The 50502-nt window shown below is 34.0% G+C and overlaps 2 protein-coding genes across 5 annotated transcripts; both read left to right on the top strand.

Moving 5' to 3' along the window:
• The first annotated feature begins 5024 nt into the window (after positions 1-5024).
• LOC129887740 (histone-lysine N-methyltransferase ATXR7) lies at positions 5025-26531 on the top strand. 4 transcript variants are annotated; one of them, XM_055962949.1, is made up of 25 exons: positions 5025-5257; positions 5366-5567; positions 5906-6449; positions 6777-6893; positions 8349-8678; positions 8762-9112; positions 9194-9307; positions 9392-9523; positions 9608-9739; positions 9824-10123; positions 10313-10783; positions 10965-11361; positions 11453-11761; positions 11858-12163; positions 12259-12564; positions 12663-12809; positions 12936-13357; positions 15386-15508; positions 15685-15765; positions 21275-21328; positions 21427-21578; positions 21881-21935; positions 22026-22114; positions 24158-25416; positions 25493-26531. In XM_055962949.1, exons 2-22 carry the CDS (start codon positions 5392-5394, stop codon positions 21900-21902), a joined length of 4986 nt encoding a protein of 1661 aa, XP_055818924.1. In that variant the 5' UTR covers positions 5025-5257; positions 5366-5391; the 3' UTR covers positions 21903-21935; positions 22026-22114; positions 24158-25416; positions 25493-26531. The 4 variants fall into 4 exon arrangements, with proteins under 4 accessions (XP_055818924.1, XP_055818926.1, XP_055818925.1 ...); XM_055962951.1 differs by having other exon boundaries at positions 22026-22104; positions 25336-26531; XM_055962950.1 differs by having other exon boundaries at positions 22026-22104; positions 24158-26531.
• A 17303-nt stretch (positions 26532-43834) lies between these two features.
• Positions 43835-49132, top strand: LOC129887739 (uncharacterized). Its single transcript, XM_055962947.1, has 4 exons — positions 43835-44521; positions 46490-46639; positions 46762-47448; positions 47840-49132. Exons 1-4 carry the CDS (start codon positions 44162-44164, stop codon positions 48959-48961), a joined length of 2319 nt encoding a protein of 772 aa, XP_055818922.1. The 5' UTR covers positions 43835-44161; the 3' UTR covers positions 48962-49132.
• Positions 49133-50502: the final 1370 nt, after the last annotated feature.

Here is a 50502-nt window from a genome sequence, read left to right as displayed (position 1 = left end):
TCACACATCATCACAAATATGAAATGTTGTTCTTTTTTCAATCCAAAAAAGGATATTATTTTTTTAATAAAGTATTATTCAAGTCAGTTTGCACGTACTTTAATTATTTTATTAAATATTTATTTAAATTATTTCCTTCAACAAATATATTTGTTTGAATAATGTTTCGTTAAAGGTTAAAAATATTAAAATTAAAAAGTATTTAAAAGTTAAATTATGTTTAGACATGAATTATTTTTTGAAGAAAATTAATTTTTATAAATAAAAGTATTTTTGCTAATCAATTTTCTTAAATAGTTTTTCTGAGTAAATTCAAGAATATTAGTTGAATAATCAATGATCTATCTTTTGTTCACATTTTTTCAGCATTTATTTCTCCAACAAATTTCTTCACACCTAATTGATTGATGAGGCTGGTGGTCCTATTTTATTTCTTTTTCTTTCTCTCTTTTTTTTTAAAAGAGGAGTCAAAAATTCCAATATACACAACCATAAATGATTGAGTATAAAAAAATAAAAAAGGAAAAAAAATATATGATCTTAAAATATATCATCTTCTAATTTTATATAGCTATAAGATTTTTGAAATTATAATATTAAATATGTTGTAATTTTGTTCGATAGCATTTATATGATCATAAAAGATTATCATTAAGGATAAAATAAAAAAATTTGAGCTAAATTATTTTTAAATTTAGAAAGAAGTCAGAATTTTTTAATATTTTTACAAATAAAGTCACATAAACTGAAACAACCAAACTAGTATATAACTCTTCCAATTGCGTTAAAAACATAACTTCACACTTAATTAATGAGATTAATATTATGAGTAATTTTATTTCTAATTATATAATGACATATAGAGAAAAAACATAAGAATCGTATAAATTTATAAATTTCAAATTATTTCACAACATTATGAGTGCTTGTTAATTTTTTTGCATCATGTGTAATATCAAGTATATTTGGTATCACTTTTTATGCGTGCGCTGTTTTTAGAAATGGATCATATAATATATAAATTAAAATTTGATTGACCATTAATATAAGTATCGAATAAAAAAATCAAAATTATATAATAAACGCTTCAAAATTACATAAAGAATTGCTACCTACTTATTTAAAAAGAGATTATGTTCAATTGTAATTTTTAGACTTGAAATTTATTTTTATTTCTACTTTTGGGTGAGTTCCCACTGAAGAAAGTTCTTCAAAATTGATAATTCAAAAGAAGTACTTTGCAAGTGGGGTAAGCTAATTAATGTTCTTAGTGAATAATATTAAAGGTTGTGCTAAATAATAAATACTATTTTATTTTTAACTAGAGGTTTTAGATTTAAATTATGAAAAAGAAATCTACTTTGTAAGAAGCTTTATCATTAAAATGAAATCACTCGAAGTTAATTCAAATTAATTGGATTCAAAATGAATGTTGAATAAAATGTCTTTATTTTAAATGGAAAAAGGTTTTAAAATGTCCTTAAACTATTTGAAATGAATAAAAATGTCTTTCGTTTATAGTTTGGTCAAAAAATGACCTTGCCATTTATATTTTGATCAAAAAATGCACTTATTATTATTTAATGGGTCAAAATGCCCTTATTGTTACAAAATGGATCAAAAGTGTCATTTTCCGAATATATATATATATATATATATATATATATATATATATATTATTATTTTATTTTTTTAAAAAAAAAACCTTGTTCCTTATAAAAATATTACTTTTAAGAAACTTTATTCTTGTTTTTTTTTAAACCACTTTAAGTAATAAAATGTAAAAAATTATTTAATTCTTCATAATCTCATTTGATCAATTAAAAGAAATAATTTCATGTACTCTAGGTTTTAACGGATAATCTATGTCATATATTTAAGATCATAATAAATTTATCATTAATTTTTATTCAAATAACGATAAAAAATAATTATAATAAAATAAAAAATATTTTTATTTTTTATTTTTTTCTAATTGAAGTAGAATAAACATTTGCTAATAAAAATATATTATTAGGAAAAAAATATGTTCAAAAAGAAAATAAATAATATATTTATTTGAAAAAATAACATTTTTGACCCATTAAATAACAATAAGGACATTTCTAGACCAAAATATTGATGACAGCAAAAATATTTTTGAATCAAATTATAAATAAAAAATATTTTTATTCATTTCAAATAGTTTACGAGCATTTTGATCCTTTTCCCAATTTTAAATCTTTTTTCTCTCATAATAGACACAACTCTATTTTGACTTTTACACCATAATAGTAAGAATTTATCCACTCTCATATTAGGAAGCTGCTCTATTTTGACCTTTACATCATAATTGCACTTAGAGCCCGTTTGGATGGGCTTAAAAAAAGTAGCTTTTATGTATGAAGTGCTTTTAGAACTTTGAAGTGCTGAAAGTTATTTTTATAAATAAGCAGTTGAGTATTTGGATAAAAGTACTTATGATGTGAATTTTAGGGTTAAAAGAATAAAAAAAGGTAGTTTGAGAATTTAGTTAAAATATAAGGGATATAAAAGTAATTTCCATGGTCAAAGAAAATGACTTTAAGCAGTTTGAAAAAAAAAGTTAGGAATCCTAACTTTTCATTTTTGACTGACTTTAAGAACTTTATGGCTTAAAGTCAGTATTAGGCAAACACGTCCAAAAGCTAAAAAGGGGCGTTAAGTTGGTTTTGACCAACTTAAAGCCAATCCAAACGGGCTCTTACTTACATTTGTAAGAATTTATCCATTATTAAATTATTATTTTTTTAAAACGTCTATTTTATTATAATACCACTTCAAATAAACCTTAAATTCATCTTCAAACACGTATTAATAGTCAAGTCAATATATACACGTCAAAATTAGTTATTCTCACATTAAATGAACAGTTTAGCACGTCTAGAGGTACTAAATCAACCATCTTCCATTAATGGAGAAAAACAATATTATTTTGTTTCATCTGATGTCCGAAATTCGTGGAATTTCGATTAAATTTATATATAAAATATAATTTTTATTTTATTTTTTATTTCGTGTCCGAAGTTTATAAATCACAAATTAAATTCGTATCGCACATTGCTAGGCTCATTTAGATGTGGCGTTCTCAATAAGATTTTTTCCATACTCAAGGCTCGAATCTGGAATTTTTAATTAAAGATGAAACAATCTTACCAATACACCACAATCTATGTTGACAGAGAAATACAATCATATTTTCTTAGAGAGTGGTGAAGAAGATTATTTGAATTTTTCTATCATTAATCAAACGTCCAAAGTTTAGAATTCTAAAACATCATTAATAAAATTTATCTTTAATTAAGGCTTCTTAAAAAGTGTTGCGTCAATAAAAATTACGGAATATGAAACAAAGGGAATAGTAATCAGACAATGCTTATTACGAGTAATTTAAGTTTATATTTGGGCATGTAATATATAGAGTCATGATTTTGATTTAGTGATTGAACATGTCTTTTGGGATCATGATTCGGTATTCTAGTTTTACCAAATCATGATTTCATTTTTTTTCAAATACAAAAAATTGACTCATAAGTTTTTATTTAATAAAAAGAAAGACCCATCATTTTAGATTCTACAAAAAAAAATCATGCTCGATGTGAAATTATTCGTACTATGTGAAATAACATATTAAAGAATAATTAGTACTACAATTGTTGAGTAGTAAACGTTTATAAAATTATGTGTATTTTAAAATTTACAATTAAATTACATGTCCAAATAAAAATTCACATTCATACAATCTAATTTCAAATCCTGATTTCATATGACATGTTAAACAATTCCTAAGTAATTCACTTGACTGATTCGATTCCCGATCTTGTAATCTCCTCACTTATTTTCCCTTCTCGTATCCCTAATTTATTAAGAAAATAAAATAAAATGCTTATTTGCTTTTCTTCTTTTATTTTAGGAAAAATGGTAAAAAATGTTCTTAAACTATTTAAAATGAACAAAAATGCTCTCTGTTTATAGTTTGGCCAAAAAATGTTCTTAGTATCAATATTTTGTTCTAGAAATGCCCTAACTGTTATTTAATGAATCAAAATGTCCATATTGTTACAGATGGGTCAAAAATGTCCTTTTCTAATAAATATATATATATTTTTAAAAAGACAAATCTTGTTCCTTATAAAAATATTAGTTTTAATGAACTCTATTCTTGTTTTATTTCTTTTTAAACCACTTTAAGTAATAAAAATGCAGAAAATTATTTTATTCTTCGTACTCTAATTTTATCAATTAAACTACAATAATTTCACATTTACTCTAAGTTTTAACGGAATATGTCATATATATAAGATCATAATAAATTCAACATTATTTTTTATTCAAATAACGATAAAAAATAATTATAATAAAATAAAAAATGTTTTTAAAATTTATTTTTTTTCCTAATTGAAGTAGAGTAAACATTTGCTAATAAAAAAAATATTATTAGGAAAAATATGTTAAAAAAGAAAACAAAATAATATATTTATTTGAAAAAGGGCATTTAAAAATTTTCTTATTTTATTATAATTATTTTTTATCGTTCTTTGGATAAAAATTAATGATGAATTTATTATGGTCTTATATATATGACATATATTATCCGTTGAAACTTAGAGTACATAAAATTATTCTATTTTTATTGATAAAATAAGATTATAAAGAATAAAATAACTTTCTATATTTTATTACTTAAAATGATTTAAAAAGAAAGAAAAGAAGAATAGAACTCCTTAAAAGTAAAATTTTTCTACAACAACAACAACCCAGTGTAATCCCACAACGTCGAGAAAAGTAAAATTTTTCTAAAGAACAAGATTTGTTTTTTTAAAATATATATTTATTAAAAAAATGACATTTTGGACCTATTTTGTAATAATAGAAGCATCTTTGATTCTTTAAATAATAATAAAGATATTTTTGGATCAATGTTAATGAAAAAATATTTTTGGATCAAATTATAAACTAAAGTAGTTTTGATCCTTTTGCCTTTATTTTATTACTCTTACCTCGACTTCTTCACCCCCTTTTGCCCTCTTCTCTCTCAGCTTCTCTACCAATACCCCACACAAAAATTCACGCAAATCTTGTTTTTCCCTAAAAGGGTTGCTTCTATATGCAATTTAATCAATACCCACAAGAAATTCTTGTTCTGCAGACCCAAGATTTGCTCTACATGGTTATCGCAGTGGTATCCTTTGGATTTTGTTGATTTTCGTCAACCCCATCTCAGCAAAAGTTATAACAGGTTGGTTTTCATGATCTATGTTTGGAATCATTCAATTAGATTGTTGGGTTATTCAATAATTGATTTTTAAGATAGTTTTATGTGAAAAAGATTGGATTTTTTTTCCAGGGTTGGTGTTTTTTTGTTCCAAAGTTATGGTGTCTTCGATGTTTTGCCATGTACCCAGTGAAGCAGAGATGGATTATCCTCCGTTTTACTCTCGAAAGAGATTAAAGTCTTTAGATTTGATTGGTATGGATATAAATTCAAAGGGTTCTATTGAGGATGAAAAACATGATGATGTAGTGTCTGCAATGGAGTTAACTATTGGGTATTGTCTATTTTCAATGAAGTTTATATTTTTCAGTTTTATGTTTACACTCCAAATTATTTACAGTGAAGTGTGAAAAACACATGTAAAATATCTAGTTTTTTTTGAGTTTCATACATGAGCTATCAGTTGTGTGAACTATCACCAAATGTTTATTGAAACACACCTCAACTATCACGAACAACGGATAGTTGAGGTGTGTTTCGATAAATATTTGGTGAGTTCAGGTATGGAACTCAAGAAAACGGAATACTTTAGGTGTGTTTTAGACTCTTTTTAGCTCTTATTTATACTTCTATTAATTGTTATGTTTTTTTGGTTCGGTGCGATATTATCAGTTGCTTGCAAAATCTTGGTTCACCATCGTGTGTTGAGATGAGTTGCCAGTCTAATGGGGAGAGTGAGAACATTTCATCACCTCATGATGTCGGTGGCAGTTCAACGAGTGACAAGAGTAATGTGGTGTACCCACAAGCTGTACTTGCAACTGGATGGATGTATGTCAATGAACAGGGTCAAATGTGTGGTCCTTACATTAAGGAACAGTTATATGAGGGTCTGTCTACTGGTTTTTTGCCGGAAGAACTTCTCGTTTATCCCGTCTTAAATGGGACCATTTCGAATGCGGTGCCCTTAAAGCATTTCAATCAATTTCCTGACCATGTTGCGACTGGCTTTGCTTATCTCATGGTTTCTTCCTCTGGTGCGAATGGACCGACAGATCAGTCCATGGGAGTTGCCAAAGATTCAGGAGTAAATGGAGTGGAGTTGCCAACAACTTACCCCTACTCTATCTCCGGGGCTGAACATGGAACTCATTCCTTGAACCAACAGATGGTGACCGCTGGCTTTGCCGGAACATTTGCTCCGTCTATGTCTTCGGTACTTTCTCTTTTACATTTAAGGATTTGTGTTGTTTAATTACTTGTTTCTTCAAGCTGTCAGTAACTTTGTCTCTCACAGAGGTGTCACCTTTCTCCAAAAAGAAAAAGAAAAAGAAAAAGAAATTGACTCTCCTGGAGGCCAAAAATATATTTTCTTGCTATTCACTAATTGTAAAATGTAGTAATGTAAATCCGAATCTAGGGGGGTTGAAGTAGACAAGATTCACTTTATTATTTTGATGAAGGACAAATAGACTTCTTGCATTTTTTGCAATTTTGATTCCCTTCTTATGACTTTCCTTGCTTAATATTGTGTATGAAATAGGTCAACGAAGAATTGTGTTGGCTCTTTGAAGATCATGAAGGGAGGAAACATGGGCCACACTCTCTTGTGGAGCTTTATTCATGGTATCATTATGGATACATTGTGGATTCAGTAATGGTGAGTTTGTGTCTTCCATAGCATTTTGCTAGGTCCTTAAATTTAGCACTGTAGTGCATGGTGCAGCCGTTTCTCCTGCTATCCCAGCCTTTCTGTTGGAAGATGTTGGTTTCATTATGTTGGATGTGCAATGGATAATCTGAGCTATAGGCTATATGTAAACTGAACATATGTCAAACAGTTCACCCGGTTTTGATGGGTGGAATCACTCGATTGAGCTGCTACACTGCTATTGATCACTTAACTTTTTTAAAATTAGATATGGCTAGGTTTTAGTCCAAGCATAAAACTGAGAGCTCTTTGACTGAATATAAATATTTTTATAAGTGCATACGATTTTATTGTAGAAGCAAACTTGGGGAGGTAGGGAGTAGCCCTTGTCCATTGTTTTAATGGACAACCTAGGAAATGGAGCTTTTTGTTTGTGATAATGTTGTACAGAAGGTAGGAACTTATTACGATTCATTTCTGTAAAGGTGAATTCTCAGAATTTCTGTTGCGCAAAGTTCTATTATCATAGTTTCTTTCATATTCCAAAAAGGGTCCTGTTCTTGTTTCTGCACGGGCTCGTCGGATCTCTATTGTTCTTGTTGTCATTTTCTTCCTCGAAGCTTGTGTCAGTTTGGCCTTATTTAACCCGTAGTCTCTTCTCATTTTATCTGCAGGATTATATTCCCACACATCTTCTGATATCCTACAAACTTTGCCATTTTGAATTTGGCATGATTTTCTTAATTCTTTGTGTTTGTAGCTAGGTTAATGGTCTTGTCAAAACGTGGAAAGGTCTATCTACAAACTGTTTGTTTGTCTATTGTCTTATATTCACTGCACTCTTCGAACTGAACCCAAAATTAACCAAGCAATTCTGTGAAGTAGTTTCCTCTTTTTTTTCACCAATCTCTACATCAGTTTAATTTTTATTCTTCCTTTTTGAATTATTCCATGAGTTTCAACTTGCTTCCCTTTGTTTTTCTAGTCTCATATAGTTTAACCACTAATTTGGGTTCTAGACTGTTTAAAAGACAGTTTATGGTTCCAATTATCTATGAGTTTAAAATCGGAGAGTTTGGTCATTTGCAACAATAAGAGAATTCTATTCTTCTAAGTAGTTGCTTTTGATTTTTACTTAGGTTTCTGAACTAATTGCTTCAGTGTTAATTAGGGCTTCTACAGCTTTTTTTGGGTACATTTGCTTCTCTATGAATACCTATTTGCCTCATTTAGTAGGTTATTTTAAGTTTTACAAGTCTCTGTATGTTTTTGTTCCCATAGAAGAGCTATGGTAACTAAGCACCAATTAAGTTTTTTAAACTGGTTTTGTGTTGATGAGGATTTTGACTTGTTTTTCCCTCGTTGCTTGCATTTATTGGAGATTGTCCAACTCTTTCTTGCAAGGTGGTAGTACACCTTATTGGTATGTGCTTATTGCTTGCTCATTGATGTTGACTTTTGCAGATACATCATGCCGATGACAAGTATAGACCGTTTAGTTTGAAATCTTTGATTAGCAGTTGGACTACGGCTACCCCTGGAGGTCTCTTTTTGTCTAATCCTGATGGGCATGAGACTGCATCTTTACAAGATTTGGTATCCGAAATTTCTCAAGAAGTATGCTCCCAGCTACACGTGGTTATCATGAAAGCAGCCCGTAGGACTCTTCTCGATGAGATAGTTAGCCATGCAATTTCAGAGTGCATCTCTGAAAAGAGAGATCTCAAGAAAGCCACTAATCAAAAGAAAGTCACTAATCAGTCTGTCAAGATGTCATCTCCTGGTACCAGAATGGTAAATAACGTTCAAGCATGAATAAGAAGTGAGTGGAATTAAAATTTAGAATCTTGCATGCTACTTATCATTTATGTGAACAGTCTGCAGGTTTTGGTGGCAGTAAGGCCTTAGTTGCTCCTGACAGGAGTGCAGAAGCTCCTAATCTTCTAAAGGGGAAGTCTCCTGCTGCTGAAATCCCTTTGAAGTCTTCAGGAAGCTCAAAATCTGTTGGAAGCTTTGAGAACTTTTGTGATTCTTATACAGTTCTTTGCAGGAAATTATTTGACTCTTGCATACATAGTATCTGGAACGATGTCTTCTATGACCATGTGGCAGAGTATTCATCTGTGTGGCGGAAGAGAAAGCGATGGTCACCTCCTTGTCTGATGGTTGAATTGAACATTCAAGCAAAGTCATATGCTAATTGCACCAGAAAGCTTTCTACTGAAGTTGTAAGTTTTTTATGCTGATTTTTGGGGTCATTTTGCAGTGCTTGTGTATCCTGTCTTACTGACAGACGTATAACCTTGTAGTTGCAAGTGGAGGAAGAATCCTTCCCCCCAGGATTTGAGGAAAAGAATGTGACAGTGGATTTGCCTTCAGTTTTGTCATCAAAAGACTGCACCACTGAGCTCTCTACTGAAGTTGTAAGGTTTTATATGCTGTTGTTTTTCCTGTCAATTTGCAGTGGTTGTCTGTGCTGCCTTACATACTGACTTATGACTTTGCAGTTGCAAGTGGAGCAAGAATCTTCCGGCTGTGATCTTGATTTCCCCCCAGGGTTTGAGGAGAAGAATATGACAGCGGATTTTCCTTCAGTTTTGTCATCAAAAGATCGCACCGCGGAGCTCTCTACTGAAGTTGTAAGTTTTTTAATGCTGTTGTTTTCCCTGTCAATTTGCATTGGTTGTGTGTGCTTCCTTACAGACTGACTTATGACTTTTCAGTTGCAAGTGGAGCAAGAATCTTTTGGCTGTGATCTTGATTTCCCCCCAGGGTTTGAGGGGAAGAACATAACAGCTGATTTGCCTTCAGTTTTGTCATCAAAAGATTGCACCGTGGAGCTCTCTACTGAAGTTGTAAGTTTTTTTATGCTGTTGTTTTTCCTGTCAATTTGCAGTGGTTGTGTGTGATTCCTTACAGACAGACTTATGACTTTGCAGTTGCAAGTGGAGCTAGAATCTTCTGGCTGTGATCTTGATTTCCCTCCAGGGTTTGAGGAGAAGAATATGACAATGGGTTTGCCTTCAGTTTCATCATCTTTTAATGATGAAAAGGTGTTGTCTAGATCCAGTCATGCAACGGATCTTGAAGCTAATGATCGTATGCAACCTATCCTTGAGAGTGTATTGGATGAACTCCACCTGTCTGCAAAGATGTCCTTGGAAGAGTATTTCACTAGCCTTTTGCATGAAGAGGTGATGGGAAAAGTTGATTCCCTTAAAGATGGCGTGATAATTAAGGTGAATAGTTGAACTGGCTGTGATCTGTGTAAACTTTATCCCTCTCCCCTAGAAGTGCATAGGTGGTGGAGAGATTTTTGTTGAAGTTATCCCTTATCTGATAATGTTTCCCCTGTATAATTCGAGATTCTAATGCTTACTGCAATATAATGAACTTTCAGCTTCTCAAGGAACAGTTCTATTCTGCAGGTTGCCGAGGATCCAAATTTTTTTAATGGCGGTGCAAGTCAAAATGATTCCTCTGATGGCATTTTGGTGTCAGAAAACTTAGCTCGTATTGATATTCAGAATACTTCCTCGCGCAAAAAATCATCGCACCAGAACTCTATTGATACATATGTGATTACTGTGTCAGATTGGTTTTCAAGTGCATTTCAGAAGTCTGCCGGTTTAGAAAATGCCTCCAGTAGTGAAATGACTGATGAGCTGCAACCACCTGAATGCGAAGCTGTTCCTGTACAAACTTCTAAAGTTCGACTTGCTAGGTCTGATGATTCTATTTTGAGAATAATATGGTATGCAACCCTGTCAAATTGCCGGCAGAAGGTACATGAGAAAGCACTAAGAGAGTTGAAAAGTTTTCTTATTGATGATATTATTAGAAACTTTTTGACAACTTCATCTTCTGCGAGGAGATGTAGTAAATCAGAGGATTCTCAGGTAAGTGCAAATGTTGGTTTTAGTGCTGTCAGTTTAAGGAGTTAATTTTTTTTTTCTCTCATTTCACTGAGTTAATTTTTTCCCCTCAGTTCATAGAGTTGATTCTTCCCCTCAATTGAGAGATTAAATTTCCTCAGTGTAAAGAGTTAAGCTCTTCTGAATGCTACTTTTGCTTTGTCAGGTCACAAGAAGCAAAGTGGGTGATGAGACACGTGATAAATCTCCAGATGCATTAAGCAAAAGCGTGGATGGTTTTCCTAAGGTATCTACAGCAGCGGGGAAATATACATATTACCGGAAGAAAAAAATGGTTAAAAGAAAGTCAGGCTCTTCATCGCAGCCTCTCCCTGGTGGAGACGTTGGCTACGAGAAGAGTTCTATTAACAAGTCAAGGAAAAAAGATCTCTTGGGAAAGGCAACAGAGAGCACTAAAGGTGACAATGCAACTTCAATTGATAAGAAAATTGGGCCGAAAGATTGTCACAGAGAGTTGTTCACTAATGCCTCTTTAGTTGTTCCTCCGTCATCGGTTATTATTTGTAACACTAGCTCGGAAAAAGTTGCTTCTGTCTCCAAAGGTATTTCAGTTTTCCTGAGTTTTCTCAAATGTTGCAAGAAAAAACATTATATTTGTTGGACCTGTTTACCGTACTGTACTAAATAATGCAGCGGGGAAAAGTAACCCAAGCCACAAAAAACTGAAGGCCACTTCTGTTGCTGAGGTCTCCAGTGGTAATGGAAAGGTTGATGGAGATGTTGTCTTCAGAAAGAGATCTAGTAAGAAGAAGTCAAGGAAACAAGATCTCTGGGATGAGGCAACAGGGAGCACTAAAGGTGACAATGCAGCTTTAAATGGCAAGGAAATTGAGCCGAAAGATAGTCTCAGAGAGGTGTTCACTAATGCTTCTTTAGTTGTTCCTCCATCATCTGTTACCAATTGTAACGCTATCTCAGAGAAAATTGCATCTGTTTCAAAAGGTATTTCAGTTTTCTTGAGTTAGGTTTTTTCAAATGTTTCCAGAATGGACATTATATTTATTGATGATGTTTATCATACTGTTGTAAATTTTGCAGGAAGGGGAAGTAGTGCAAGCCGCAAAAAACTGAAGGCTTCTTTTGTCGCTGAGGTCTCCAGGGATAATGGAAAGGTTGATGGAGATGTTGGCTTCAAAAAGAGATCTATCGACAAGTCAAGGAAACAAGATCTCTTGGGGGAGGCTACAGAAAGCGCTAAAGGTGACAATGCAGCTTTAAATGTTAAGGAAATTGGGCTGAAAGATTGTCGCAGAGAGTTGTCAACTAATGCGTCTTTAGTTGTTCCTCCATCATCGGTTATTAATTGTAACACTATCTCAGAGAAAGTCACATCTGTTTCCCAAGGTATTTCAGTTCTCCTGAGTTAGTTTTGTCATATTTTATCAGAATGGACAATATATTTTTTGATCATGTTTATCATATTGTTTTAAATTTTGCAGCAAGAAGAAGTAATGCCAGCCGCAAAAAACTGAAGGCTGCTAATGTCACTGAGTTGTCCACTGATAATGGGAAGGTTGATGGAGACATTGGCTTAAAAAAGAGAACTATTATCAAGTCAAGGAAGCAAGATCACTTAGGGAAGGAAACAGAGAGCAATAAGGGTGACAATGCAGCTTTAAGTGTTAAGGAAATTGGGCTGAAAGATTGTCACAGAGAGTTGTTCACTAATGCGTCTTTAGTTGTTCCTCCATCATCGGTTATTAATTTGAACACCATCTCAGAGAAAGTTGTATCTGTTTCCCAAGGTCTTTCAGTTTTCTTGAGTTAGTTTTCTCAAATGTTACCAGAATAGACATTATATTAATTAGTCATGCTTATCATACTGTACTAAATTGTGCTGCAGGAAGAAGTAATACAGGCCACAGTAAACTGAAGGCTACTTTTGTTACCGAGGACTCCAGTGGTGATGGAAAGGTGGCTGAGGTTGTGAACAGGGAATTGGGCACTCAAGAAATGCAACCGCCCGCTTGTTCGAAAAAGACTCCTAAATGTTCGTGTTTATATTTTCATCTAAATTGATACTCTATTTTTCCTTTTTCTAATGTTCTCAGTGTTCACATGATCTCTCATGTTTACCGCCTCTTTAATATGTGTCTTGGTTGGGCTATTGAAGCAGCAGCCAAATTACCGGATTTGAAAAAGAGAAAACTAGAGGATAATCTGACAGCATCTCGTTCAAGAAAAATTCAGAGACTATCAAGTGGTGCTGGCAACCAAGCTGCAACAAACGTGGCTACGCTAGAGAAGAACCAGAAGGGTAAATCCCGGGTAGCAAAACATTGTCCACAATCAGTTGGCTGTGCTCGATCTTCGATCAATGGTTGGGAGTGGCGTAAATGGTCGTTGAGGGCAAGTCCTGCCGAAAGGGCTCGTGTTAGGGGAACTAAGGTTGTTCATATTCAATCTGTTAGTTCAGATGCTAATGGTTCCCAAATGTTAAATGTTAAGGGCATTTCTGCAAGAACAAACAGGGTTAAGTTGCGCAACCTCCTTGCTGCTGCCGAGGGTGCTGACCTCTTGAAAGCTACTCAATTGAAGGTAACATGAGAATTTGCCTTGTTATATGTATTTTTTTTACTACTATTGATAAGGGAGAAAGAGAGGAGCTTTCCGTCAATGTGAATTGACAGGAAAGCCTTCAGGTTCCCGGTTATGATGTATCAATAAACCAAAATAATTGTATTGGCTTACAAATGGATTTACTGTAGCTTACTTGAAAGAATTCATCCTCTTTAACGAATATGCCCTTTAACTTATGTCAAAAACTAATGGTTCTATGTGTGCTGATTGACTTTGAACTACGTGGGACTTTGTTCTTTTTTCTTCTTACTGAAAAGAGAGGGTACGTAGGCAGCTTTCCTAAAAAGGAGTGAAGTTCTGCCTGAGTTTGAAGGCTAGCTCCTGCTTTGGACCTTCATCCGACATCTAACATATTGGAAAAAGCTAACTAAAAAGGGGATTTCAGTCAATAGACAAAGAAATAACGGATATGTTACATGAAAACAATTCAATGTTTGTCTTTCTAAGGATTGATTTTCCTTGTCGTAGTACGTATTCATAATCAAGTTAGCAAAATTCTTCTTTTTCTTCTTATTGTGGAAACGGATCCCACCTGCTGCTTTTGAAATGCATTTAAGTGTTCAGCCTTCTTTCCCTCTTTTATAATATCTTATTTTACCCCCTTTTCTTCACTTTATTTAATTACATTAAGGCACCTGTGCACTGTGGTAAATTTAGCAATGTTTGGTTTCATTTTTTTTTTGCCCCAAAAGCATTAAAGGCAGTGACATCATATGCACTATGACAGTGGCGTTTGTATATTCATTATTGTTTTAAAAAGGGACAAGTATGTAGATAGATTTTGTTTGATGAGCTTATGGTCATAACTTGTTTTAATTAGTTTTTTGGTCCTACATGGCAATTTTGTCCTACATGGCAATTTTGTGTCCTATGTGGTGTTCTACGTGTATTATGCCATGTAGGACACATGTGTCTTCTTGTTCAATTTTATACAAGTTTAAGTGCCTACTTGTGCAGACGCAAAGTTGGAGGTATAGATGCCAGTTGAAGCCAAGTTAAAGGGCATATTTATGTATTATGCCTAGTTTTTTTGTAACTTAGATACTTCTATCTCTAATTCAAATGATGACATATATTACTCCATCTATCATTTTACATCCATTTCAAATGATGACAGATATTACTCTATTTATCATTTACATTCATTTGAAAGATCATATACAATTTTTTCCCCATGAATTTATTTTAAAGTTATCTCTATTAAGAATATGAGTTCCGTAGATACTTCTTAAAATTTTGAATGTCATAAATGAATGTGTATGTATTGAGGTACTATACATCACTTCCATATTTCAACATAAATCTTTCAGCGAAGAGATCTTTGGACTTTTCAAACTTGGCAAACAGTAACATCTTAGTAGCTATAAAGGAAAGGAAATCATATTGAAGTTTGAAAGATAATGTAAGGAGAAGTTTTTCTTTTTTAATATGATGCGCCAAAAAGATTACTAAAAAGGAGAACTGATAAAGGAAAAATCACCAAGAATATAGCAAAAGCCAATTATTTAATGGAGAGCATCTTATTAGTCATAGCGTTATTTTGTAAAACAAGAGAGGAAAATTTATGTGGCTTCAAAACTTTGCTTTTTTTTAATTTGAAAAATAACTTAATTGTTAAAAAGAACCTCTTAAGACACTGTTTAATTAATATTAAAATATTGTTGATTTTTCTTTTGAATTCTATCGAATAATATTTTATCGTTGTTTGTTTTTTGAATTGTTAACATTTGTGCTAAAATAATTTATTATGCCCATTTATTTAAAAGGACATTAGTAAAACTTATATAGTTGTGCATTGATTGTTTATTAACTATCTAAAACAAAAAATAAGTCAAGAATTTGAATAGTAAATTGTGCTCAATGTAATGCTTGACGTCCGTGCTCCGCACAGGCGATTTTTAACTAGTGTGTGTTTATGTGTGTATATATATATATGATTTTTTTGTGGTTATATACAAGTTACAGATTCATCTCTGTCTTTCGTAGGCGAGGAAGAAGCGCCTTCGCTTCCAGCAAAGTAAGATACATGACTGGGGTCTTGTTGCCCTTGAGCCTATTGATTCTGAAGACTTTGTCATTGAATATGTTGGAGAGCTTATACGTCGTCGTGTAAGAGCATTGTTTCCAAACCTGACGTACATTCCAGCATGCTACTTTTGCCGCAAGTTTTCTTCATACATTGTGTTGTATTAGCTTTGTTTATTTGTGTACAAGTAATTTTGTTTGATTTTCTGAAACATCTCAAGTGTCCATTATTTGAAATCTTACCTTTACGAGATTCTCAGGTATCTGACATACGAGAGCACTATTATGAGAAGATTGGAATTGGGAGCAGTTACCTTTTCAGACTGGATGATGATTATGTGGTGAGAAAGTAGTTTTAGAATTCAATTTCTTGTAGAATTTACTTGATGTAGATTCCTCTCATGTTTTTATTTTGGACAGAATTTTTCTTATATAATTCCTGGAAAGGAGAGTCGCAAGTTAGGATGAGATGTCTTTCAACCCAAAGTCAAAACCAAAATGAAGTAGAAATGTGTTCTGTCTGTATATATCTATCCAAAAAGCCATTACTCTTGATCAAACCGATGCTAAATAACTTGTTCATTCCAATTCAATTGCCGTATATTGCTGTTGAAATGTTCTTGCTGTACTGTGTGATCGAGAAGATCATGTTATAGAAGCATGAAGGCGTTATTTTCTTCGTGATATCCTAAACTCTGTTTGTTAGAAGCTCATTGATAAGTCTTTCCATGTACTCCCCGGCAAACTCTCATTGCAGTAGAGCAATGCAAAAATATATGATTAGATCCTATCATTTTTTTTGTGAAACTGTAGATCCTATCAATTTTGATGCTAGGATAAGTAGCTTTTTGCCTTCTAAAAAAAGGATAAATAGCTTTTTGGTTTTTGTACTTGTTAGAGATTCAGGTTTAAGTTTTTGGGAACCAAAGACCACGTTGAAGGTCTAATGTTTATTTGGCGATTTCAAATGGTTTATATCCTAAAAATATTGGACGCGGGATAGGAAAAAGGGGCTACCCAGTGCGCAAAGCGTCCCGCGTTCATGCAGGGTCCGAGGAAAGGCTGCACCCAAGGGGTGAGATATCAAGGAGAATTTTAACTTTTCATAATGTTCTCCATGCATGTCTACTCCAAGGAGCTTAGTTTTAAATAGGTTGTAATTTAAGGGTCGTTTGGTTCACATCATAGTTATCCGGGGATTATAATGTGGTGAATAATAGTAAAGGAATTTTATGGAATGACTACAACAACAACAACAAACCCAGTATAATCCCACAATGTGGGGTCTGGGGAGGGTAGAGTGTACGCAGACCTAACCCCTACCTTGAAAGGTAGGGCGGTTGTTTCTGGAAGACCCTCGGCTTTAAGAGAGGAAAACACGATAAAAAGTCAGATAAGGACAAGCATATCGAAAACAAGATGAAAACAAAGAATAGCAAAAAAAATGAGAAAGTCATGGTAGAGTGGTACGGGAAGAAAGATGCATTAACTACTATAAATAAATAAGATAAGATAAGATAAATAAGATAGTCAAAGTGCAACGGAGCCACAACTATAAACAACAATACAATGCATAAATCAAATGACAATAAACAATGAGCAGAACTACAACTACTATGGTGCAAAAGATGAATCACCTAGCCTTTTATCCTAATCTGAGTCCTCCACAAAGGAAATTATAGTGCGCTAAAGCGCCTACTAATAGGGTAGAATAACGAGACTACGTACTAGCCTTCTACCTTAATGTGGGTCCTCCACACGCTCCTATCTAAGGTCATGTCCTCGGTAAGCTGTAACTGCGTCATGTCTTGTCTAATCACCTCTCTCCAATATTTCTTTGGCCTACCCCTACCTCTTCTGAATCCATCCATGGCCAACCTCTCACACCTCCTCACTGGGGCATCTGTGTCTCTCCTCTTCACATGCAATGACTAATAGTGTCGAATCTTTTGGAAACAACATCTCTATCTCCAGAGGTAGGGGTAAAATCTGCGTACATTCTACCATCCTCATACCCCACTTGTGGGAATATACTGGGTATGTTGTTGTTGACTAATAATGTTGAGATATGAAATTGCCGGTGACCAATCAATCACGATAAGTGGATGTTCTCCAGAACCACACGGAGAAAATATAAAAGGAGTAGCGCAAGCCAACTGTGAATAATAAGACAAGGAATGGTATTTAGGAAATACTTGCTTTTATAATAGTACCTTTGTCTTTAAATTCTTTATCCCCATATACACACATTCTATCCCGCATAAAATAATACATATATTACTACATAGCTAATTCGGTTATATTTAAATACCATTGAGCAAACTTTGCTTTAATTTAGAGATTATTTTTCTTATATGGCCAACCAAACACTGCATAATTTTGTGCGAGGTTTGATGCTAAGATTATTTTTTCTAATCCCTCCCACCAAATGACCCCGAAGGATTTAGGTGTCTCACTGAATCTGAAAGCCATTGCTTGGTGTGTTTTAGATTTAGAGAAAAGTCAACTTGGTTGGACCTCATGATTGGACTTCCTATTCCTATCTGTTGTGTAAGGGTTCTACTTTCGTCTTCCATATCTAACCTTTTTGGCATTTTGGACCTTAATCTCTGGTTTTGGTGCTTTTCACCCTAATGTATTACTCCACAAGTCCAAGTGCCAAAGATTATCCACAGGTCAATCATTTAACCAGAGCAGTAGAGGAATCCAGAGTTTAGGGGATGAGAAACCTCTTCTCCCGCAGAATCTGTTTTCACATTTTCTTTTGTCTCATTTAACTATGTGAGGGTCAGAAGTATTTATTATTCACATCCTATTTTAATTTGATACTATGTCCGGAATGTGTATACTCTGTAATGCTACAAGAATTACTAAATGTTACTACAATTATTGTGATTATTATTATTCTTTTTAGTACTACTACTACAACTAATAATAAATATATGATATTATACTAAATAAATAATACTGTTTTTTTCCTTTCAAAAAATAAATATTATCTCTTTTTGTAGAAAAATCAAAATATTTAACCTTCCATTCATGTTTGTTTTTCTTTACAATTTCTTTCTAGTAATATTAACTGTTGGTGAACCTTTTTTGGTCTAATATTAATTGTTGAGCTGTGACGTAAGTATAAATTGATGTTTTTTTGGGGGGATAATTTTAAGAGAAATGAATGCTGTACAGGACTATGAAGAAAGAACTAAAGACAACGATATGGATATTTTTAGGATTTAATTATTTAGATAGACCTTGTTAATGTTCATACTAATCTTTCATTAGTCAAAAGCTCATTTATGAACATCAAACTAGGACTGGGTTATTGTAATCAATGTTACCTAATAAGTAGATTGCTACCATTCATTGGATCAATTGGTTACAAACCTTTGATTTGATGTGGCTCATTTGTAACACATCAAATTAGAACTGTGGTTGGTGTAATTAATGTTACCTAATAAGTAGATTCAAATGGTTCATGAGATGGATTGAGTTTGCAGTTTGCTAAGGCTAGGCTCCTTTAGGTCATATTTTCTTGGAAGTACTTCTTTAGGTCATATTTTTTTGCAATTACTTCTTTAGGTCATATTCAATATAGTTTGTCCAGCTTAGGCCATAATAAGTAAGTAGGAGCCCGTTTGGATTGGCTTTAAGTTGGTCAAAACCAACTTAAAGCCCCTTTTTAGCTTTTGGACGTGTTTGCCTAATGCTGACTTTAAGCCATAAAGTTCTTAGAGTCAGTCAAAAATGAAAAGTTAGGATTTCTAACTTTTTTTTTCCAAAGTGCTTAAAGTCATTTTCTTTGACCATGGAAATTACTTTTATATCCCTTGTATTTTAACTAAATTCTCAAACTACTTTTTTTTATTCTTTTAACCCTAAAATTCACATCATAAGCACTTTTATCCAAACACTCAACTGCTTATTTATAAAAATAACTTTCAGCACTTCAAAGTTCTAAAAGCACTTCATACATAAAAGTTACTTTTTTTAAGCCAATCCAAACGGGCTCTAGATCACTACGGTTCATGGGATTGATTGGTCTATGAGGCTCATTTACGACATATCAAATTAGGATTGGATTGGTGTTCTCATTGTTACCTAGTAAGTAAATTGTTATGGTTAATGGCATGCATTGAGTTTGTGATTTGCTTAAGCTAGGCTTCTTTCAGCCAAATTCAATATGGTTTTAAAAAATATATCAGTAAGAAAAAGATGAATGACACATCTTCCGTTAGGCCTTGGCTAGCTTCAGATTAGTAGTAGTAGTTTGTACATATCTTCTCTTAGGTTAAACTCACTAACATTGACCTCTCCTTACATATCAAACTTCATTTTCATGTAAAATATCACCAGTCTCTAGAATGAATCACTTTAATCAGGATACTAATTTTACCCTCACAATCTTAACTCAGTAGTCGTTTGGAGCTCAAATTTGAAGAACTGATTTGAAATAAGTGTTTGTATTTGACATTTCAACCTGATCAATTTTTTTTTTGTTGAATAAAACCTCTATTTCAATCTCAGATCCAACTTCAAATTGGATCGGTATGAGGAGAGGTAGAGGTAGGCTGAAGAAGTACTGGGCAAACGTGACTAGATAAGAGATGACGCACCTGCAACTTACCGAGAACATGCCTTTGCTTCGTGATCGTATTATTTTTTGTTGTTGCTATTGTTCTCTTCTCCATTATTTTCCGCTTGGCTTTTCCACAACTATATTTCCTTTTCACACTAGATTTTGTTATGCTTTACTTGAGCCGAGGGTCTGTTGGAAATAAGCCCTCTACAATTCACAAGGTAGGGTTAATGCTGCATACGTACCCCCCTCCCCAAACCCCATTTGTGGGATTACATTGGATATGTTGTTGTTTCTTTGCTCTGGTTAGCGGATTATTTGTTGTTGCTTTTCTCCATTATTTTCGACATCTCTTCTTCATGACTACTGTTTCAAGCCTAGCAATTTTTCCCAATCTAAGGAAAAAGTTACTGTTACTTTTGTAGGTGTTTCTTTTACTAAGTCACTGGGTATGGTGGTGGTGTTCTTCAAGTATACTGATGTACGACCTAGCTAATTGCATATTAAGTTACATAGTGGACGTGGACTCATTCTCATTCTACAAACTGGATTAATCTACATATTAAGTAAGATTGTTTTGAAACATGAACAGAAATTAATGTTATATGAAAACTGTGGATGATGTGTGTGAGTGGGGTGGGGGATCCAATTCACCCTAAAAAATCACGATTTGTGAAGTTAAAGATGTTGAAATTAGGTCTGGATGCTTGTAACTTGTACGAGTCCCATTCTAGCTAGAGACTTGTATTTCCGTGCGAGGGTAAATATGAGATATTTAGAAACCCCTATTTTCCCTTTAACAATGTTTTTCTAAAACTTTTAACTGAGATAGACATGTATAGAGCTGAATGATACAGATAGTTGAGCGATTGATTGTCAGAGAGAATTGGTGAGTATCAAATGGTATAATTGCCACTTATTGGGACGACGCTGTTCATTTGAGCTGGATTTAAAAACCAGCTGCTACAAGATCACCAAACATAAGGAATAATATTTGGATTGCTAAATCTTGTAATCAAAATTGCTGGTGTGTGTTTATGGAATGGTGGATGCAATTCACACATTACCAGGGGTTGCAAGTGAATTGTGATAATTCTGGGTGTAAACGCTAAAGCTAGAGGAATGCTCTTCCAAATCATGCAATTTTGCTGGGGATCTAGTCTAATTAACCTGATGTTGAACCAATAGTCATAATGTGTTGCATGTTATGAGAATTTGATAATTTCATAAAGATTGAGCAGGCATTTCTTAATAACTGACTGTATTTTATGAAGGTTGATGCAACCAAACGTGGTGGTATTGCCAGATTCGTGAACCATTCTTGTGAGGTGATTTTCTTTCTGTTGGAATTATATGACTGTGATATGAAGTGCCATAGGATTTCAACTCGATGACGTCATCTGCTTGATCTTAACAAATGTTGCAGCCGAATTGCTATACAAAAGTTATAAGTGTTGAGGGTGAGAAAAAGATCTTCATATATGCTAAGCGGCATATTGCAGCTGGTGAAGAGATAACTTACAACTACAAGTTTCCCTTAGAGGAAAAGAAGATCCCCTGTAACTGTGGTTCTAAGAGGTAAGATTTCTGTCGATTATTGAATTTTTATCTATATTTTTATTGTGCACGTGATATTACACATTATTGGACAGGGGTAAGAAATTTATTGCTAGCTTTGTTCTTTGTTTGATAGTTCTACTGGTGAAAGACAATCTCTTTAACAAGCTGATAGTTTATACCCTTCGATTCTTTTCCAAGATATTTATTTCTCCGGTGATGTCTTAGAACTGTTATTTCAGTTAGCTTTCTTTATATATAGTCTTGTTAAGGATTAGAAAAGGCCTTTCCTTATTTTGTTAATATATGCATTGTCTCATCAGGTGTCGTGGCTCGATGAATTGAAATGCAAAGGAGATGCCAGATCCAATGTGTTAGGTACTTTAATTTGCTTCTGAATTTTCTTGAGTTTATTCTGTTTGCTGTCCTTTTGTTTTCCCAATATTAACTCCTTTTTCTTCTTCTTAGGGGTCCTTTCTTGACCTGTGGTTTCCAAGGATATCCGTGCTGCAGTTTTGCCCATAGATTTCGTCATCGTGTACATCTAGTAAGCAATGGTATTGTCAATAGCAGTTTGCTTTTTTTAATGTTTGTAGAAGCAGAAACCAATTTATACATTATAGTGGAATTATTTTATTTTGAATATGGCCTACTAGTGTTTGATATGCATTTTATTATTTGTCACTATTTGCTATGTATCTCAATCCCACGCCAGAATACGTTGCCTCTGAGTTGTTGTGGATGACTCCTCCCTGGATGCGAATCTTCTTGCCTTTGTAGTTCAGACAGTCTAGTGCTTCTCCAATGGATAGCTACCTGGATTAAGATGCAATATATGTGTTGCCTCTAGGTCAGGAAAATATGAAGTTCTTTTTGGTCGTTCTTTGTACAGAGCAGGGATCATACTATAAGGAATAGAGCCATGTTAAGAGTTGGGAGAAATTCTTTCGAAAAAAAATAGGTGTAAATGTTAAAGTACTTCATCTTTATTCTAAAAGGCCCCAGGGCCGGTCTCACAGTAAGAACACAGATTGTGATGTGTGTATTAGTCGCACACCGCACACATCATGAATTTGAATCTTGTCGCAGGCAAAAAGCCTGGTATTTAAGGCGAAAAAGGATACAAGGGTGAACCCATTATCAACCGAGTCTTGAATTGTGCACACTAATGGATTTCTCAAGTATAAAAAGAGAAGAAACATGTTTGAGTCGCTCCTTATATGTAATTTCTTATTTCTTGGTGCCTATTTGCCAGCCAGCTAGTGAAACCTTCATTTAGTGGGTTCAAGCTCTTTAGTGGATAGTATTGCGATAGTGAAAGCAAAAGAAATATACAGAAGCACACTAAGAAAGAATGAAGGATATGGTGAATTTGATTTTTTTTTCTTGAGAATGGTGAATTTGATTTATGGTGAGTTTGAATTATACAGACTAGAATAACACAAACTCAGCGTTCGACCCAACAAATATGAAAGAACTTACTAATAAATATTTCAAACTAGTTTTAATACAGATAAAATCAATCCAGAGAAAGGAGGGTAAGGGATGAACTTATATACTCCCTTGTAACTAGTATTTATAGTAATGAGAGATGATTAAATAGACCGAAAGATCTTTAAAATACAAGTTTTTGGATAGATGGGGGGAACCTATGTTGCTTGGATTCTCCAACGATGTTGTTGCACTTGCACCTATGTCAGATACTCAGATCCTCCAAAGAACTCTTGGAGGATTCGACGCACACCTGACGACATTTTGAAGGATTCGAGCCACTTAGGTTCCGAGCAACCTCAAATTAAGTCAAACATCCATTTTGCTTCTTTTTGCCCCTCCAATGACTCCATGTCATCTTCCAATATCGTTGCAAGCATATTAAACAATAATGAAATATATTTTTAAGCCTTCTAGCTCATCCTCCACACGCTTGCGTTGGAGTGCTCCGTTGGGCGCATCATTAGCCAAGTTGTTGATGTTACCTTTTAAGCGACAAAATTTCCCAATATGAGTCTCCTATGCTACTTGGAACGAGGTTAGTATAGTCTATGGAGAGAGCCATTCCATTGAGAGGGAAATCACCGAGGCTTCCTTTAGGAGTTCAAGGTGTTTTGGTTGAAGACTTCTTCGTGTGTGTGTATCAGAAATAACCTTTCTACCTCTCACAAGGTAGGAGTAAGGTCTGCTTCCACCTTATACTCCCCAGACCCCACTTGTGGGATCACACTGGGTATGTTGTTATTGTTTTTGTTGCGTGTGTCTCTCTGCTTCTGCGCTCTCTTTCTCTCTCTCTCTCTCTCCCCTGCTTTGTTGAGGCAATTGATTAATCCCACAAATGGGGCCTGACAGAGGTAGGATATACGCAGACCTTACGTCCCTACCTTTCTGGAGTAGATAGACTTTACTTTTAGCATTATATAAAGGACTTATCTACTTTAGCTACTTTGAAGTTGATTGTAGATGGATCTGTCAATTCCAAATATGTTATACAATGCACTTGTAAGACATACTAATTTGAAAATGGATGTGATGATTGCAAATTTTAGTAATAGCATTTTAGGCTAATATGCTTGTAACTTCGTTTTGCCACTTTGATGCCATTTCAGGGTTTGCCCTTGCAACTCTTTGTTGGGCGGTACCAGTGATGCATACATGTACTTCTGGGTTTACGCATTCTTGTAAAAAAGGACGAGTGTGTGCCCCTTGCATATATTCTTGTAGATATCACAGTTGCAGATGAGTTCCTCCTCTTAAGAATTCAAAATCGGTTGTTCTCTATTATGCAATTTCAAGGCACTTTTTTGGAACTATATATTGTGTACAGACATACAACATTACAATATACCTTCACATTTCAAGTATTATAATATACCATATTCAATTCCACGGAATTCAAAGTACCTTTTAGTTTATTTGGTTGTTATGTTGAGATATCTTGTGTTGAACCGAGGGTCTATCAGAAGCAGTCTCTCTACCTCATAAAGGTAGGGGAAAGGTTTGCGTATATCCTACCCTCTCCAGACTCTACTTGTGAGATTGAACTGGGAATGTTGTTGTTATTGTTGAGATATAATGTCTCTGTGTGAATTCGTTTATTTACGTTTTCAACATTATGTGATTGCTCTAGTTATTTTCTTTAAGATTTACGTCTACAGGTCAATATGATGTGTTATTTGTGAATTTTTAGTCTCGATAATCTTTCCATAGATACAAAATGTTGTAATCTGCTGTCTATTATGTTAGGAGAGAGTTTGACCCCAAACCCAATTTAACATCTCAAAATGTTCCATAGTTGAGTCCTCAAAGATGTTAAGTTGGTACCCTGCATATGTGTGATGTCCTCGGGGTGAGAGTGATTTAGCAATGGATGAGGCATTATATTTACTCGGATTCTTCAAAAATATTGTGGTACATGTGTCAGATCTTCCCAAAAGGCACTACTTTTAGAGGATCCAACACACATCCGTCGATATTTTTGAAAAGTCCGAGCTACATAAGCCATAGTATGCCAGGAAGAGCTCACACATGGATAGTTGTCTATTCTACACAATTTTTTTTAAGCTAGAAGTTTTTTATTTTTTTATTTTTAGTTAGTAGTTTTTCTAAAGCTAGAAATTTGGCATTCAAGTTGATAAATCTAGTTAGTATGCCAAATTAAGTACTTAGGTTTAAATCCCATTTTTGGTCATGGATTAAATTTTTTGTACTTGCATTATGACAAAGAAACGTTTTAAATTTTTTTTCTTGGTTCTTTCATACCAATCTTAGTTATTATTTGACGCAGGGAATATCAGGTATTGCCTGTGCATCCAAAATTGCTAGATGATGATGGTGATGATGATGTGGGTCAGTTGGCGTCTTTCCGGTACGCGTCTTTTTATCCTCTACTCGTTTTTATGCCTTCCACACACCCCGACTGCTATCTAACGGGGTATTTTCAGTTGATGGGCCAGTAGGACCTCTCCGTCAATGGTAATGTATGTATATGGTGATAGTTTAGGGTGGAGCTCATGAAGTGGAAAAAATGCGCGTTTAAGGGATTGGGTTGAGAGGGTAAAAGTACGGGTATATACGTAGCTAATGAAGTTTTTGAGAATATCATTCCGACTGAAAATTAAATACGCTTGTATTGGATTCATACTCGAATCCAATACTACGTTTTATCAGACTTCACGTCTAAGTTTGTGCGCTTTTTCTATCTGAAAATTCTAGGAACTCTTTTAAGACATTTTCTTGCGACATTTTACGAACGAATCAAAGCAAGAATCCTTAAAAAAGGAAACAAAACAACAGAAAAAGAGAGACAAATATGACAATAAAAGAAAAAAAGAGAAATAACTACAAATACAAGTTCATGATATCTGTGTTACTATTGCGTGTTTCAATTACTTTCATTTTCAGTCTAAATGCTACTCTTTACATTTAATAATATTTTTAGTCCAAAAACATACTATATGGTATACTTGTGAGTTGGATCACATGATTCACATGGCATTTTGGTACATAATTGTACTTCTCTGTGGTTTTAACTTTACAAGATTCAACCATCTTTCTTACTTTCTTAAATTTCATGTACAAGTCAAATTAAGACATAAAATGTAACCGAACGGTAATAAAAAATAGGTGTAAAAACTCAAGGTGTACTTGTTGTAGCAAATGTTGATGGACTTGTGACCTTAGCCATGCGAACTACGCCTAGTATTTGAGTGGATCGATTCGACTATCTATAGTATTTCTTATTTGGGTTTCCTTCTTATTTTTGGTTAAATTATGCTTTTCACTTTATGGCCCGTGGACCTTGTTTTTTTTTTTTTTTTTTTATCTTTTAGAAATATAGAAATATTTGGCAATGTACATAAGCAGATATGGATTTAATAATTTAAATTTGATGTATGTAACCTTTGGAATCATAAATTTGTAGTTTAATATTTGTTGAAATTTTATTATGTATCCAGCAACATAACTAATTGGCATTTTGTGTATACTTTTGCCATAACGTTTTATTCAGCTCATTCGATAGCACGAATAGTAAGTTACATCACAATTCAAAACATTCATTTCAAAATAACGCGGTATTTGAAGTTTCATAAGTCGTTTTTGTATATATGGATGGTGACCATGTGCAACAACATGCATATGATGATTACTTAAGAAAGTGGTTAGGGATATATCATACATGTGCATAGAATGAATGACCTTTCTAGAACATTTTTATAAAAAATACAAAAAAGGAAAATAAATTGAGGTGTGCATAAGTTGATTTCGGTATAAGATTGAGCAAATTGTTAATATATGGAATGTCTATTCATATGTTAAAGAGTATTGTAAACATTTTCAATTAAGTTTTTGGTCAAGTTGTGCATATCCCAACAACTATCCCTACCTTGTGAAGGTCACACATGAAGAAATCATGTTAAAAAAATAAAGAAAGAATATTAGCAACAACATATAATTATATAATTGGATAAAAGAAAGTACATGTAATAGTTAAATCAAAGACTAAGATAGTAGGAAATTAGACAATGCCCAATTATTTATTAATTTTTTTACTTTAATTCTTGATTTTCATATCCTCATACTTGGCCATGTCCTCGTACGTAAGTTGTAGGTTTGTCATGCATGTGCTGTTTAATCATCCTCTCATCAATGCCTTTTATGCCACATATATAGTTAACCTAACACCTCCTCATTGGGTCTTTTATGCATCTATTCTTTATATGTCTTGTGTAATCACCCTATTTCTTCGACCTATTTTTACCTTTTATCATAACTACGATAATTAATCTCTGACACATGTTCCTTAGAGCTTTTACGCATCTTCTCTTTTATATGTACGGACCATTTTAGTCACGCCTCCTATATTTTATCCACCGTGGAGGCCAATCTCTCTTTGTCTTGTATATCTTTGATCCTATTCCTATCTCATTTAGTATGCCTACACATTCAACTTACTATCTTCATTTTCGCTATTTTCATCTGAATGTGCGAGAAGTTGTACATACCATTGAGCTAATATGCTTTTTTCTTCTTTTTTTCTTTTCTTTCTCACCCTCCGCCCCCCCCCCCCCCCGTCCAAAAAAAAAAAGTGAAGAGAGTGGGTGAAGAGTGAAGTGTAGCAAAAAGAAAAGGAAATTTGGTATTTAGTCAAGATTTTGTGATAAAATTCTAATTCTAAGGTACATTTGTCATTTTCTAAAACAGAATTTGTTTGTGGCATACACCTTTGTTTTTATCTTGCTTGTGTTCTTTTCAATGTCCAATATTTTCATTAACTTTAAAAAATAATTACTATAATACTAAATAAAGGGGAAAAAGATCCTTTTTTTAAAAGGAGAGGAAAAATAGGAGAAGGATTAAAAAGAGAACAAGTTGTTACGTGTAGGATCATTATTATTATGTTGAGAAAATTCAAACTCGAAACTTCTAATCAAAAATAAAAAAATATTTGTAACTCAACCACAAACCGTTATTGTTTCTCTTGTTCATGGTTAGTTAAAGAGGAAGGGATGAAGAAAGAGGAGCCATAAATTGTGTGGATTCAAAATTAATAATTTGTAAATATATTGACAACCTGTTGAAGTTCTGACTCAAACTTTGAAAAAAATTATACTTATATTTTCAGGTGTCTATTACGTGAATACTTCTTTTAATCAAACATATTAGTGTTGATAAATTGTAAAATTTCAAGCGATCGAGCTTATTCTAATTGAGGTTGATATGTATCATGTGTTCAAATATTTAATTAAAATATATTATAATTTGAGTGCCTAAATAAAAAAACATGGAAATTCCAAGGGTTCAACAATTTTTTGTTTTCTAGTCAAAATTTTCAATGGCAAAGAGAGTATATGTTTGGCCTAAGATTCCAGCAGAACCCAATGCAGAAGCATGGATAGCGACAAGCACACGGGTTCATATTTAATTAAGAGTAAGGGGCCGTTTGGTTATGGAATAAACACGACGCTAATATATGAATAACTGAAGTTATTTATGTATTAATGTTATACTATGTTTGATTTGTAAATATGATAAAAGTTATTCACGTATTATTTTTATATAATATTTGATTGCGTTTTTTGTAATCCTACATAATCTATATATAAGTTATGCGGGATAGAAAGTGGAATAAGTTATGTGGTATTAGTTATATATGTATTAAAATAATAAATTACACATTTACCCCTTTTTTCGTCTTGATTGCTTAATATATCCTATTCAATACAAATTATTTAATTGTTTTTTTGATATTTGTTATTTACTTTATTGTTTTAGATATTGGTATTTATTTAAATTTTAATGTGTTATTTGGATAGTTATTTATTTTAATGAGAATAATAAATATTAGCTCACTAAACATTTTGAAATTAAGAAATAAGAATTAGCTCACTAATTTTTTTAAAACACTACATAACTAAACGCTATATAACTAATACCTACATAATTAAATCCTTCATAACTAATACCTGCATAACTAATATCTACATAACTAAATAATTCATAACTAATACCTGCATAACTAATACTTGTATAACTAAACCCTATATAACTAATACATGCATAACTCTAACCAGTAACCAAATGGCCCCTAAATATATTAAAATCCCTTTGAACTTTGCAACAAAATTTACTTTAGTATTTTAACTATATGGGCTTTTAAAATTCCCTTTAACAACTTTAAAGTGAATTAAATATCACCCTAAAGGATGACGTGGCAGAGAGAGTGAGTGCACTCTCCAAGAAGCGAGCGAAGAAGATTAAAAAATAAATAAATTTATAAAATCATACACATGACATTTTTTTATAAGTCAATATATAATTAATATTTTAAATATTATTTTCTTGATATATTAATTTTTATTAAAATATGTAGATTTTCTTATTGGCCACAATTTTTTTAAATCCTTTTCTTCTTTAATCTTCACTTAATATAGCTTCTTTTCCATTAAAGCATCACTTTTTCCTCCATCTTCATTTTCAACTCTACCATTAACATCGATAATAGATATTTTGACTCTACGAGAAAAAAAGAGAAATAAGAGGTGGGGTTTGGTTCGATTTTGTGGGTCTGATTATTGCTTCAGCTGATTGTTGCTGTTTTGGGACCTAGTTCGATTTTGGGGTGTCACGATCCAAAATGGGCTGTGAGTGGCGCCCACACTTAAATTCCTAGGTGGGAGAACCAACGATACATACCCTAACTTATAAAATATGACAATAACGCGGAAGCTCAATTTATGAGAGTAAGAGATAAAAAATCACTAAAGTCTATTAGATACGTCTTTCCAAAACCTGAAAGTCATCACTTCAAGGATATTTAATTTTAAAATACTACGTTTGAAAATATCAAACACCAGAATAAATAAATAACTTAATGTGTTCAAAAACTAAGGATATCATGCTATGCCTAAGAGAATCCAACACGAGCTAGAATGAATAGCTCACCCTGGAACCTGATGTACTGGACACTGGCTAGAGCTGAGGTCGAGTCGAAGTCGATGGAACACTCACTGCACTCCACAAAATAAAATAAAGAAAAATACAAGTAGGGGTCAGTACGGAACAACATGTACTGAGTAGGTATCATCGGCCGATTCAAAATAGAAATCAATATGTATAAAATAATAGCGGAAAATCAACCATAGCACTTAATAGATGACAAGAAACAAGATCAAGATCAAATAAAAACACAATGAACAATTACATAACCAGTCAACAATATTAAGATCACACATGAGGAGTCAGGCCTCCACATCACGCTCTTTTGAGAAATGAGTTATTGGAGATTGGGTAGCATTAAGTCATTTTAATTTATTTTCCTTTAATATTACCGTGCCGGAACGTGACACCTGATCCAAATATACCATGCCGAAACGTGACACCCGATCCAAACATATCGTGTTGGCTCGTGACACCCGATCCAAATACGAAGGGAGTTTCGCTTTTGTCTCTCTCTTCATCCAACGGTAATATTTCCAGCCAGCGACCACCTATTTTTTTCGGCCAACGACCACCGAAGGCCGCCATAGGTAAGTTGACAACACCTCTCTCTCCTCTTCTCTGTCTCTCTCACTCCCCCTTTTCTCCCTCTCATTTTCCTCCACAACTTAGTTTTTCTCTCTTCCTCTCCTCTCCTCCTTCTACTGTTTTCCACAACCATTGCAGGTCTGTAACACCATATTAGGGTTTGGGAGGTTTCGCTCCTCCTCCTAGCCTTCCCCCCGAGCAACAGTCGATGCGAACAGTAATTTCGGTGAACAGTAACTCTGGTGAACAATACTTCGGTGAACATTACTCCGGCACATTTTTCGGTAGAGAACAACATTTTCTGCGGCAAACAGAGATTCGGTTGTAAACATGTTTTATTTACTTGGAGTTGGTACCTCCAGTAGCCCATTTCCTGACTTTTAGCCTAATCAATTTTATTTGTCAGCCTTATTAAATACCTATTTTGCTGTTTATAGACTATTGCTAACTTGTGCTTTAGTAGCGATCCTTCGTTTGTCTTAGGTTAACCTTTTACTAGCGTACATTTGCTTTACTGGCTTTGGTGAGGGATGGTAGACTAGGGTCATGTTCTCAATTGGGATCGAGGGCTAGGGTTGGGGGCTAAGTGGGTTGAGGGAGCTTCTAGGTTGAAAGTAGGGTCTTGGAATATTGGGATTTTATCGGGTAAGTCCATAGAATTAGTTAAGATTCTTAAGAAGAGGAGGATTAGTATAGCTTGCGTCGAGGAGACTAAATGGGTAGGACCTAAAGCTAAGCAGGTGGATGGGTACAAGCTTTGGTTCTTGGGCAAGTCGAGGTATAGAAATGGGGTAGGGATCTTAATAGATAGTGAGCTTAGAGATCAGGTTGTAGAGGTTAGGAGGATCAATGACAAGATGATGACGATTAAGTTAGTCGATTCACCCTGAACATTATTAGTGCCTACGCACCACAAGTGGGCTTGGATGAGGAGGTAAAAAGACACTTTTGGGAGGACTTAGACGAAGTGGTGGTAAGTATATCGTCTACTGAGAAGCTATTCATAAGTGGAGATTTCAACGGGCACAGTGGGTTTGTTTCGAGGGGCTATGATGAGGTGCACAGAGGATTTGGCTTCGGGGATAGGAATGGTGGAGGAGTCTCACTCCTGGATTTCGCAAAAGCTTTTGGATTGGTAATAGCCAACTCGATTCCCGAAGAAGGAAGAGCACTTGATAACCTTTCGTAGCTCGATGGTTGTGACGTAAATAGACTATTTGCTTCTTAGAAAAGATGATAAAGGCCTCTGTAAGGACTGCAAGTTCATTCTGAGTGAGAATCTTACGACCCAACATAAGTTATTAGTGATGGATTTTGAGATAAGAAGGAAGAAGAAGTAGAGGGGCGTGGACGATCGACCAAGGATTAGGTGGGGGAGTTTGACTCTGCTTAATGCCCTAGAGATGGGAGAGAAGTATATGGCTATGAGAGTGTGGGATGGTAGTGGGGATGCGAGCAGTATGTGGTATAGGACGGCCAGTTATATTAGGGAAGCAGCTAGAAAGGTATTGGGGGTTTCACGAGGCCGCCGTGGTGGGCACCGAGGGGATTGGTGGTGGAATGGAAAAGTCGAAGAGAAGGTAGAAGCAAGGAAATAGGCATATATGAAGTTTATAGATAGAAAGGATGATGAAGAGAAGCGGGCGAATAGGGAAAAGTATAAGGTGGTGAAAAATGAGGCGAAGTGTAACACCTCCCAAAAAATTTTCCCTAAGATTTGGACCTTTCTTGTATACGTGTAGGGTCGAACTCGATTATTGCAAAGCGTATGAATGAGTTAGGATGAGTTCCTAAGTAATTAAAGAGTGTTAGAGGTGATGTGGGGTCATAAAGGATCCCTAGAATCAAGCTAAGTCCAAAAGGATTCGTCTTGGGTAAGTTGTTGAGGGAGTTTGTATAAAGGTTGACTTTTAACGGCCATATCATTTGAAATATGACAATCTGGGTGGACCACGACCTATTAAATTAAAGGTCGTCGAGTCTTCTTTCCAACGCCACCAAGAATGTAATTTTTGGAGTTCGGAGTCAAAAGATATGACGATCCTAAGACGGATGGGTATTGCAGGAATTTTAGGCCTGGGTGACAACTGCTGGAAACCTGGGCTTGGCGCCGCAGTGGCGCGGCGCGCCACTAGAAGATGTGCAGGGTTTTTAAGCCTATTTTCCAGAACCCAGAAAATATGGGCTTGGCGCTGTAAGGGCGCGACACGCCACTATTGCGCCAGAAATAAGCCTCAGTAGTTTGGTCCTTGGCGCGACGCGCCACTATCAGATGTGCAGGTTTTAAGCCTAAATTCGACTTGGTGCCGCAGTGGCGCGATGCGCCACTATCGCGCCAAGAGTGTTTTTGGCCTATTTTTCAGAATTTTGGAGAAAGGGCAATTTGGGAATTTTCCCAAATTATATATGTATCAGCCTTAGAACGTTTTGGACCATTATTTTCAGCTCCTCTCTCTCTCTCTAAAAGCCCTAGAAATCCCTCTCTTCTTCTTCAATCCATCTCCAACAAAGATTTCATTCAAGAGCTTCAAGAGATTCAAGCTTTCCATTGAAGACCCAACATCAAGGATTTCTTCAAGTCTTCACTAAGGTATGTAAGGCTATTCAAAACATGGGTTGAGTCCACCCATGTGCCCTACATCTTCTTTTGATTTATTGTCCATAAGAATGAAGCTTATTGATAGAGGTAGGTTCAAATAGGTCCTTTTCATCTATTATCCTAATTTCCATTATGATGATGTTGTGAGGTCAAGAAAGTGATGTGCTTCATGTTGTTATGAGTTGATTGAGATGAGGTGTTGATCATATATTGTTAATTTTCTAACTATGTTGATTTTGATAAAGAAATGTTAATTTTTCTTAAATATGTTGTTTATCTTGAATTGTTGATTTAAAACCTTGGAGTTGTATTGAGTTCCAAAAGATTTGTTGAATGAATAGAGGAACGATTGGATAGGTTTACATGTTGTTATAAATGCATATTTAATCTACTTTTGAAAGATATGATTGAGATTGATCGGATAGTATGATTGGGAGAGATTTGATTGTGATAGAGTTGATGAGATGACAAGGTTGTAAATAAGACTTGTCGATATGATTTGATTGAGTTGATTGGATGGAGTTTTATGAGCATTGAGTCTTGGAAGGAGTATCGAGCACCGAATTGGGTAAGAGTATAGTCCATACTCGAACCCAATAACTACGTCGCCAAACGTAGGAGAGGATTGAACCGTTAAAGTCGGATGCTTCCCCAAATTTATTGTCCTGACATTATATGACTTGGTTGGATTGGATCCATGATTGGTTGATTCGTTCATGCCCTGGCAAAGTATGAACGGACGTGGCAACAACGTCGGTTTGTTGTACTGTCACAGGCTCATAAGCGATGGTTGTCGGATAAGAGAAACTCTCATATAGGTCTTGATAGTACTTTGAGTCAGATTGAGTTGAATTGTATGTGATTGGTCCCGTCTAAATCATATTCTTGTTTAGACTTAGGACACTTGATTGAGTTGTTATTCCTCTTGAATTGAGATTTCGAGTTGATTTGATTCTTCCTTGATGTTCGTTTCATTCGGCCATTTTACATACTCGTACATTCTATTTACTGACGCCATTTGGCCTGCATCATTTCATCATGCAGAGACAGGTACTAGAGATCATCAACCGGCGCACCATTGAAGATCCACACACTCCCAGCTAGTTGGTGAGTCCTCTTAGTTTTCGGAGGATGTTGAGTTTCCTGTATAGTTTTGTGTTGTTTCCTTTATTTTGATTGTTGGTAGCCATGGGCTTGTCATTGGCACCTTCTAGATTGTTGGTAGAGGCTTCATAGACCGGAGCGTAGAAATGTTGGATTGTTCTTTGAGTAGTTCTTCTATAACTGCTTTGTTGATTTGATAGTTATTTGGCCTTTGGCCCTAAACTATGAATAGTACTTCATTGATTGAGTCTTCCGTTGAGAGAATGTGGTTGAATGAATGTGTGACTGGACCAGGTGGTTAGCTTGGAGGCCAGAAATGGATTTCGAGTGCCGGCCACGCCTAGGGTACCTTCCCGGGGCATGACACGAAGTTGGCAGTCTCGACGGCTAAAACGACAGCTTTTAAACGCCTTTATGCAGAACTAGAGGACAAAGGTGGGGATAAGAAGCTACTTAAGCTCGCTAAGGTGAGAGAGAGGAAGGTACACAATTTGGATCAAGTAAAGTGCATCAAGGACGAGGATGGCCAAGTGTTGGTACAAGAAACCCGTATTAGACAAAGATGGCAGTCATACTTTCACGAACTCTTGAATGAAGGATGGGACAAAGATATTGTGTTGGGAGACTTGGAGCACTCGGATAGGCGTCACGACTCTGGATATTGTAGGAGTATAAAGGTTGAGGAGGTTAAGGGAGCTATTTGTAGGATGCGCAGGGAAAGAGCGACCGGACCTGACGAGATCCTTGGGGAATTTTGGAAGAATGTAGGCAGGGTAGGAGTGGAGTGGCTAACTGAGTTGTTTAATGTCATTCTCAAGACAGCGAAGATGCCGAAAGAATGGAGGTGGAGTACAATGATTCCCATATACAAGAACAAGGGAGACATTCAAAGCTGCAACAACTATAAAGGTATTCAGCTGCTAAATCACACTATAAATGTATGGGAAAGGGTGGTGGAAATTAGGGTGAGGAGAGATGTGTCTATTTCAGAGAACCATTTTGAATTCATGCCGGGGCGCTCAACTACAGAAGCAATTCATATTGTAAGGAGATTGGTGGAGCAGTATAGGGAGCGGAAGAGGGACTTGCACATGATATTCATTGACTTAGAAAAGGCCTACGATAAAGTGCCAAGAGAGGTCCTATAGAGATGCTTGGAGGCTAAAGGTGTACCTGTGGTATACATTAGAGCGATAAAGGATATGTATGATGGAGCTAAGACCAGGGTAAGGACTGTAGGAGGAGACCCGGAGCACTTCCCAATTAAGATGGGGTTGCATTAGGGATCAACTCTTAGCCCTTCTATTCACCTTGGTGATGGATGAATTGATGCGACGAATATAAGGTGAGGTGCCTTGGTGTATGTTGTTCGCGGATGACATAATCCTGATCGACGAGACTCGCAAGAGAGTTAACGATAAGCTGGAGGGCTGGAGACAGACGTTGGAGTCTAAAGGATTTAAATTGAGTAGGACCAAGACAGAATACTTGGAATGTAGGTTCAGTGGCTTACCGAGTGAGGCTGACGAGGAAGTGAGGCTTGGTACCAAAGACATCCAAAATAAAGGAAGTTTCAAGTATCTTGGGTCTATTATATAGGGAGACGGGGATATCGATGATGATTTTTCACATCGTATTTGTGCAGAGTGGATGAAATAGAGGCTAGCCTCCGGAGTGTTGTGTGATAAGAAAGTGCCACTAAAACTTAAAGGCAAGTTTTACAAAATGGTGGTTAGACCAACTTTATTGTACGGAGCAGAGTGTTGGCTAGTCAAGAAATCTCACGTTCAGAAGATGAAAATCGCGGAAATGCGAATGCTGCGGTGGATGTGTGGGCATACTAGGAGGGACGGAATTAGGAATGAAGATATCAGATACAAAGTGGGAGTGACATCGGTGGAGGACAAGATGCGAGAAGCGAGACTGAGGTGGTTTGTGCATGTGAAGAGAAGAGACACTAATGCTCCAGTGCAGGTGTGAGAGGCTGGCTATGGATGGTTTTAGGAGAGGCAAAGAGAGGCCGAAGAAGTATTGAGGAGAGGTAATTAGACAGGATATTGCACAATTTTGGTTCATCGAGGACATGACCTTAGATAAGATGTTGTGGAGGACTCATATTAGGATAATAGGCTAGGTGACTTATCCTTACACCATAGTAGCTGTAGTTCTGCTCATTTGATTTATGCATTTTATTGTTGTTTATAGGTGTGGGGCCGTTGTACTTTGATTATCTTATTTATTTGTAGTAGCTAATGCCTCTTTCTTTCTGTACTATTCTACCATGACCTTCTCACTTTCGTTAATCCTTGTTCTCATTTTGTTTTCGATATACTTGGCCCTATCTGACCTTTTATCTTGTTTTCCTCTCTTGAGCCGAGGGTCTTCCGGAAACAGCCGCCCTACCTTTCAAGGTGGGGGTTAGGTTTGCGTACACTCTACCCTCCCCAGATCCCACATGATGTGATTACACTGGGTTTGTTGTTGTTGTTGTATTATTACATTCCACTTCATTAACAATATTTCATCAAGCTTCTTTATGCAAGACACCATTTTTGATAGGGCAAGTTCAAGATTATGAATTTCACGGTCTTGGGATTTCAGACCAATCACAACAACATACCAATCATCCAAACCACAATAATTTAATGCATAGTAAACTTCACACATTACTCAATGACCATCAATCGCTATTAAGAGTCTATCTATGATATAGAATAAATCATAACCTACCTCAACCGAAGAACCGAATCCAAGCAAGCTAATTCACCAATGTCTTTCCTTTCTTCAATGACTCAAAACATTTCCAATCTACCAAATATACAATATTCGTAAGTAATCGAGTCTGTAGAACCCATATTACTATATGTTTAACCTAGACCCAACAACTCACCTAATTCTATAATCAATTTCCTAAAATTCAAGCTTAGGATTACGCCTCAATTCCTCCATTATCATAAATTTAATAATATTCATATAATACAATACACCTAATATTTAATTATCTATCTCAATTTATTAAAGCATGAATTATATGCTATATCCTATAAGCTTACCTTGCTGGCCACAAACTGACAAAAGAATAGTGTATAACACTAAGATAAGTGTGTGAGTAGTAAATAAAATTGGAAGATCAATATGCGATTATTGTTCTACCACTAATTCCCCATGGATCGTTTACCCTATATTCATATACCATTATTTTAATTAATACTTACCTTACTGTCCACCTAAATTTTTCAACCAAATTCATTAAATTAATACGTTATCCAACTTAACAATCAATATGCACAAGAATCAAAGGTTGATTTTGAGATTTTGTTACCTGAACTTTATGCTCTCTCTTCCTCGTCGTTCTACATTCACGCCACACAGGTAAGTCTTCTTAACCTAATTTCCTCCTTTTTTTTTCTTTTCTAAAATAATTATGTACTAAAAGTGACAAACCCTACTATTTATTTTAATAAATAAAGTGGTATAGGATATTAAATAAATTAATAATTTAGCCCACCAACTAAATTAATTATCTAAAATCACCCTTTAATTAATTAATTGTAGTTATCGAATAATCTAAAATACCCATTAAAAATTTACGGGATAAGTCTTTTATGAAATAAAAAGGTCTATTACTCAAAACGACCTAATGGGTCATTACAGAGGGATCTGATGGTGAAGCTCCGGGTGGTTTGGGAGTTAACGGTGAGGGGGGTTTGGGTGGTGGTGTGGTGGTGGAGCTCGCCGAAAAATATGAAGAGGAAAAAAAACTATGAAGGGTAGAAATGGTGAAGAACGAAGAAGAAAGAAGTAAGGGGGTGGGTAGGGGAGGGGTTGGGGAAAATAAAAATGGGTCCATATTTAAAATTTTATTTTAGAAAATGTATGTTAATTAATTAGTTAGTGTATATGAATTTTAAACAGTGTTAAAGAATAAATAAAAGGAATGATGTGATGTTGACATGGCTACGTTGTGGCACTTATATGAAGATAACGTGGCAGATGAGAGTAATATTATAATATCAGGGTAATATTTAATTTACTTCAAAGTTGTTTAGGGAGGATTTAAACTCCCATATAGTTAAAGTGGTAAAGTAAATTTCGTTGCCAAATTTAGAAGGAATTTGATGTATTTACTTTTTAATTAATGATATATGTTTATATTATTAGGTAATTCATATAAAATATTAATTAATCTAATATTGTATAGATAAAATATTTTTTAAAATAAATAATATGGTAATTGGTGGTAGAGATGTCTAATGATGGTGATTACCGACGAAGGATGGTATATCAATTCGCCATAAAGTCAGTTCAATGTAAATGACGGTGAAGGAAAGATGATCTGATAAGATAAGTTAAGATTGATATTGAGGTGTTGATTGATGATGGTAATTGCAAATTATACGTAGTGGTTAGTGGTGTTATGATTGGAGTGGTTAACAATAGTGGTTGATGATGGTGGTGATGACCAATGGTGATAGTAATAGCTGAAAATATATAATGATGATCGATGATGATGAATTTTAATAGTAATTGATGGTTAATGGTGGTGATCCTAAATTTTGATCAATAATGACTGATGACCATCACTATGATGATTAGCTGCGATAGTAATTGTGGTTAAACATGGTGACTGTGGTGGATTCATTTAATATTTAAAATATAAATAATTAAAATTCAAATATTATAAATACACATATTTAATAGTCGAGATTTAAGTAATTAATATTCAAACCTTATTATAGTTTGTTACAAATAAGTTTTGGTAACTAACTGTTTGTGTTTGACTATTTATTTAAAAATGTTTTTGTAAATATTAAAGCAATAATATATTCTTGATCAATGTACTAAAATACTTCTTGAAAATAATAATAATACTTTTTTTCAACTTTTGAAAAATAACTTTTACTTACCATTTCTTTTTCAACTTTTTACTCATTTCTTTTTCTAGAAAGCTCTGACCAAACACTTTTAACTTCCTAAAATTGGCATTTAAAAAAATATCTCGCGATTATGTATAGTTCTTGAAAATTGAGTTGCACTCCGAAGGATATAATACAGACAATTTATCCTAATACCGCTTTTATAATTTGAGTTAATATTTTATAAATCATATGAAAATAATTTTATCGTTGCTTCAAAATTTTCTGGCTCATTTATTTAGCGTCACATAAGATAATTTCTTTTCTACAGGGTGTGAAAAGACTAAGCTGTAAAGTCAAATTTCATACAATCATCCATTAATATATATTGATTTCTACCCACAATTTAAAGCAAAATCAACGGATATCGTGTGCATGAATTGTTGCACATGAAAAGTCAAGTGTATCTTCAAAGATTTTGACAATAATAAAATGCAATTTTCTAAAAGCAAAATATAACTTAGGTTATTTAATAAAACTAGATTAGCGCATGTGTTGAGTGTCTGTTAAAATTTCATATTAGTAGTTAAAAAGATTGAAAATTTATTATGTATATATATATATAAAAGGTGTAGGTGTGAGACATTTGAGAAAAAATCATCTGAATTTAATTCGAAGTAGATAATATATATCACATAGTGAATAATGAAGAATATCTTTAATGGGTTTTTATCTGATTTTATCCCAACAATATATATCTGAGGCAATGATTAATTTAATTATAACATGAAGCGTAAAGAGATAACGGAATGATAATTTAGTTCAATTGATTTATTATCTTTATTGTGTCAAAAGTCGTTTAGAGATGCATGTGTATAAGATGAAGCTAGCTAGCTTTAGATTTCAGTAGCCGTAAATGCTCGATCAAGTAAGTAAAACAAAATGAATCTCAAAAATTAACTCGTAAATTATAATTCTGAGCTTCAATATTCTTATTGCTAGTAATAGGGGCATATATATAGTTCTATATTTATCATTTGATTGTATGAGTTCATCTGAATCTTCATCGTCAAAAAAATATATTATATAAAAAAAGTCTCATATTTATTTAGTATTTTGAGTTGAATTATCTTTTTATATATTATATAGCTAAACAGAGAAAATAAATTATACAGATATAAGCAAGTAATAATTATATATGTTTTATAGTGTTTTGCTTATGTTTGTTACTTAACTTAGGAAATATGAGACTTTTTTTATATAATATATTTTAATGTATGAGTTCATCTGAATTCTCATCGTCAAAAAAATATATCATATAAAAAAAGTCTCATATTTATTTAGTATTTTGAGTTAAATTATCTTTTTATATATTATATAGCTAAACAGAGAAAATAAATTATATAGATATAAGCAAGTAATAATTATATATGTTTTGTAGTTTTTTACTTATGTTTGTTACTTAACTTAGGAAATACTCATGCATAATGCTTGTAATTATCTAGTGATATCTCCTATTATTTATCATTCGATCATAGAGGACATTTTTTTTAAAAACAAATCTCGATCCATGGTTAAGAGATAGAGATAAGTTTATCTCTCAAAATGATATTCTCTGATTCATATGAATAAAAATTAGTCGAGCCTCAAAGTATATACGAAAGATTTGGTGTGTAAATTAAATCTCTTATTTTATGTTAATGTAAGAATTGATGTTCGTGGTATTTGATTGAGACCCGTCTAAATTTAGATCCATATCGAAAAGTTTCAAAAGGGTTCAAATTCGAGACATCTGATTAAGGATGAAAAAATGATATCTTTATCCGATATGATTCAAATCTAAGACTTTTCTAATTAAAGATGGAGAATAATTACCACTGTACCGCATCATTATTAACCATGGAGTAGGCTTTCCGTGATAACTTGATCAAGATTATCTCTTAATTAATTCCAACAACCATTATTATATATTATATTATATAGTAGTATATAGTTTAATAAAATAAGATAAAAGGGTGTTTCATGCATTTTTCCATTCCTTGTTTCATGCAAGTGGTTTACGTACACCATGCTCTTCCTTGAATTAGTCAATTTTTCATTTTTTAAAAAAATGTCAAAAACAAGATGATTAAATTTTTTAATCAAATTGAAAAAAGAAAAAAAAAAGAAATATTCTGTGGTCGAGAAACAAATTAATACTTTAAAAATTCAAGTTTGGAATTTTATTATGATGAATTTAATTTATTGAATTCAAAATTTATTAGCATTTAATTATACTTATTTAGTTAAATCTTATATATATTAAATTCGCCTTTGATAAATGTTAGTTATATATTTTAAAATATAAAAACACTACATTACATATTGATATTTGCAAGTCATATCGAAAATAGTTATTTCTTTGCATGTAAATAATAATCATCGATAAGTAAGCTTAAATTAGACTTTCTTATGCTAGTTAATTATTTAAAATATGACTAAGAAGCTATATTACACGTTGACTTGACACATCATATCAAACATATACTAATTATTTCTTTGTATGTACGCATACTTATCAATTAAGTAAGCTTTTGATTTTCTAATTAATTACTTAATGCAAGTTAATTTTTTTTCCCTACAACTATTAACTATTTCTGAAAAAAAACCTAAAAAACTATATTACACATTATTTTGCACAACCATAACATAGTTATATTCTTTGCATGTAAGTAACATGCATTAAAGAGTAAGCTCTAATTTTTCTTTTTATATACACTAACTTGTAGACAGCAAAAATGTGTTTAAACCACTAATTATCTAGTCATTTATATATAGATTATAACAATTAATATACTTTGTATTCACGTAAGTTTTATCACCAAATAATAGTACTATATCCTCTTCGTTTTTTCCTTGGTTTCCCACTCGTTGTATAGTAGGAACGGAACTAGAACTATAAATGAATCGAAAATGTTTCCTATCAAAAGTAATTTTGTTTCACACATCCGAATTCAATATTTTTGATTAATTATCGGGAATTTAATGTCTTTAAATATAGTGAATTTTACCTAGTTAAGATAAATCTTAAATTGCTATATCACAGTTTGATTTATTGTATTGAATCAAATTTAAAAAATTTAATATTAATATTTAGTTTTGAATTATTAATTATTATCAAATATTAAATTTTAAAAATATCGAAGTGATTACCTAATATCTATCATAATTACTATCCAACTACTACCATCTTTGGTGGTTTCTTATTAAGTTTCTATATGAGACAAAACATTAATAATTTTTGCAAAATTTCAACTAACCTAATATTTGATTATCATATGGAAAACTATAATACAAGTCAACTCCTTTGTTCCCACGCCGTTTTATATGCAAAATCACAATCAACACTTTCACCGACCCACTATATACCCCCCTTCTAACCACCCACCCACACGAGTATATCTATGGTGGGTGGATCTCCGTAATGAAATTGGAGATATTATCATTTTTATATGTACAATATAATTTTTTAAAGATGAATGCTCGATTGATCATGTTTGTCGATTTTTCACAAAATAATCCTTTATCCATAATCAATAATAATATTTCTTATAAAATCGTCGAGAATTGTGATAGATGATAGTTAAGTGATGACCTATTTAGAATCAGAAGTGTTTTTTAAAAGATTATCAAAAAATATAATATATGATAAGTCACTTTTAATTTATTTATGAAAAGTATTTTACGTAAATCTTTATTGACGATGATAATAAGTACTCTTTGATTTATAATAAAAAATGCTCTTCATAAAATTATTAAATATTTGTGATGGCCGATAAAAAACTCTTCATCATAAGCAAACATATTTCTCACAAAATCATAAAGATTTGTGATGAGGTAAATAACAATACATTCATAATCAAATTTAAGTATATTTTTCATATGATTATCAAAAGTTATAGCTAGTGGTAAGTATTTTACTTTCCATAATTGAAAGTTTCTGGTTCGAGCTTTATAAATAAAACACTTTCTTTATTTGTTTTTATTCGTCAAATTTTACTTTTCGAGAGTTAAATTTTATCATTTTTAATTAATATTTTATATCATATTAATATGAGAATAATTGCAATTTATAGTATTTTTCGTATAGTTTTTTATCATCTAAATTTTAAATATTGAATTAATCTACTTTAGTCTACCTTTAAAAATCAATCAAATTAATCATCGTGAAGAAAAACGTGATAAATAAAAAAGAATAAATTAAATAAAAAAGATAATAATATATTCATTATAATTCATAAACTTTTTTTTGAAACCCAGGATAACCGTTGCTATAACCTCTGCCCTTCGGATGAACAATCTCTGATGAGCCTTTTGTGTGTACAAGATAAATTTTTACAGTAATTATAACTGCATTAGACAAATTCCGTGCGATATACTTAACTCAAAAAACATTAAAAAAGAATCGATCCCAAATTATCCATATGAATAATCATCCATCAAATCTACTAAGCCATCTGAAAGAATAATTCGATAATTTTTAATAACACAAATTTAATCAACTAAAAAAAAAAGTAATTCCTCACAAGAACCCAAAAAACACACACATCACACACTTGAAAACCGTGGTTTAACCTCGCCTAGCTCTCTCTCTCTCTCTCTCTCTCTCTCTCTCTCTCTTTCTTTCAATATATTTATACAAACAGATATACAAAACACATATTTTGTATATTCTTCTCTCTCTAGCTGTGTTTTCTTGGAAAATCCTTTGAGAAAATTTGAAAAAAAAAATCAATGTTTTCTTCTCTAAACCCAAACCCATTTCCCTAAAAAATAAATAAATCCATGTAGTCCTCACGGATCTTTCAACCCCATCACGAAATCCAATAGTTTCTTGAAAAAGGGTGTCGAAAAAAATCTGGTTTTTCTGCATTTTTAAGTGTTTCTTGAAAAAGGGTGTTGAAAAAATCAGATTTTTTTTGCCATTTTTATGAGTTTCTCGAAAAAGGGTAAAAAATCTGATTTTTCTGCCATTTTTTGGGTGAGAAATGGTGGTGAAGATGATGAAGTGGCGTCCATGGCCACCTCTCATTTCCAAGAAATTTGAGGTAAAGATTTTTGTAGGAAAGCTTGAAAATTTGGTGTGTGAAGTGGCTTCTTCCGCCATAGGCGGCGGTGTTAGCGGTGGCGTTGCGGTGGAGATCAGGTGGAAAGGGCCACCAAAAATAGCTTTGAGTTCTTTTAGAAAGACAGTGAAGAGGAACTGTACTAGAGAAGAAATGGTGAAAAATGGACCAAACGGTGTCGTTTTGGTGGAATGGGATGAAGAATTTCAGAGTTTATGTAATTTGTCTGGTTATAAAGACAATGTGTTTCATCCATGGGAGATTGCCTTCACTGTATTGAATGTGAGATTCTTCAGTTTCTCTTTAGATTTTAGAAATGTTTTATTCAGATTCATATTTAATGTCTTGCCTTATATTTTCTTAGATCTTTTATGCAGTAGTAACTTTTACCTTATCTCTTTATGGTTTAATTTTGTCTGGTTGAAATTATGTTTGGAATTGTTTTAGGGGTTTCATATTTAGTCAAAGGAGTAGATGAATGTGATGTGATCTATTGAAATTGAGTTTTCATTATCATTTTTTGATGTACTTGGATGGATATGTTGAAAAATTATCTCAATTAGTTTTTATGGTTTTAGATGGATTGATAACAATGTAGAAAAAGATGTCATTATATGTTCTTATCATTTTTGTGCTGGTGGAGAATCTTAGAAGCTTGGTTGGTTGGCTACCTTCGATTACCCACCTTGTAATCCTGCCCCATTTTCCCTTCCCTTACCCCCAATTAAAAAAAAATCATTTTTGTGCTAGTGGTTTGTAGAACACTATGCTATGAACTACTTTTTGTTTCAAAATCTATTTTGAAGGGTCTACCATCTGATATCTTGATAATTTCTGGGGAAACGTCTTATTTTTTATACGACTTTGAAATTTGAGCCATGTCGAGTGGTTATTGTGTTTGTTTGCTGTCATAAAGAAAGATTCTGGTAGTTATGCTTACATGGCCTGAGATGATGGAAACCGGGAAGTTAAGGAACATTTTATAGAATTTTGTCGTTATGAAGCCGCCACCACACTGAGATTTATGCTGCTGTTTCTACTTAGGTAGTTAATGCTATGTGATTCATATTTGTTGCGTTGGATCCATTGCTTAAGCTAATTGTTCCTCCTCCTTTTGATTATCTTAATGATTCGTTGGTGGATCTTTTGTCGTCTTGCATCTGTCGGTTGCTTTTTTCTGTGCTAAAATACCTGCCTATTTTGGTTACTTTCTTATTGGATGGATGTCATAGATAGTAGATTTTGTTTGCTCAGATTCTTTAATGCCTTCCTTTAAACGTGATCGTAAGGTTATGTCGGAAGGCTGGAAACGAGATGTATTTCTTTCTATCCTTTTTATCAGTGTAGTCTAATAGATGGCTTATCTTCTCTTTAGTGGTTCAAGAAAATCTAAAGAAACGTTTTTGTGTGGAATGCGGTTTGTTTTGTCATTGAACTAAGAAGAAGATAGATGGCTTATTTTGCTACTTATAAATGAAACTATGTTACCAATATAGATAATGAACATTGGATGTTGGTAAGTACACGTGTCCAATAGGGCTTATTAGAATAATAGGGTGGTGTTCCGATTCTTTCACATTACATCGTAGCCAACTTTACAAAACTTAGTCCTCTGAATCCACACTGAATAACACTCATGAACCCCATAAATGGGTAACACATGGGAACAACAACAACAAGAAATCTAGTGTAATCCCACAAGTGGGATCTGGGGAGGGGAGGGGAGGATGTACGCAGACCTACCTTTGTGCGGTACCTTTGTGCGGTAGAGAGACTATTTCCGAAAGATCCTTGGCTCAAAAGAAGTGAAATCCAAGCAGGATTGAAAAGAAAATAATGACAACAGAATAACAAGATGAACCAATCAAAAGAAGCAACAAGTAGTATTAACAATTGAAGAATAATCTACTACACGAATACTAACTAATACTACTAAATAACGATAAGATGGGGGGATGAAAATTGTTGAGTAATATAATGTTCAATATCGGCTACATTTTCTTCCAAAGGGTTTATGCAGATGTTGAACTAATCCACACATTGCCTTAAGGGTATGGGTTGGATACTCAATTTTTTCCAAATCTACACAAGTATCTCAGTTTCTTTATCTGTTAACTGATTTATGGTTTTCGCCAGGTCTAATGTTTGCTCAAGGTTCAATTTTTGGAGTTCAGTTTCGTTTAAGATTCACCTTCCTTACCTAGTTCTTCAATTTATATTATTTGTTTGCTGATTATTTTTCTGCTCCAGGGTATGAATGTTAAGAATAAGGCACCTGTTGTTGGTACAGCTGTCTTAAATGTCGCTGAATTCGCTGCCAAGACAGAGGAGAGAGAATTTAAACTGAACCTTCCTCTGGTAGTTCCAGGGGGTGCTTCCGAGATTCGGCCCACACTTTGTGTATGCTCCTTTTAATGAGTTAATTTCTTACCATAACATGCTATTCTTACTGCTACTCTCCTCAAAGATCTATTGCCCCTTGTTATTATTTTTACTTGACTTGATCTCGACATGTCTTGCAGATATCACTTTGCTTGTTCGAACTAAGAGCTTCCCAAGAGTCGGTAGAGTTGGTTCAGAGGCCACTAGCTCCCGTTCAATCTCCAGCACGGTCCGTAGAAACTCCACCAGTAGAAAAGGATGAGCTTTCTGCGCTCAAAGCTGGCCTCAGAAAGGTGAAAATATTTACGGAGTATGTATCAACTCGGAGAGCAAAGAAAGCTTGTCGAGAAGAAGAGGGTAGTGAAGAAAGATGCTCAGCAAGGAGCGAAGAGGGGGAATATGCTTATCCTTTTGATTCTGAGTCCAATGATGAGTATGAAGAAGGAGGGTCAGATGAGGGAAAGGAGGATCCTACTGTTAGGAAGTCATTTAGTTATGGTCCATTGGCTTACGCGAATTGTGCAGGAGTTTCTTTCAATTCTAGTACAAGGGTCAATGGTGAGGGTGAGGATTGGGTTTACTTTAGCAACCGTAGATCAGATGTGGGCTGCTCACAAATGGATGACCAGATCCCCTGTGCTTCTGATCTTGTAGTTTTGCAGAATTCAAAGCGCAGTATTCTTCCTTGGAGGAAGAGGAAGCTGAGCTTTAGATCTCCTAAATCGAAGGGGGAACCGTTGTTGAAGAAGGATAATGGGGAAGAAGGTGGTGATGATATTGACTTCGATCGTCGACAGCTCAGTTCTGATGAAGCTCTGTCATTTGGGGTAAGATCTATAGCCTCTCTTTTAACAGACATTCTACTTCGTAATTTTGTCTGTATAGGGTGTCCAAAAGCCTCAGTGTGGATTCCAATTATGCTTTAATCTTGTTGCCTGGACATCTGGAAAAAGCATCCTTGCCTACTAATTATATGTAGAATTCATGAAGAGCACTTTAGTGTGTCTGATCAGTGCAAACCACGTTTGTGTTTCTCGTATGTTAAATCAAATGAAAGTAGTTGAAATTTAGACCGTATTGCTTAGGCAGTAATTTTCTTACCTTATACATCTAATGAGTCCATATTGGTGCTTGACGCTATCTCAAATTATCTAATAAATCTGCTACTTTTAGTCCATTCCATTATTTTTTACAAGTAAATTTGATATTGTCTAGCAGTGGCACAAGGTGGAGGAAGACTCAACTGCTAATCGATCTTCAGTATCTGAGTTTGGTGATGACAATTTTGCTGTTGGCTGTTGGGAACAGAGAGAGATAGTAAGTCGGGATGGACACATGAAGCTTCAAACTCTGGTATTCTTTGCTTCCATTGACCAGCGAAGTGAACGAGCTGCTGGAGAAAGTGCTTGCACTGCTCTTGTAGCTGTGCTTGCTGATTGGTTGCAGAACAATCGCGATCTCATGCCCATTAAATCGCAGTTTGATAGCTTAATTAGAGAAGGTTCATTAGAATGGAGGAAACTTTGTGAAAATGAGACATACAGGGAACGGTTCCCTGACAAACACTTTGATCTGGAGACAGTCCTTCAAGCCAAAATTCGCTCGATATCTGTCGTGCCAGGGAAGTCCTTTGTCGGTTTTTTCCACCCTGATGGGATGGATGAGGGAGGATTTGATTTCTTGCATGGTGCCATGTCATTCGACAATATCTGGGATGAAATTAGCCGTGCTGGATTACAGTATGCTTCTGTGGGTGAACCACAAATCTATATCGTCAGTTGGAACGATCATTTCTTTGTCCTGAAGGTTGAAGCCGAAGCTTACTACATCATTGACACCTTAGGTGAAAGACTCTATGAAGGTTGCAATCAAGCTTATATACTAAAGTTTGATAAGGATACAACCATCTACAAACAGCCAGACACTACACACTCGACAGAAGAAAAACCTGCTGCGGATCAGCAAACTATATCTACCACAGCGGAGCCAAAACTTAGCGATGGTCCTCATACAAACGCAACGCCTGGTTTTCTAGACAGTGAAGCAGTGAACGAATCAGATGAGCCATCGAAGGTTGAGAGCGCAGAAGAAATTATCTGTCAAGGCAAAGAGTCATGCAAAGACTACATCAAGAGTTTTTTGGCTGCCATACCAATCAGGGAACTGCAGGCAGATATCAAGAAGGGGTTGATAACATCAACCCCTCTTCATCAGCGGCTTCAGATTGAACTCCATTTCACTCACTTACAACAAGCACCTATCATAACTAGTCCAGCAATAGAGATAGCAACGGCTGCACAAGAACCACCTGCAGTTGCAATGACTGAGATCTCGGCGTAAGAGTCTTTCAACTGTAAATTTAACAAGTGTGTGATAATTTCTAACTAGTTTTTGTTCTGTCGTTAGCATGTTTTGTGTTGCATTAGAGTAAAAGATAGTGTTAAAACTTCTATGGAAGCAAAAGTTTGTACATCAACCTTCTGTCTTGGAATTATAATAGATGGTTTCTAACTTCTGTTCTTTTACTATCATTGCATGCCTTTTTAAAAATAAATGTTGTTAGCATACTTGTCAAACATTACCAATTGCAGCTCTTGTTTTGAAGATGATTTGTAACTTTTCTTTTAGTTCCATAGATGTTAAGAAAGTTGAATAGAGTGTTCAAAAATTGATTATCTGATTTATATTGTATGAAAAAAGATAACTTTTCTCTTTTAAGATGCATGGCAAGTTGAAGGAAAATCTTGAAGCAACGGCATTATAGGTTTTCTAACTGTTGATATCACATCCCCTTGAGGTTCAACCCTTCCTTGGATCTTGCGACCTATAGGCTATGTATTCGAATTGTGGAATGAGTATGTATGGAATGAACCACTAATGCTTGTGTTATAATAGAAATGTTGCTTACTGCTTGTGTTATAATAGAAATGTTGCTTACGGCACATTCCTTTGCTTACGACCCTTTTGTGTGAACACGAGATATTTTGTTTATTGCATTTTTCAGTTTCTAGTTTTGCAATGAGGCTCAATTCATGTGATGTTCCATGTTACTTTTTAGCTGTAAAGGTGTGATCCTTTCTTCCAAATTTGTTCCTCCTGCACATGAAGAGATTCTTTCTTCAATGTTCAACTTTTAAATGATAAATTCCTCCCCCCTCCCCCAACCCCCTACACCCCACCCCAAACAACAAAAAAAAAAACCTATTCATTTTCTCAAATTAATATTAATTTTTTGTAAATTTTGTATACATATTAAAAGGTTCACTAAGTAGTTCTAAATATTTAATATATATTTAATTGTTATTATATATTAACTCAAAATCCTTAACATTTATATACTTCAAATTCTGAATAGTTTTTTCTTTTCGTATTTGACAGCAAAAGTCCAAAAATAATGGTTTTCTATTGATTCCCTAAAGTGAAATAATGATCACTACAAGTTGAGAAAATTCATTGGCAAATGAACTTCTCTGAAATATTCCCATCATTAGGGTCATATTAGAATATACCTAACTTTTAAGAAATATGCTTTGAATTACCAATGAACTTGGACTTTACTCATTTTTATATTGAGAAATCAAAAAGAATTTTTTTTAAAAAATAAATATTGTATTTAAATTGATTGAAAAGGACTGTTTTTATTTATATATAATAGATGACGAATTCTTTATAATATCTTTGTATATTTATTTTTTATATTTTGAACTCTTTATTGAAAATTCTGACTTCTCTATCTTCGCCCCTGCTTGTAAGAAGTTTCGAACTCCAACACATTGTGTTGGTGTTTTTCTGTGTATTAACAATGAATATTTTTTATTTAGTTTTATTTTGTATTAGAAATAATTATTTCTCACATGCATTAAGCTCATAAATTTTGGATA

The sequence above is a fragment of the Solanum dulcamara genome, chromosome 4 (assembly GCF_947179165.1).
Source record: "Solanum dulcamara chromosome 4, daSolDulc1.2, whole genome shotgun sequence".
NCBI classification, from domain to species: Eukaryota; Viridiplantae; Streptophyta; class Magnoliopsida; order Solanales; family Solanaceae; genus Solanum; species Solanum dulcamara.
Note: the sequence above shows the minus strand (reverse complement) of the source record. Positions and strands in the feature narration are given on the sequence as shown.

Excerpts from the sequence above, each read along its gene's own strand:
- LOC129887740 (XM_055962951.1), top strand. The coding sequence starts at position 5,392 with ATGGTGTCTTCGATGTTTTGCCATGTACCCAGTGAAGCAGAGATGGAT. Across the intron at positions 9,524-9,607 it reads CGGAGCTCTCTACTGAAGTT|TTGCAAGTGGAGCAAGAATC; the intron begins GTAAGTTTTTTA and ends ATGACTTTTCAG. Across the intron at positions 21,579-21,880 it reads TGTAACTGTGGTTCTAAGAG|GTGTCGTGGCTCGATGAATT; the intron begins GTAAGATTTCTG and ends TTGTCTCATCAG.
- LOC129887739 (XM_055962947.1), top strand. The coding sequence starts at position 44,162 with ATGGTGGTGAAGATGATGAAGTGGCGTCCATGGCCACCTCTCATTTCC. Across the intron at positions 46,640-46,761 it reads AGATTCGGCCCACACTTTGT|ATATCACTTTGCTTGTTCGA; the intron begins GTATGCTCCTTT and ends CATGTCTTGCAG. Across the intron at positions 47,449-47,839 it reads ATGAAGCTCTGTCATTTGGG|TGGCACAAGGTGGAGGAAGA; the intron begins GTAAGATCTATA and ends ATTGTCTAGCAG.